Genomic DNA, 72,089 nt, shown 5'->3' on the forward strand with positions numbered 1-72,089 from the left:
CGGGAGTTTTATGTGATCTTAAGATTCCCAATAAATTGAAAGGAAAATTTTACCGTACAGCCATACGACCGGCAATGTTATATGGTAGTGAGTATTGGGCATTGAAAGAGTCGTATGCATCTAAGATAAGAGTTACAGAGATGAGAATGTTAAAGTAGATGAGTGGTCATACTAGACTAGATAAAGTCCATAATGAGAGTATTAGAGAAAAGGTAGGAGTGTTGCCAATTGAAGATAAGTTGAGAGAAGAGAGATTGAGGTGGTTTGGTCATGTGAAGCGTAGATATACAGAAGCTCCAGTTAGACAAGTAGAGCACATTAGGCTAGAGGATAGAAAGAAAAAAGGGGTAGACCTAAATTGACTTGGAGGAGAGTAGTACAACATGACCTAAAAGCATTACATATTTCTGAGGAGATTTAACCCAAAATCATTCAGAGTGGAGAAAGCGAATCCATATAGCCAACCCCAAATTTTTGGGAGAAAGGCTTAGTTAAGTTGAGTTGAGTTGAATTGTTCGCTTCCACATGTGCCAGTGCTTTGACTTGTGAAGTCCTCATTAGTGGTAATTATTACATTTTCTTGTTAATGACTATAAGCTTTTGTTTAATTGTTCAAACAAGTTTATGTTTCTAAAGATTTTAGAACCATAATAGAATGTTGCACATCTAGTATGGAACCAAAAGCACTAAATGTTTGTTCAATCGATATTATTATCTTTGATAAAATTAAAAACTTTAATTCAACCATTTCTAGCAGTTAAGTATGAAAAAGAATGAATCATCGCTATCACTAAATTTAAAGTTAGTTGATAAATAAAAATCAATTTCTATTAAACTACCTATAACTCGTACTCTTTTTTGTCATCCTATTAAATATTGTGAACCTCTCGTAGATTGCGTTAATACTTGTTCGCTTATAATTGTTGTTATGAAGAACCTCCAACTCCAATAAATCTTTAGGTTGCCATATGAAAGTCATATATATATAATATTTTATCTTACCTTAGAGGCTAATTTTAGTCCATTAAATTCCCTTCGGTAGTACCATAATAATTAATTAAAAAATAAAAATGCCATCTAATTTAATCTTAGGGTTAAAAAATGTAGAAACAAGAAACACTATAGGTATATCTTGATAGTAACTTACCCATTTATCTTTCATTATTTCAATGCAATCCTTAAGATCAGGATCTTTAGCATAATCTTTCAAAACAAAAATAACATTAACACAATCAATTAAAAATATATGTGAGGTTTGTTCATTTACGTGCGAAAGGGATTCAGTTGTATCAGTAAAAACTTATAAAACTTCACATTTGCTTTTTTCACAAATATTCCAATTATTTGCATCACATGAAAAGGATGGAAATCTACTTTCAAAAAATGCTATCAAAAGATGTCTATATGAAAAAAGTTTGATTTAAAATTTTGTGGATTCAATTTCATCCTATGGGAACATTATTAGAAAATTCTCTTGGTCTCATATTACTTTCTAAGCAAAAATATTCCCACTCTCTTCATTACACTTGATTGTGACACTAGAAAATTCAAAATATTTTTTGATATGTTAAATATATAAAGTTAAACTTTTTATTGCATCTTGAATACACAAATTAAGTACATGACAAGTGCATCAAACATAAAAATATCTATCACCAAAAATTGGTTAATTTTTTTTAATGTAGTATTAGATGCAGTATAATCAAAATAAATAGCAAAAATACTATATGTCATGGAATGTTCATCTAAAATATTTTTCATTAATCATGCAATATGCAGTGTTTATCCTTAAAAGCTTTAAAACATAATAATAATTTTTATATTATAAAATTATCATCAACTAATGGTAAGTAATTCCTATGTATAAATTAACTTTGCCAATGATAACTCCAAATATTGAGCAAATTGAAATCTTATGTTTCAATTGACCCAACAACTCAATTAAATCATTTTTCCTTCTAGTAAAGGAAAAATGAGAAATTAATGATCTTTTCAAAGAATTATGAGGAATCCTCTTATATTGAGGATTTAATGAATTTTGAATAAAATTGTTTAACTTGGAATTTTTTAATAAAAGAAAAAGAAAGGTGTCCGACACTTACTAATTCTAGCATTTCCTCCTTAACCTTGTCATCAGAATATTTAAAAATAGCAATAGTTGTGATCCTCCAAATCTTGAAATCTAGGTATGCCTTGTGTGTCCACTCACTTCAAAAAGATATTTAGTTTGAGGATGTCGGTGAAATATTACATATCCACCATCAAGTTGAAATTTAAAAGGTGATAGCAATAATTTTATTTCACCTTAACTTCATTACGTTGTAGAATTTTGGTAAATGCACTATAAAAATGTTGGATTTTAATCGCTGATTAGATTGGATTATCTCAGTTGGAGTAGGTGCTTTATCTTCATCCTCCTCTCAAATTAATGTACTATGATCCTAAGCTTTTTGGGTTCTCGTAAGGCTGTTGGTTATCAAATAATCCATCAAGCATGATAGTGCATATTGGCTTGAAATTGGAATCGAAAATATCTTGAGTGCGAAATTCATTAAGTCTCCCTTTGTCCTTATATGTCCTTGACCTCCTTGAAGAAATTCCAAAGATCAACATTTTATATAGCAAATGATGGAAATATTCAAAAAAAAAAAAAGAGCAATGAATATTGTGAAAGAAAAGCAAATTGAATATCATGGATCATTGAAAAAAATTAAATTATTTATGGACTATATGAAATATAATTAGAGATGGTAGATAGTTAAGAGAATTGAAGAATTAAGAAAATTAGAGAGCTGAGAGAAATTGTAGGATTGTGTAAATGTAAATTTTGTTAGAGATATGAGGTTTTTCTATAGGGAAAATTTTTTCATCTTGCTCAAATTGTCCAAAAACATAACTGTTATTTTTCTATTATAAGGGGCAATTTTGATATTTCATAAAAAAATAAAAAATAAAAAAAGGAAAAAAATGTTGCAGTACTAAACAGTCACATTATTAACTATTTGTTACTGTGACCAAATATAAGGTGGCCCAACTAGGACGCGCTACACGTGGTGTTCACATATCGTGCCACATGATGCTTTTAGTTAGACAACTTTTTTTTTTAATTGAATTGAATCAAAAGCAGTCGTTTAACCTATCGATTTTGATTTGATTTTGATTTAGGTTTAGGGGTGAGACCAATTATTGTGTGGTTCTGGTCCTAAAATCATTGATCAGATTTCGTCTCAACTTTAACTCAAGGTGATTCTAATCTAATTTATGGGTTGGACAAGCCTACTAGGTCTAGATAATGGCTAGTTGTGAAATTTTTGCATTAACTTAGTGTCCTTTTTTACAAAAAGAGAGCGAAAATGATAAAAAGATGAAGGTTTGAAATTTTAGATAGAATGAACCACAAATTTGTTGTTTATCTCCTTTTTACATGTGTGGTAGTGAGAAATGAGTCTTCATGTTGATTTATTAGCTTTATTAATGCCAATTAAAGTATAACAAGTCATTTATCCACACGTTGCATGGTGATAATTTAAATTTTTAAATTTTTATTTTTATTTAATTTAAACTAAGTGAACTTCTATCGATTAAATTGTTTATTTTCTTTGTATATTGACAAACAATTTAGTCATTATAATACTTTATATATATATATATATATATATATATATATATATATATATATATATATATATATATGAATATTTGATTTAAATAGAAATAATCGACTGAATTAAAATAAAAGTATGAAAATTCTATAAATAAATATTATTAAAAGATAGAATTGTAATTCTTAGCTCAAAAGATAATTAGTAGAAAAAAATTTTAACATACCTGATAGTACGGAATAATATATAAGTATTAAGTAACAAATATTATTAAAGATTGAGCATCTCTAAAACAAAAAATATAATTTACTAATATACATGAGAAATTATTTTTAATAGTTATATGAAAATAAAGTTGAAGATGTCACATGAATTTAACATTTTTAAAGTGGCTCTTAATATATCAAATTTTAGTTCTTAGTTATAGTAATATGTATGATAAAAATTAAATTCATAATTAAAAAATAACTTAAAATAACATTTCAAACTTTGTAAGATGAAATTATAAAGTTTAGTATTATCTAATACTAATAATTAAATTTATAATAAGATAAAAGATAATAAAAAAAGAAATTTTAAATAAAATTATAATATTTTAATTACACTAAGTGTCAATTAATTATAGATATAAGTGTTAGATTTTAATTAATAGTTTTTAGGTCTTTAGCTTTCATGTATGTGTGTGTGTATAATTCAGGCATAAGCCACTATCCCTCAAGATTTAACTCACTAAAAAGATTACATGTAACATTTCTCTATACCTATGCCCTTGGTTTTTTCTATTTGAATCGAATTCCGCTCACCCCTATGTACAAGATTCTTTTAGATCGCAACATTGTGAGCTCTTAAAAATATTACATGTAATAACTTGCAAGCTTTTAGAAAGTTAAGCCACATGGCAAGCTCTTGAAAGGTTTTGCATGCTTTATATATATAAATAGATAAGTTACTAGACATAATGGGCTAGTGAATAATTTATTTTAAAATTATAATATTCAATGCACTAATATATTAATAAAATTATAAATAATATTTGGATACTATTGTGAGTTCTTGGGGTTTGGTCCCAATGCCATGTAGTCCTGTAATAAAGAAAAAAAGTTAAGGTGGGTGGCTTTTTAGCAAACCACTCCGACACTCAAGTCAGAGAACTGGATGTGAAAATATAAAGAAAAATTGTAATGAGAATTTGAGAATGAGAATATGCGTATCTCCTTTCTGCTTACTTGGTTGGTATTTATAGGCTTTTTGGGAAAATAACCATTGCTTTGCTAATGGTGAGGACCTCAATTGATATGCTTAGATTGTCTCCATTAAATTTGATCTTGCTTTATTACTAGCGTGACTATTGCTCGGTATATGTTTCGCTCACCTTGTTGGGCAAGCGAAGGACTTTGTTTGGTCTTGTTTCAGTCTAATTGTGCTTTATTTGGCTTGCTTGGTCTTTTGACCATTTAAAACAGTATTTGACTTTTCTTATTGCCACGTTGGACATTTGTTTACAGTTTTAACTATTTGATTTGGATTTTTGGTGAGTAGTATCAATAGTTACCCCTCTAGTCTCCATGAAACTTTAGGTTTGTGTTGTTTCTTGTCCCTTATTATATGCAGAGTGACCTAGTTGCATGTCACTTAGGAGGGATATATGGTGACTGTGACACCCCTTACCCGACTACAGTGTAGCCGAGCAAGTTATGCCACTTAGTGTGCCGAGCACTCTATTTTATCTTAATTCATTTTTATTCTTCCTTTTGAATATAACTTGTGAAATATAATTTATTTAAGCCATTTATCGAAATTATAATTTATTTAAGGTTCCGAATATTTTAAAGAAAATCCGGCGGAGTACCGGCTAAAAATGGAGAAAACAGTTCTTCGGAACCTGTGAAAAACACTTCCAATATTCATATATTCGTATTCAATTACTCTCAAACTCCAATAATCATCATCTCAACATTTGTCAACCATTCATTTCATGTGATAATCATATATATATCACAGATAAACATTCACTTTTTCATTTACAAACACAATTCTCATTATTTACATGAGCATCAAATTACATTTCATAAAGTTCATTTACACATGAGAAAATAAGATCAATTACAAAATACCAAAATGACACCTAGTGTCCTACCAATGCACTGTAGCTTGTGAGGTGACACGGACACTATGCAGAACTACAGGATGGACTTACCCAATCTGTGGTCTACTGGCTCTCGATCAGTATCTTCAGTACCTATGCGTTGCAAAAGCGACGCGCTAAGCATAAAGCTTAGTGGTGCAAATAATAAAATAGAAAGAAATAATGTGCAAATAAAAATCATAATTTCTTAGCCATTGTGTTCATAAGAACTGAATAATTACCAACTTAATGTTTAGTCGAGGGCTAATTACATTTTATGATATTAACTTCTTCATGCATTTTGTTTATTTATTTTCTTCATGATCTTGAGTTTCTTTGTATTCTATCGTAATCATTTCTGATATTTAATTTTCGTATTTTCTTTAATAATCAGTTCAATTACAGTTATACTTTTCTATGCCCAAGTAACCTATACAAATTGACCGGACTGGATAAACGGGTAAACTAGCACTGGGTACCAGGTACCTCGGGCCGTCACACCATCGGTCACAATGTGTCTCCCGGTGTGCAAACAGAATGGCTAATAAGCCATATAAGCAATAAGGCATAAAGCCAAGTAAAACATCATAATCAGTATAGCCATAGGCTATCACATCACAGAATGGCAATGAAGCCATACATCATACGCAGTACTGCTATCAGAACCCTATTGGCATGCCAACCTATCCAAACCAATCACATTAGGCCTACTAGGGCATTTGATACTTTTGAATTCTTCAATTTTTGAATTTCAAGTTTTTATGTTACTATTCACTTCAATAGTCAACAAAAAGTTGACTTTTGCATAGATCATAGGTGCATTGGTTTTAACACTCCCAATGTACCACATTTTGCATTTAAAACTTGTTGGTTTTGGTCACTTTCTCAAAGCTTAGGTCATTTTGGCAAAATTGCCAATTTTCGGTTTTGGTGCTCCGAAGTTGCACTGTTCTATTGGTCGATCTACTGTTGGAATTTGACAAAACTTCCTTCATAGAAAATGTTCCTTATTTTGTCTAGTTGAATTTCTTTTTTTGAATCACTCCATTTGGAGTTTTGTAGCTCAAGTTATGGCCAAAATAAGTTTACTGTTCACGTGCACTGTTCATGCTGCACTTTTGGGTTTTGGCAGATTTTGGTCCAACTTTGGTCAGTAATTTGACCAAGTTAAGTTCATAATTTGGTCTAACTTTCTTCATATGAAATGTTCTACTATGCCTTAGGTTTCCATCGGTTCAAGAATCACCTAAATCTGAGTTTTCTAGAGAGAGTTATAGCCATCCAAACATTACTGCTCAAATCAAAATCTGCAGAGTTGCAGGTTTGAACAGTGACTGTGACTGCCATTTGGGTTAGGTTATGGTCATAATTTGGGGTAGGTTTCTTCATGAAAGTTGTTTGTCTATGTCTTAACTTGTTTCTGTAAAAATTTCAGGTCAATTGACCAAATCTACAGTGAGTTATGGCCAAATGAACAGTTACTGTTCATTTGGTCATTCTGCAGGGGCTGTTTGCAGGGTATCCGGATTGGGGCCAAGTTTTGGTCCTCTTGCTTTGGTCTTTTGGACATGGTTTCTTCAGCAAAAATGTGCCATTATAAGCCTAGTTTCATGTCCAATTGGCCAAACACCAATTGGACCAACACAGCCCAAGATATGGCAGTCCAAGTGGACTGAAATTTCAGTCACCCTGCTGCACTCATGGGGCAGCCTGCCCATTCCACTTTGCCATGCAATAATTCATTCCTAATTATGGTCAACTTACCTCAAATGGTCACTAATTGACTATTAGAATGTTCTTTAATAATTTCATAAGCAAAGTCAAATTTTCATTCCTAAACCCTAGCTAAATTTCAAAGTTTTTCACAATTTCCCTAATTTACTCTTTCATTCTCTATATATATATATGTATACACTTTAAACCTAAGCTCTAGTTCACTCTAAGTCCATCAAACACTCCATTTCTATTCCTTCAATAGGGCTGCCGAAATTCAAGGAGTACATATACATAAATTTCATTCATTTAATTCACAATTCCTTACTTATTTTAAGTCCTTAATATGGAATAAAAGAAGTATAAGTATAAATAGGCACTAACCTTTTTGAAACCAATCTTGAGCTTGTTATTCTTCAAGATTTCCCCTAGAATCATAATAATCATAATCAATTATAACTTCACTTTCCTAAATTAAATATCCAATAAAAATTTAACAGCATTTCCCCTTAAATTGGACTAAACTCCTATCATAAATCTTAAATCCACAACCACCCATTAATACCCAATCTGGCAGCTTGTGCATTCAAATTTATATATAATGATCTAACCGTTAGATAAATCCCAAATTTTAACCATATATTCTAGACATCCCTATACAATATCAGTAAAAATTTTAGTATCAAATAATCTCTATATCATGAGATATCAAAACATTCATTCAACCCTTCAAAATCTGAATTGTTGCAGAAATCAGTCTTACTCAGACAGCTCATGCAAAACAATTTATATCTCATTAACCACAAGTCTAAAATTCACCAAATTTTAACCCAGCAGCCTCAACATCCCAAATATCATTTTTACCAAATTTCATAATTTTATAAGCATCCTAACTATTTATTTTTCTCAAATTTCAGTAGCTAAAATTCAGAATTCAACCTACAGACAGCCTATGTTCAACAATATATTTCTCCAAATCCAACCGTTGAAAAATCACCAAATTTTAACCATAACTTCCACACATACATACCTCAAACATATCCAAAAATCAGCCATAGATGTTGAGCCAAACTCACCTGGACGGAAGAGAAACATGCTACCCTGCTGAATCCCTTTTTCTGCTACTGTTCATCTCCTTCTCCTTCTTCCTTTCTTTCTTTCTTTTCCTTTTTTCTCTCTTTCTCTCTTATTCCAGCCCGTATGAAGAAGGAAACTGCTGGTTTCCTTTGTTTTTTTTATCTCATTTTAAGTCATTTTTATCTCTTTTTATTGGTTTGTCAAATGGTGATTGGAGGGGGCTTTTAAATGACATCATCATATGTCATAATTAAGCATTTTCCTTCATTTTCTTTTCTTCTTTTCTCTACTCATTTTCAATTCAATTTTTAGCAATATTTATTCATATTTTAGATCATTATAATTATTTACTTAACTGGACAAGTCGGCCAAAAATCACCTCTGAAGGCGAAATGACCAAAATGCCCTCCGTTTGGCTTAACGGCTCAAAATTGTCTGTACCGATTGAAAAAATTTTCTAGGTATTTTCTTGGCATTCTAATGCCATGGGAACCACAATAACCCTTCTCTGGAGTCCCAAAAATTATTTTATAATTTTTCCCCCGAGTCTAGGGCTCCTCGTTGCGAGAACCGCAACTTCCCTCTGGTTACCCATCGCTAGGGCACCGGCTCGTTTAACTTGGTTGTATTTTATTTCAAAAATTTTTACTAAATTTTTCTTATTAATATTTGAGTTAATTATGATTCCCGACTTTAGTTTAAATATTTTTCCGGATGTTCTAGCTGTCCGGACCGACACCGGTCACCGGAACAGTAGAATGTACGGAGTTGCTACGGGGAGGGTGTTACAGTGACTTACAAATAGCTATTTTGGCAAGTTTTTTGTGTTGCGTCTCTTCGATATGACCGACTATTATAGCCTCCTTTCGAGGGTAATAAATTCGTTTTGCTGCTCGAGGTGGCATTTGAATTTCAAAGCTTCTGTCTCATATCCATGTATAAGATGTTTTGTACTTTCTATCCTTTATTTCCTTTTTTTTTTTTGCTATTTTTTTATTGTTTGTCTTCTTTGGCAATTTCCAATAACCTTCCTTCAGTGAATAAGTTTTTGAGGAAATCTTTGTGTTTTTTTCTTTTTTCGCTCTTCTTCTTTTAAAAATAATTGAAAGGAGTGCATCTAACTTGACTCTGATGGTTGTATATAGATAAGATTCTAGTACAAGATCACTTTTCTCTGAATTTGGTGGCTGTGGTTATGGGGATGAGAAAGTTATTGAGAACGGTACCCTTACTAGCTAGCTTTAGGGTTATTGGATCCTCGAATGCTAGAGGAACTATTCTCGCTCAGGAGGTAAGAGGTGGTGTCAGTGCATCGGGTCCTAGTGTCCCTGTTGGTGTTAGTGAGACCAAATCAGCGTTGAATGGCTGGGATCTTCTTTGGATCAATAAAACTTATAGCATTGTTAAGGATCATTTTTGCATTTCACTTGGTAGTTAGAGTGGTAGAGCGGATAGTACTTTTATTCGCCCAATTAGGGTAGCTTTGTATGAAGAATAGCTAAAGTTAGGGTTGAGGCTTTTGCTCAATCCTTTGGATATTGAGGTTCTCAAGTACTATCAACTCTCAATCTCATAAATGCATCCTAATTTATGGAGGCTTTTGTCTGATTTTTAATGTCATGTTAAAGAAAAGGAATTCATGCGTTTGCCTATATGTTTGCTACATTTTTTCAACTTAACATAAGAGATACAGAAGAATATTGGCATTTTCATGATCGAAAGGGTATGGGCCTAGTCACTGGCCTCCCTTCTTCATTAAAGAAGTGAAAGGAAAAGTTTTTCTATGTCAAAGATACAATGGACAAGTAATGGGGTGGTGTCCAAACTAATTGGAATTGTTTTACTGACAATAGGGTAGGGAAAGTCTGACTTTCTTCCAAAGAGAAAGCCATAGTGAGGGAATTGAAGGCAGTTGTTTCTTAGAATAAAATTTCAATTGATCAAATAATTGATATTGAGACAAAATAATAGGAAGTTGTTCACATGTTGAGGAATCCTAACCTTGCCCAGCTCTACAACAATCTTCCTTTAGAGGGTACATACTTAAACTTCATATCTTCTGAATTTTTTACTTATTGAGATTGTTTTTGTAGACCCTTATTTTGTGACTTATTATGAATATGTGCATTAAGGCTATGAAAAACCTGATGATGAAAAATTATATGACTGTAAGACGTAATTGGAGGCATTGAGCTGAATTATTAATTCCATGGCATGATCTTGAAAAAAAAAATAATAATAAATTTTTTTGGGAAATTAATTTAATTAAATTTAAATAAAATTTTATTTTGTTTAAATTTAATGTGAATAGTTCTTAAATGGACCTAATTAAGTTTAATTGGGCCCTATGGGCCTAAGAAAGCCTAGTTATGAATTTTAAATAGAACCCTTTTAATTTATTTTTTGAAAATTAAAATAAGAAAATATCTTTTTCTCTTTCCTTCTCCCATACAAACTCTCTCTCCTACTTGGCCCCACTCTCTTTCTCACTCCCTATTGGTGTTGCCCCCTCTCCCTCTCTTCCAATTGGTTTAAACACCTCACCCATATCCCAGTCTCACCCAAATTCTACAATCCCAGTTGTTTAAGTTATCTGAACCTTATCACTCTAGGACTCCAAACCCTATCACACCTCTCTCCCAAAACTCTATAAATACCCTACTGGGGGGAAGAAAAAAAAAGAGAAAAAAAAAGAGGAGAAGACAAAAAAAAAAAGAAAAAAAAAGAAAGTAAAAAAAGGTAGGAAAAAGATTGTGACGCCCTTTACCTGATCTACAGTGTAGCCGAGCAAGGCGTGCCACATTCGGTGCCAGAGCACCCTATCTTGTCTTGTCATGTACATTATTAATTTAAATGTCATTTATTCATATTATCCCATGTGTTGATTTTTTTTATATCATATTTTATTTTTTTAGAGACCCGAACAGAGTCTCCTTTGTTTTATTAGAGTTTGGCGGGTTCCATTATTCACCTATTAAAAATAGTTTCATATCCATATCATTTTTCCATGTATCAGATCATATCATCATTTACTCATATATATTTCTCATATTCATTTCAAGTAAAAACATTTCATTTCATTCATATCAAGTCATGTATAATATTTACAAACTGTTATACAATCTCAAAATTTAATTACATCACTCACTTATGTACAATGATCAAAATACAAAAGCTAAATACACATGGACCCTACCAAAAATAGACTACTGAGGTGATACATCACACTACTGCAAATATGCTCCAACTTACTGTATGGACTAGTCCTGCTCACCAGTACCTACGCGATATAAAAATCAACGTGCTAAGCATAAAGCTTAGTAGTGCATAAATTAAAGTAAAAATAATTAAATAATTTAAGATAATTATTCCCTGTATAATTTCATAAAGAAATATAGATTTCATGAATTTTGAGTCATTTACATGTTCACTAAACTTTAGGAGCAAATAAATTTATTAGGATATTTTCTGCTCATTTATTCAATATTCAGTCTTATTAAATTCATATTAGTGCCCAAGTAACCTATAACAGACTATAAAGACTGGATACATGGGAGTATACTAGTCAGACATCCATATGTCTATCATGTATACATTTGTTGTGTCAGGCATAAGGCCAGCGGGCAGGCATAAAGCCAGAAATAATATCATGCACAATGGCCAATGGGCAGGCATAAAGCCTATAGAACAATCATATCAGACATATATTGTCTATCAATAATCATTCAAGTGGGCAGTACTACAATTTAAAGTCCCTATGTGACACCCCTTACCCGTGTACAGTATACCCGAGTAAGCAATGTCACACGGTGTATCGGCACACTCTAATATGCCTTATTTAATTTTTATCATGCTTTTGAATATAATTTGTGAAATATAATTTATTTAAGCCATTTATCGAAATTGTCATTTATTTGAGGTTCCGAAAATTTTAAAGAAAATCCGGCAGAGTACCGACTAAAAATGGAGAAAACAGTTCTTCGGAACCTGTTAAAAACACTTCTAATATTTGTATTCAATCATCTCAAACTCCAATATCCAAAATCTCAACAATTTTCAATTTTGGTTCTCAACAACCTTTTCATTTCTCAAACATCCATTTCTCATAATGCTCATATACAACAATAAATAAATGCTCAAATTTTGCATTCATAACCATAACTTTCATTATTTACATGAACATCAAAATACATTACATAAGTTCAAATACATATGAGGAAGTAAAAATTAGCTACAAAATATCAAAATGACGCCTAGTGTCCTACCAATGCACTGCAGAAGTTAAGGTGACACGGACACTGTGCAGAACTGCAGGATGGACTCACCCAGTCAACGGTCTACTGGGCTCATGATCTGTATCTCCAGAACCTATGCGTGGCAAAAGCAACGCGCTAAGCAATAATGCTTAGTGGTGCAATAATAAAATAAAGGAAATAGCAAGAAATAAATATGTAATGAATGTATATGTTATATTTGTTTGGTATTTGTATATCATTTACTTTGTCCACTTTTATTCATTTGGTTGCCCCAAGTAACCTACACAAGACAACTGGACTGGATAACGGGTAAACTGGCACTGGGTATCAAGTACCTCGGGCCGTCACACCATCGGTCACATATGCATCTCCCGGTGTGCAACAGAAAAGCTAACAAGCTGTAAACAATATCAGGCACAAGGCCAAGTCTCAATGTAAGGTCAGAATGGCTAAAAGCCATAAAATCACGAAATGGCATATTGCCATGTGTAGTACTGCTAACTGAACCCTATTGGCATGCCAAACTATCCAAACCAATCTTGTTAGGTATACTAGGGCATTTGAAACTTTTAAATTCTTCAATTTGTGAATTTCAAGTTTTGGTGTTACTATTCACCTCATTGGTCAACAAAAATGTTGAATTTTAGATAGAAAATATGTACATTGACTTTGGCACTCCCAACATATCACATTTGGCATTCAAAACTTGTTGGCATTACGCATTTATACCATTTCAAAGTTTAAACCAAGGGAAGCAAAATTTTCATTTTTTTGGAACTCAATTTTACTGTTCCATTGGACACTGTTTCAGTGGGAATTTGAAGAAATGGCAAACATGAAAGTTGTTCCTTATTTTGTCTAGTTGAATTTCCTTTTTTGAATCACTCCATTTGGAGTTTTGAAACTCCAGATATGGTCCAAAAACCACAGCTGGCCGGATTTCCATTCTTCATAAATTACCAAATCTACAGTAACATGAACAGTGACTGTGACTACCATTTGGGTGAGGTTCTGGTCATAATTTGGGGTAGGTTTCTTCATGAAAGTTGTTTTTCTATGTCTTAACTTTTTTCTGTAAAAATTTCAGGTCAATTGACCATATCTACAGTGAGTTATGGTCAAATGAATAGTTACTGTTCATTTGGTCATTTTTGCAGGTTCTGTTGCAGGGGATCCGGATTGGGGCCAACTTTTGGTCCTCTTGCTTTGGTCTTTTGGGCATGGTTTCTTCAGTAAAAATGTGCCATTATAAGCCTAGTTTCATGTCGAATTGGCCAAACACCAATTGGACCAACACAGCCAAAGTTATGGCTGTGTAATTGGACTGAAATCTCAGTCCATTGTCATTGCATTTAGGCAGCATAGTCATTCACTTTGCCATGCTATTTTTCAGTCCATATTATGGTCAAATCTCCTCAAATGGTCACTAATTGACCATTAGAATGTTCTTTAACAATTGCATAAGCCAAGTTCACATTTTACTCCCAAAACCCTAGTTCAAAGTCATGATTTATACAATTTACCTTAGTTAGCTACTAATTCACTATTCTTATGTTTATAAACTTCAAACATGGTTTCTAGTTCACTCCAAGCTCATCAAAAACACTCATTCCTATTCCTTCAATAGGGCAGCCGAAATTCATGTACACATACACATGAATTTTGTTCATTTAAATTTTATTTTCTTACTATATTCAAGTTCCTATTCATGAAATTAAAGAGTTTTAGGTATATAGTGCACTAACCTTTAAGTGGCAGAATTTTCCCAAGTTAAATCTTCACTTTCCTTCACTTTCTAGGCTACCAAAAGGTTGTTTAAGGTGTGGGGTAAAATTTTAATGAAGAGAGGCTAGGGTTTTGTGGTGAAACAAAGGAAGAATCAAGCTTTTTGATTAAAGATTAATGGAGGGAGAGGGGAAGGGATTTCGGCTGGTTTGTCCAAAGGAAGAAGATGATTTTTTTTCCTTCTAATTTCAGCCTCTTTTAGTTGTTTTAAGTGAATTAGTTGTAAGGTGATTGGTGGACCATTTTAAATGACATCATAATGATGTCATTATTTGCATTATTTTGCATTTTCTTTTTTTTTCTTTCACTACTCATTTTTAATTTAATTTCTAGTAATGTTTATTCATATTTTATGTCATATTAATTATTTACTCAACTGGACAAGTCGGCCAAAAATCACCTCTGAAGGCGAAATGACCAAAATGCCCTCCGTTTGGCTCAACGGGTCAAAATTGTCTGTACTGATTGAAAAATTTTTCTAGGTATTTTCTTGGCAATCTAATGCCATGGGAACCTCAATGACCCTTCTCTGGAGTCCCAAAAATTATTTTATGAATTTTTCCCTGGGTCTAGGACTCCTCGTTGCGAGAACCGCAACTTCCCTCTGGTTACCCATCGCTAGGGCACCGGCTCGTTTAACTTGGTTGTATTTTATTTCTAAAATTTTTACTAAATTTTTCTTATTAATATTTGAGTTGATTTTGGTTCTTCACTTTAGTTTAAATATTTTTCCGAACATTCTAGCTGTCCGGACCGACATCGTCATCTAACAAAGAGGATGTACTGAGTAGTTAATGGAGGGTGTTACAACTCTTTCCCTCTAATTTAAATTTCGTCCTCGAAATTTACCTGATGCAAACAGTTGAGGGAACTGTTGCCTCATCGTCTCTTAACTTTCCCAAGTTGCCTCCTCGGTGTTGTGGTGGCTCCAAAGCACTTTCAGTAGTGGAATCTGCTTGTTCCTCAATTCTTTTACTTCCCGAGCTAGGATCCGTAGAGGTTCTTCTTCATAAGTCAAATCCGGTTGTATTTCAATTTCTTCCCTGGAGATGAAATGTGAAGGGTCTGAGCGATATCTTCTTAGCATGGACACGTGGAATACATTGTGGATCTTGTCCAGCTCTGGTGGTAAAGCTAGCCTATAGGCCATTGGACCCACACGTTCAATGACTTCATATGGGCCAATGAACCTAGGGCTTAACTTACCTTTCCTTCCAAACCTCAATACTTTCTTCCACGGTGACACCTTGAGGAACACTTTGTCGCCAACCGCATATTCTATTTCTTTTCTCTTCAGGTCGGCATAAGATTTACATGCGAGGCAAATTTTCAAAGTTGGCTTTGATTAGTTTTACTTTCTCCTCAGTCTGTTTCACCAGGTCTGGTCCTACCAGTTTGTCTTCGCCCAATTCAGTCCAGCACACTGGAGTTCTACATTTTCTCCCATACAATGCTTCATATGGGGCCATTTGGATGCTAGCTTGGTAGCTATTGTTGTATGCAAATTCTGCCAGTGGGAGGTATCTATCCCAGCTTCCCTCAAACTCAATGACACAACTCCTCAGCATATCCTTAAGGACCTGACATATTTTTCATGTTATTGTTATCATTTCAGTTCAATATGTGTATTTATCTAATTGGTTTCAATTGTTTACCTGGATTACTCTTTCAGATTGCCCATCCGTCTGAGGATGGAAAGCTGTGCTGAAATGGAGTTGTGTACCTAAGGACTCATGCAACTTCTTCCAAAATCTCGATGTGAACCTTGGGTCTCGATCAGATATGATGGAAAGTGGAATTCCATGCAGTCTAACTATCTCAATGATATACAATTCTGCTAACTTCTCTAGTGAGTCCTAACTGGCAGAAAGTGTGCTGACTTCGTCAATCTATCAACTATCACCCATGCTGCATCATGTTTCTTCCGAGTGAGAGGTAGACCACTTACAAAATCCATGGTGACCCGATCCCATTTCCATTCAGGTATGCATATAGGCTGTAGCAAACCTGATGGAACTTGATGTTCTGCCTTGACTTGCTGACATGTCAAGCATTTAGTCACATAGTCAGCTATGTCCTTCTTCATACCAGGCCACCAATACTGGAGCTTCAGATCATGATACATCTTTGTACTTCCTGGGTGCATAGCATATACACTGGTGTGTGCCTCTTTTAGAATACTGGCTTTCAATTCCCTATTATCTGGTACACACAGTCTTCCTTTATAGTGCAGACACCCATCTGCTTTCACCTCATAGTCAGCTGCTTTTCCCTCTGGGATTTTGCTCATAATAGCCAGTAACTTTTCATCTACTTTTTGCCCATCTAAAATCTGTCAGAAAGGTGTTTGGCCTCACTTGCAACTCAGCCAAAATAGCTCCATCTCGAATCAAAGATAGACGGGCATTCAATGATCTCAAAGCTGTGATAGACTTTCTGCTCAAAGCATCAGCAACTACATTTGCCTTCCCAGGATGGTAGTCAATCACACAATCATAATCCTTTAAGAACTCAATCCATCGCCTCTGTCTAAGGTTGAGCTCCTTCTGAGTTGGCAAATATTTTAGACTCTTGTGGTCTGTGTAAATGTAGCACTTTTCACCATACAAGTAATGCCTCCATATCTTCAGTGCGAAGATAATTGCTGCGAGCTCTAGATCATGGGTAGGGTAGTTCTGTTCATGTGGCCTTAGCTTCCTGGAAGCATAAGCGACCACCTTCCCCTTTTGCATCAATACACACCCTAACCCATTATGAGAAGCATCACTATAGACCACGAAGTCCTTTCCTGACACCGTGCTGCACACCGGTGCCTCACAACATAACCTGCAACTTCTCAAAACTGGTCTGACACTTGTCATTCCAGTCAAATCTGACATTCTTGTGTAACAACTTGGTCATTGGAGCAGCTATTAAGGAAAATCCCTTCACAAATCTCTTGTAATACCCAACTAGCCCCAAGAAACTTCTGACATCAGTTGTATTTCTGGGAGGCTTCCATTCCATCACTGCTTCTATTTTCTTAGGATCCACCCTAATCCCATCAGTTGACACTATGTGTCCAAGGAATGCAATCTCATTCAGCCAAAAGTCACACTTGGACAACTTAGCATACAGTTCCTTTTCTCTCAAGGTTTGCAGAACAATCCTCAAATGCTCATCATGTTCTTCCCTGGTCTTGGAATACACCAGAATATCATCAATAAAGACCACTACGAACCGATCTAGGTATGGATGGAAGATACGGTTCATAAGGTCCATGAATGCCGCTGGTGCATTTGTTAAGCCAAAGGGCATCACCAGAAACTCATAATGCCCATACCGGGTCCTGAATGCAGTCTTGGGCACATCTACATCCTTCACCCTCACCGATGATACTCGATCCGAGATCAATCTTAGAAAATACTCTGCTTCCCTTCAACCGATCAAACAGATCATCAATTCTAGGCAACGGATATTTGTTCTTCATACCACTTTATTCAATCACAGAATCGATGCATAGTCTCAAAGTCCCATCCTTCTTTTTCACAAACAGCACTGGAGCTCCCCATGGTGACACACTGGGGCGTATGAACCCCTTATCAAGCAACTCTTGCAACTGAGTTTTCAACTCCCTCAATTCAGTGGGTGCCATCCTATAAGGAGCAATGGAAATGGGTGCTGTACTCGGCAGTGTCTTAATAGCAAATTCAACTTCCCTTTCTGGTGGCAAACCAGGCAACTCTTCGGGAAATACCTCTAGGAAGTCTCTTATTGTGGGTATGTCACCCAGGTTTGGCTTAGCCTGCCTAGTATCCACCACATGTGCTAGGTAGGCTTCACAGCCTTTTCTCATCATTCTTCTTGCAACGATGGCTGAGATGACATTGGACAAGAAATCTATCCTTTCCCCCACAACTGTGATCTCATTACCCTCTGAAGTTTTTAGAGAAATTCTCTTCAATTTGCAATCAACTATTGCCTGATGACGTGACAACCAGTCCATTCCCAAAATCATGTCAAACTCGTGGAAAGGTAACTCAATCAGGTCGGCCAAGAATTCATACCCCTGAATCCTTAACGGGCAACCCTTGTATACTTTGTTCACCACTACACTGTGGCCCAATGGATTAGTGACCAGAATGTCTTGGTCACTCTCCCTACCAGATCCCCTTTCTACGGGTAGGTTGATGCAGATGTATGAGTGAGTGGATCCTGGATCCACCAATGCATGCACAGGAGTATTGTAGAGGGAGAACGTACCCCTGATGATGTCCGGGGCATCTTGCTCCTCCTGAGCTCTCAGGGCATAATTTCTGGCAGGTAGTCTGTTATCTAGCCTCTCTGCTGGCTCAGATGCAGGCCTCTGCGATGGTCCTACAGCCTCAGACTTGCCAGATTTTCTACCTCTCTGTGGTACAGAGCGTGTCCTGCTCGCTTGTGTTGGAGCAACAGTAGTAGTTCTGCAAGGGCGCCTCACCGATGTTCTGTCGACCCACATCTCAAGCAGGCACCAGTTACTCTCCAACACTCCCCCTTGTGCCATTTCAGACAGTGTGGACATGCAGAAGATGTTGGGGATGGTCCCCTGAACCCCATCCCTGGAGAGCTGCCCACTGATGGTGTGGACTGACCTCTCCTAGGGGTGAACTGTGGCCTAGGCCCCTGAGACTGACCCTGACCATGTGGCTGACCTGAACTCTGTGCAGGTGGACCTCTGAACTTCTTCCCAGGTGCAGGAGCTGAACTAGACTGACCTGGTCCCCTCTTCTGCTATATATCCCTTCTGGTCTGCTCACTGATTCTCACTTTTTCAACCCTTATTGCAGCTTTCACTAACTTGCTAAATTCTGCGATTCCCAAGGCAGTGAGCTGGATCTTTATGTTGTCATTTAGTCCCTCTTCAAATCTCTTACATCTTTCAGCTTCATTAGGGACTATCTCCCTTCCATAGCGGCTTAATCGGACGAATTCCTTCTCATACTCGCCACCGATACCGTCTCGCCTCAAGTTAATAAACTCTCTTCTTCTCTCTTCCAGGTATACAGTACCCACATATTTCTTCTTGAATTCTGAGAGAAAGAAGTCCCAAGTTATAGCTTCTGGCTGCACTTCACTGGATACCGTGTCCCACCATTCGTAGGCATCATCTTGCAACAAAGATATGGCAGCCTCTAGGTTTTGCTCTGGGGTGCAGTGGAGTTGTTTTAGAACTCTGCCCGTTCTGTTCAACCAATTCTACCGCAATGAGTCATCTTCTCTCTTACCGAAAAAGTCCACTGCTCCAAACTTTCTTAGCCTTTCCAGGTGTGATTTCTGCTGTGGAGCTGGTGGTGGTGGTGGTGCTGGCATTACCCCGGCCATTTGTCTAAAGAAATCGGCCATTTGCTGGAACATGGCCTGTGGAGGCTGAGCAGGCTCTGCTTGAGCTGGCGGAGCAGGTTCTCCCATGCCCCCAGTCTCAGCTGCTGCAGGTGGAGCATGACTCTCCACTTCCTCCTCGACTGCTCTTTGAGATGAAGGGTCCATATCCTATTTAACAAAGACAAACAGATCAGCATTAGTGTCACCTCGACTCTTACAAATGCAATGCATGGTATGGACTCAATCTAGGCCCAGAAACGCCTAAACCGTGCTCTGATACCACTAAATGTGACACCCCTTACCCATGTACAGCATACCCGAGTAAGCAATGTCACACGGTGTACCGGCACACTCTAATATGCCTTATTTAATTTTTATCATGCTTTTGAATATAATTTGTGAAATATAATTTATTTAAGCCATTTATCGAAATTGTCATTTATTTGAGGTTCCGAAAATTTTAAAGAAAATCCGGCAGAGTACCGGCTAAAAATGGAGAAAACAGTTTTTCGGAACCTGTTAAAAACACTTCCAATATTTGTATTCAATCATCTCAAACTCCAATATCCAAAATCTCAACAATTTTCAATTTCGGTTCTCAACAACCTTTTCATTTCTCAAACATCCATTTCTCATAATGCTCATATACAACAATAAATAAATGCTCAAATTTTGCATTCATAACCATAATTTTCATTATTTACATGAACATCAAAATACATTACATAAGTTCAAATACATATGAGGAAGTAAAAATTAGCTACAAAATATCAAAATGACGCCTAGTGTCCTACCAATGCAACTGCGAAGTTGAGGTGACACGGACATCGTGCGAATCTGCAGGATGGACTCACCCGATCGGCGGTCTCACGGGCTCACGATCTGTATCTCTCGGAACCTACGCGTGGCAAAAGCAACGCGCTAAGCAATAATGCTTAGTGGTGCAATAATAAAATAAAGGAAATAGCAAGAAATAAATATGTAATGAATGTATATGTTATATTTGTTTGGTATTTGTATATCATTTACTTTGTCCACTTTTATTCATTTGGTTGACCCAAGTAACCTACATTAGACGACTGGACTGGATAACGGGTAAACTGGCACTGGGTATCAAGTACCTCGGGCCGTCACACCATCGGTCACATACGCATCTCGGTGTGTGAGCGGCTAACAAGCTGTAAACAATATCAGGCACAAGGCCAAGTCTCAATGTAAGGTCAGAATGGCTAAAAGCCATAAAATCACGGAATGGCATATTGCCATGTGCAGTACTGCTAATTGAACCCTATTGGCATGCCAAACTATCCAAACCAATCTTGTTAGGTATACTAGGGCATTTGAAACTTTTAAATTCTTCAATTTGTGAATTTCAAGTTTTGGTGTCACTATTCACCTCATTGGTCAACAAAAATGTTGACTTTTAGATAGAAAATATGTAGATTGACTTTGGCACTCCCAACATACCACATTTGGCATTCAAAACTTGTTGTCATTAAGCATTTATACCATTTCAAAGTTTAAACCAAGGGAAGCAGAATTTTCAGTTTTTTGGAACTTAATTTTACTGTTCCATTGGACACTGTTTCAGTGGGAATTTGAAGAAATGGCAAACATGAAAGTTGTTCCTTATTTTGTCTAGTTGAATTTCCTTTTTTGAATCACTCCATTTGGAGTTTTGAAGCTCCAGATATGGTCCAAAAACCACAGCTGGCCGGATTTCTATTCTGCAGAAATTACCAAATCTACAGTAACATGAACAGTGACTGTGACTGCCATTTGGGTGAGGTTCTGGTCATAATTTGGGGTAGGTTTCTTCATGAAAGTTGTTTTTCTATGTCTTAAATGTTTGCTGTAAAACTTTCAGGTCAATTGACCATATCTACAGTGAGTTATGGCCAAATGAACAGTTACTATTCATTTGGTCATTTCTGCAGGTGCTGTTGCAGGGGATCCGGATTGGGGCCAACTTTTGGTCCTCTTGCTTTGGTCTTTTGGGCATGGTTTCTTCAGCAAAAATGTGCCATTATAAGCCTAGTTTCATGTCCAATTGGCTAAACACAAATTGGACTAACACGGCCAAAGTTATGGCTGTGTTATTGGACTGAAATCTCAGTCCATTGCTGCTGTCCCTAGGCAGCACAGTCATTCACTTTGCCATGCTATTTTTTAGTCCATATTATGGTCAAATCTCCTCAAATGGTCACTAATTGACCATTAGAATGTTCTTTAACAATTGCATAAGCCAAGTTCACATTTTACTCCCAAAACCCTAGTTCAAAGTCATGATTTATACAATTTACCTTAGTTAGCTACTAATTCACTATTCTTATGTTTATAAACTTCAAACATGGTTTCTAGTTCACTCCAAGCTCATAAAAAACACTCATTCCTATTCCTTCAATAGGGCAGCCAAAATTCATGTACACATACACATGAATTTTGTTCATTTAAATTTCATTTTCTTACTATATTCAAGTTCCTATTCATGAAATTAAAGAGTTTTAGGTATATAGTGCACTAACCTTTAAGTGGCAGAATTTTCCCAAGTTAAATCTTTACTTTCCTTCACTTTCTAGGCTGCCAAAAGGTTGTTTAAGGTGTGGGGTAAAATTTTAATGAAGAGAGGTTAGGGTTTTGTGGTGAAACAAAGGAAGAATCAAGCTTTTTGATTGAAGATTAATGGAGGGAGAGGGGAAGGGATTTCGGCTGGTTTGTCCAAAGGAAGAAGATGATTTTTTTTCCTTCTAATTTCAGCCTCTTTTAGTTTTTTTAAGTGAATTAGTTGTAAGGTGATTGGTGGACCATTTTAAATGACATAATAATGATGTCATTATTTGCATTATTTTGCATTTTCTTTTCTTTTCTTTCACTACTCATTTTCAATTTAATTTCTAGTAATGTTTATTCATATTTTATGTCATATTAATTATTTACTCAACTGGACAAGTCGGCCAAAAATCACCTTTGAAGGCGAAATGACCAAAATGCCCTCCGTTTGGCTCAACGGGTCAAAATTGTGCATGTCAGATTGAAAAATTTTTCTAGGTATTTTCTTGGCATTCTAATGCCATGGGAACCTCAATGACCCTTCTCTGGAGTCCCAAAAATTATTTTATGAATTTTTCCCTGGGTCTAGGGCTCCTCGTTGCGAGAACCGCAACTTCCCTCTGGTTACCCATCGCTAGGGCACCGACTCGTTTAACTTGGTTGTATTTTATTTCTAAAATTTTTACTAAATTTTTCTTATTAATATTTGAGTTGATTTTGGTTCTTAACTTTAGTTTAAATATTTTTCCGGACATTCTAGCTGTCCAGACCGACACTGGTCACCGGAACAGTAGGATGTACCGAGTAGTTACCGGGAGGGTATTACACCCTAATTGGTATACCAATTGATGCAAGCTATATACATAAGTCTAGATATACTTTGGGCAATTTAGTGTTATTTAGTACTTATAGACTTATTATTTCATATTAGGCACTATTAGTGCTTTATAGCAATTTTATGTCATTTCTAATGGAAAAATAGGTTGCAATCTCAGTTTCATGTAACTTATGTGTCTGGCAAACCATTTAGGTAACTTATGTATCATGCATCAAATAATTTTCTTGAACCTTTCTTTAGGTCCAGATTCTATCCCCTATTTTTGCCTAGCAATTTGGCTAAGATGTAGGGTCTATTTGGCCACACTTACTTCATGGAAGTTGTTCCTCTATGTTTAAACTTTGATTTCTCTTTTGAATCACTCAATTTGGAGTTATAGAGCTTAAGTTATGGTCAATTTTCCAAGACTAGTTCATTGACCCTTTATGGTTATAGAACAAGGCAGATTCTGGAGTCAAATTTTGTCTAGTCATTTAGGCATGCTACAGTCATTTTTAAATCTAATGTCCTTCATATGAGTTGTTCCCCTATGTCTTAAGGTCACTCAGGTTTAAGAATCACAATTTTTTAGGTTATGTAGAGTGAGTTATAGCCAATTAACTGACCTGGACTCCTAAACCCTGTGCCTTCAGGATTTTAGGCTCAAGTCTGTGTCTTTGATTCCCAATTTAGGGTCCTTACACTCAAAATTTGAGGAAAGTTTCTAAATCAAAGTTGGATTCCTGTTTCTTACATTTCCATAACACTTTGAATCATTCCAATTGAAGTTTCCTAATGGGAGATATGATATAAATACTATTCTAGGGTCAAGTAGCTATGTAGTTCAATTTCAGAATTTGGAATACTGACTTGTCCTAGCAAATTATTCCAGTACCATTGGGTTCTAGATGTTGGTCAAAACATCAAAATTATAGTTATAGGTCTTATGGAGATTTGGATTTGGATTCACTGCATTTGCAATTTTGTGGACTAAGTTATGACATTTTTTTAAAAACTGGTCGGGTAGGTCAAAGTCCAGAGTTCAGGTTAGGTTCTGGTTCTGGTCAAAATTGTTGACCTAATTTGGTCTAGCAAATTGTTTGGGTTAGAGGCCAAACTAGGCTCTGAGTTCTCCATGAAAAATGTACTCCTATGTCTAATCTTCCATTGCTTTAAGAATCAATTCATTCTGACTTTCCTAGAGTGAATTATGCCCATTTGAACATTTACTATTCATATGGTCATTTTTCCAAGTCTAGTAGGTGGTTACTCAGACTCAAGCAAATTTTAGGTCATGTTAGGTTCAGTTTCTGGGCAGGGTCTCTCCATGAAAAATGTGGCTTTATATCCTAAGTTTCATCTCTAATTAGCCTCATATTAATTAGAGCAATGTGACTCTACTTATGGCCACATAACCACACTGGACTCAAGGTCCAAAATTCCCTGCATAAAAATAATACTTCCAAATCTTTAATTCCTCCCAACTACCAAACTTCAATCATATTCATTGCACTTCAAATAGTCAATAATCAATCTCAACAATGTCAATTTCAAGCCACAACACAATTGTAACACCCTCCCGATAACCACTCCGTACATTCTACTGTTCCGGTGACCGGTGTCGGTCCGGACAGCTAGAACATCCGAAAAAATATTTAAATTAAAGTCGGGAATCATAATTAACTCAAATATTAATAAGAAACACTTAGTAAAAATTTTAGAAATAAAATACAACCAAGCAAAACGAGCCGGTGCCCAAGCGATGGGTAACCGGAGGGAAGTTGCGGTTCTCGCAACGAGGAGCCCTAGACCCAGGGGAAAAATTATAAAATAATTTTTGGGACTCCAGAGAAGGGTAATTGAGGTTCCCATGGCATTAGAATGCCAAGAAAATACCTAGAAAAATTGTTCAATCGGTACAGACGATTTTGACCCGTTAAGCCAAATGGAGGGCATTTTGGTCATTTCGCCTTCAGAGGTGATTTTTGGCCGACTTGTCCAGTTGAGTAAATAATTAATATGACATAAAATATGAATAAATATTACTAAAAATGAAATTGGAAATGAGTAGTGAAAGAAAAGAAAATGAAAAATAATGCAAATAATGACATATTATGATGTCATTCAAGATTTTCCACCAATCACCATTAAGCCCTCATTTGACTAACTATTAAAATAGACTAAAAGAAGACCAAAATAATAAAAATTGCAGCAGCTACTTCCCTCCCCAAAAGCTAGCCGAAAATTGCCCTAGACACCTCCATTGATTTTTTTCAATCAAGCTTGATTTTTCCCTTGTTTACACCACAAAACTCTAACTTCTCTTCATTAAAGCTTTACTCCACATCTTAAACAAGCTCTTGGCAGCCAAGAAGAAGAAAGAAAGTGAAGCTTTCTCAAGCTTGGATTGGCATACAACAAGGTTAGTGCATATATGTAATTAAAGTTCATTAATTCCATGATTTAGGCATGTAATGAATTAGAAATTGTGAAATAATGAAACAAATTCAATGTATATCTCCACCAAAGAATTCGGCAGCCCTAATAGAGGAATGGTTTTGGATGTTTTAATGGACTTAGCATGAATTGGAGGTTATGTTTAAGCTATATACCTATATAGATGTTGAACTAGAGTGCTAGTTGAGGTTTATGGGTAAATTGCATTGGATATTAGGGTTTTGAGGCATGAAAAATTGACTTGACTTACTAAACTATTAAAGAACAATCTAATGGTCAATAAGTGACCATTTGAGGTATGTTGAATACAATTTGGACTGAAAAATGGTATGGCAAAGTCAAGGTATAAACTGCCCTAGGACAGCAGCATAGGGACTGAAAATTCAGTCCCTTTGCACTGCCATAACTTGGGCTGTGTTAGTCCAATTGAAGTTTGGCCAATTGGACATGAAACTAGGCTTATAATGGCACATTTTTGCTGAAGAAACCATGCCCAAAAGACCAAAGCAAGAGGACCAAAACTTGGCCCCAATCCGGAACCCTGAAACTGATTCTGCAGAATTGGCCAAATGAACAGTAACTGTTCATTTGGCCATAACTCACTGTAGATTTGGTCAATTGACCTAAAATTTTTACAGAAACAAGTTAAGACATAGACAAACAACTTTCATGAAGGAACCTACCCCAAATTATGGCCAGAACCCATCCAACAAAGTGACTCTAGTTATTGTTCATGCACTGTAGATATGGTAATTTTCTGCAGAATGCACATTCGGCCAGCTTGGGTCTTTGGACCATATCTAGAGCTACAAAACTCCAAATGGAGTGATTCAAAAAAGGAAATTCAACTAGACAAAATAAGGAACAACTTTCATGTTTTACATTTCTTCAAATTCCTAGAGTAACAGTGTCCAATGGAACAGTGAAGTTGACTAACCAAAACTGAAAATTCTGCTTGTGTTGAGTTACACTTTGGAATGGTATTAACACTTAATGCCAACAAGTTTTAAACACCAAATGTGGTATGTTGGGAGTGCCAAAGTCAATGTACACATTTTTATTCTAAAAGTCAACATTTTTGTTGACCAATGATGAATAGTGACACCAAAAATTTGAAATTCACAAATTGAAGAATTTAAAAGTTTCAAATGCCCTAGTATACCTAACAAGATTGGTTTGGATAGTTTGGCATGCCAATAGGGTTCAGTTAGCAGTACTGCACATGGCAAAAATGCCATTCTGTTATTTCATGGCTTTTAGCCATTCTGACTTTGCATTGAGACTTGGCTTGTGCCTGAGATTATTTACAGCTTGGTAGCTGTTCTGTTGCACACCGGGTGATGCATATGCGACCGATGGTGTGACAACCCGAGGTACTAGATACCCAGTGCCAGTTTACCCGTTATCCAATCCAGTCGTCTAGTGTAGGTTACTTGGGCAACCAAATGAATGAAAATGAGCAATGTAGAAGAAATAAATGAATGGATATACAAATACATGACAAACAAAACATGTACATGCGATACATATTTAAATCTGTTATTTCTTGTTATTTTATTATTGCACCACTAAGCATTATTGCTTAGCGCGTTGCTTTTGCCACGCGTAGGTACTGGAGATCCTGATCGTGAGCCCAGTAGACCACAGACTGGGTGAGTCCATCCTGCAGTTCTGCGCAGTGTCCGTGTCACCTCACTACCTGCAGTGCATTGGTAGGGCACTAGGTGTCATTTTGTCATTTTGATATTTTGTAGCAGATTTTTACTTTCTCATATGTATTTGAACTCATGTAATATATTTTGATGTTCATGTAAATAATGAAAGTTATGACTATGAATGCAAAAATTTGAGCATGTATTTATCGCTTGTATATGAGAAATGGATGTTTGAGATGATGAAATACAAATATTGGAAGTGTTTTTAACAGGTTCCGAAGAACTGTTTTCTCCATTTTTAGCCGGTACTCCGCCGGATTTTCTTTAAAATCTTCGGAACCTCAAATGAATAATGCTTTTGATAAATGGTTAAAATAAATCATATTTCATAAATTAACTTCAAAAGCATGATATAAATGAATTGAGGAATATTAGAGTGTGTCAGTACACCGTGTGGCATTACTTACTCGGGTATACTGTACACGGGTAAGGGGTGTCACATTTAGTGGTATCAAAGCACGGTTTAGGCATTTCTAGTCCTAGATCGAGTCCATACCATGCATTGCATTTGTAAGAGTCGAGGTGACACTAATGCAGATCTGTTTGTTTTTCTTATTTTGAATAGGATATGGACCCTTCATCTCAGAGGGCAGTTGAGGAGGAAGTGGAGAGTCATGCTCCACCGGTAGCAGCTGAGACTGGGGGTAAGGGAGAACCTACTCCGCTAGCTCAGGCAGAGCCTGCTCAGCCTCCACAGGCCATGTTCCAACAAATGGCCGACTTCTTCAGACAAATGGCCGGGGTAATGCCAGCACCACCACCACCACCACCAGCTCCACAGCAGAAACACACCTGGAAAGGCTAAGGAAGTTTGGAGCTGTGGACTTCTATGGCAAGAGAGAAGATGACTCTGTTGCAGCCGAGAATTGGTTGAGCGAGCAGTGAGTACTAAAACAACTCCACTGCACTCCAGAGCAAAACCTGGAAGCTGCCATCTCTTTGCTGCAAGATGATGCATATGAGTGGTGGGACACTGTGTCCAGTGAAGTGCAGCCAGAAGCTGTAACTTGGGACTTCTTCCTCTCTGAATTGAAGAAGAAATATGTGGGTACTGTATACCTGGAAGAGAGAAGAAGAGAGTTTATTAACTTGAGGCAGAGACAGTTGTCGGTGACTGAATATGAGAAGGAATTTGTCCGATTGAGCCGTTATGGAAGGGAGATAGTCCCTAATGAAGCTGAAAGATGCAAGAGATTTGAAGAGGGACTAAATGATAACATCAAGATCCAGCTCACTGCCTTGGGAATCATAGAGTTTACCAAGTTAGTGGAAGCTGCAATAAAGGTGGAAAAAGTAAGAATCAGTGAGCAGACCAGAAGGGATAGACAGCAGAAGAGGGGACCGGGCCAGTCTAGTTCAGCCCCTGCATTTGGGAAGAAGTTCAAGGGTCCTCCTGCACAGAGTTCAGCTCAACCACAGGGTCAGGGTCAGTCTCAGGGGCCCAGGCCATAGTTCACCCCTAGGAGAGGTCAGTCCACACCATCGGTGGCGGCTCTCTCGAGGATGGGGTTCAGGGGACCAGCCCCAACATCTTCTGCATGTCCACACTGCCTTAAATGGCACAAGAGGGAGTGTTGGAGAGTAACTGGTGCCTGCTTGAGATGTGGGTCAACAGAGCATCAGTTGAAGAACTGTCCACGCAGAACTACTACAGCTGCTCCAACACAAGCAGACAGACTTGCTCCTGCACCACCAAGGGGTAGAAGGTCTGGTAAATTTGAAGCTGTGGGACCATCTCAGAGGCCTGCATCTGAGCCAGCAGAGAGGCCAGATAACAGACCACCTGCCAGAAATTATGCCTTGAGAGCTTAGGAGGAGCAAGATGCCCCGGACGTCATCAGGGGTACGTTCTCCCTCTACACTACACCTGTGGATGCATTGGTGGATCCAGGATCCACTCATTCATACATCTGCATCAATCTACCCGTAGAAAGGGGATCTTGGTAGGAGAGTGACCAAGACATTCTAGTCACTAATCCATTGGGTCACAGTGTGGTAGTGAACAAGGTATACAAGGGTTGCCCTTTAAGGATTCAGGGGTATGAATTCTTGGCAGACTTGATTGAGTTGCCTTTCCATGAGTTTGACGTGATTTTGGGAATGGGTGGTTGTCACGTCATCGTGCAATAGTTGATTGCAAAGCAAGAGGATTTCTCTAAAAACTCAGGAGGGTAATGAAATTACGATTGTGGGTGAAAGGACAGATTTCTTGTCCAATGTCATCTCGACCATCATTGCAAGAAGAATGATGAGAAAAGGCTGTGAAGCCTACCTAGCACATGTGGTGGATACTAGGCAGGCTAAGCCAAACTTGAGTGACATACCCACAGTGAGAGACTTCCCAGAAGTATTTCCTGAAGAGTTGCCTGGTTTGCCACCAGAAAGGGAAGTCGAATTTGCTATCGAGACAACTGTAAGATCTGACACCCATTTCCATTGCTCCTTATAGGATGGCACCTCTTGAATTGAGGAGTTGAAAACTCGGTTGCAAGGATTCTTTGGATAAAGGGGTTCATACGCCCCAGTGTGTCACCATGGGGAGCTCTAGTGCCGTTTGTAAAGAAGAAAGATGGGACTTTGAGGCTATGCATCGATTACGGGCAGTTGAATAAAGTGACTGTGAAGAATAAATATCCGTTGCCTAGAATTGATGATCTGTTTGATCAGTTGAAGGGAGCAAGAGTTTTTTCCAAGATTGATCTCAGATCAGGGTATCATCAGTTGAGGGTGAAGGATGTAGATGTGCCCAAGACTGCATTCAGGACCCGGTATGGGCATTATGAGTTCCTAGTGATGCCCTTTGGCCTAACAAATGCACCAGCGGCATTTATGGACCTTATGAACCGTATCTTCCATCCACACTTAGATCGGTTCGCAGTGGTCTTTATTGATGATATTTTGATGTATTCCAAGACCAGTGAAGAACATGATGAGCATTTGAGGATTGTTCTGCAAACCCTGAGAGAAAAGAAGCTGTATGCTAAGTTGTCCAAGTGTGACTTTTGGCTGAATGAGATTGCATTCCTTGGACACATAGTGTCAGCTGATGGGATTAGGGTAGATCCCAAGAAAATAGAAGCAGTGATGGAATGGAAGCCTCCCAGAAACACAACTGAGGTCAGAAGCTTCTTGGGGCTAGCTGGGTATTACAGAAGATTTGTGAAGGGATTTTCCCTAATAGCTGCTCCAATGACCAAGTTGTTACACAAGAATGTCAGATTTGACTGGAATGAGAAGTGTCAGACCAGTTTTGAGAAGTTGAAGGCTATGTTGACAGAGGCACCAATGTTAACACAGCCAGTGTCAGGAAAGGACTTTGTGGTCTACAGTGATGCCTCTCATAATGGGTGTTATGGAAAGTCAATCATTATATTATTTCTGTGTATATTCTGTATTCTGTATTCCTAATTAGGATTTCTTATTTAGGATTTCTTCCTAATTAGTATAACACAATTATAGGAATCAATTGTATATAAATACCCATGTACAGATTAATTGAAATATATGAGAATCATCTCTTTCTACATGGTATCAGAGCAGGTCATCTATCTAGGGTGATTATTTGTTCTCACCACCCAGCTCAGGAGAGACCTTGGCCGCCGACCGGCCGTTTCAACTCCGATCAACATTGCCAGTGTCGCCTCAATCCCCTCATTCCACCACTGCGTGCTGTTGCCTGATCCAGTACACCATTAAAGGACTTCTGAGGTTTAGCTCTCAGATCCTATTTCGGTATTTTCTTGATTTGTGATTTTGGATTATTTTGTTGCTGTCAGCACTTTGGATTAGCGTTTCGGTTAGTTTTCTTTGTCTCAACAAATGGCAAACAATAAGAATGTTATTTCTGATGTGATTCCGATGATGACTAAGATCACGGAACACAAACTTAATGGTTCGAATTATCTGGAGTGGAGTAAGACTGTTAGGGTCTATTTGCGTAGCATTGATAAGGATGATCACCTTACTAAAGATCCACCTACTGATGATACACAACAAACTTGGCTAAGGGAGGATGCTCGGTTGTTTTTGCAGCTTCGGAACTCGATTCACAGTGAGGTAATTAGTTTAATTAATCACTGTGAATTTGTTAAGGAATTGATGGATTACTTAGATTTTCTGTATTCTGGTAAAGGGAATATCTCCCGTATTTATGATGTTTGTAAGGCATTCTACCGTGCTGAGAAAGAGAATAAGTCTCTCACGGCTTATTTTATGGATTTTAAACGGGTATATGAGGAACTTAATGTATTGTTGCCTTTTAGTTCTGATGTGAAAGTTCAGCAGGCCCAACGGGAGCAACTGGCTGTTATGAGTTTTCTTGCAGGCCTTCCTTCAGAGTATGAGACTGCTAAATCTCAGATTCTTTCCAGTTCTGAGATTTCCTCTTTGCATGAAACATTCACACGGGTCCTTCGTACAGAGAGTACCCAATCTTCACAGCCTGCCAGTAGTGCTCTTATTAGCCGTAATCCAAATGGACAACAGGGTAATAGAAGAGGAAGTAGAGGAGGAATTACAGGCAACAGAAGTAATCAGCGTAATGGAGAGGCTAGTTCTAATCAGGACTCAAGAGGAGTCATTTGTTATTATTGTCATGAGCCTGGCCATACAAAATATAATTGTCCGCAACTTCAGAGGAAAAATCAGCGATCACAGATGGCAAATATGGCAGCAGAGGATTCTACAGTATCTTCCTCTGAGAAAACTGTTTTGGTATCCGCAGAGGATTTTGCACAGTTTTCCCAGTATCAGGCATCTCTAAAGCCTACCAGTTCCCCTATCACTGCGATCGCTGAGTCAGCTAAATCCACTACATGCCTTGTGTCTTCCTCATCCAAATGGGTTATTGATTACGGTGCAACAGATCACATGACAGTAATTCTAGTCTTCTATCTACTTTTCACTAATCCCACTTCCTCTCATTACTTTAGCCGATGGTTCTACTTCTTATGTCATGGGTTGCAGGCTGCGAATCCGACCGTCAATTTCTTTGTCATCTGTTTGTGTCTACCAAATTTCTCTTTTAATCTACTTTATGTTAGTAAAATTAATCTTACCTTAAATTGTTCTATTTCATATTTTCCTGATCAGTGTTTGTTTCAGGATCTTACGACGAAGCAGATTATTGGTAGAGGACGTGAGTCAGGTGGTCTCTACATTCTGGAAAATCATGTACCGCGATCGCTTGTTTGCTTCAGTACCTTAACACCTCTTGAAACTCATTGTAGATTGGGTCATCCTTCTTTGTCTACAATGAAGAAGTTGTGTCCTCGATTTGATCTTTATCGATACTAGAATGTGAGTCGTGTCAGTTTGCAAAACATCATCGTTTGCCTTCTGTGTCTAGAGTCAATAAACGGGCTTCATCCCCTTTTGAGTTAGTTCATTCTGATGTTTGGGGTCCTTGTTCTGTTACTTCTAAAACTGGATTTCGTTATTTTGTTACTTTTGTTGATGATTACTCTCGTGTTACCTGGTTATATTTAATGAAGAATCGTTCTGAGTTGTTTTCTATCTTTTGTGCCTTTTGTAATGAAATCAAAACTCAATTTAATATTTCTGTGCGCATATTAAGAAGTGACAATGCTAAAGAATATTTTTCAAAGACAATTTCAGTCTTATATGACACAAAATGGCATTCTTCATCGTCTTCTGTGTGGATACCCCATCCCAAAATGGCGTGGCGAAAGAAAAATCGGCATCTTCTTGAGGTAACTCGTGCTCTTCTTTTCGATGAAAGTTCCTAAACACTTTTGGGCGGATGCAGTTTCTACGGCATGTTTTTTGATCAATCGTATGCCTTCTTCTGTCCTTAATGGGGATATTCCTTATACTGCTTTGTTCCCTACAAAATCTTTGTTTCCTGTTGAACCTCGTATTTTTGGTTGTACTTGTTTTGTACGTGATGTTCGTCCGCAGGTTACTAAATTGGATCCAAAGTCTCTCAAATGTGTCTTCCTTGGGTACTCCCGGATCCAAAAAGGGTACCGTTGTTTCTCTCCTACTCTTAATCGTTATCTTGTTTCTGCAGATGTCACATTTTTTTAGTCCACTCCATTTTTTTCTCAATCATCTGTGTATGAGAGTCAGGGGGAGGAAGATGATATCTTAATATATACTGTCCAACCAATGTCTAGTCCTCTCTCACAGCCTATTTCTTCCATCTCAAGACCTACTCGGCCTCCCGTTGTTCATGTTTATTCCAGGAGATTGGAGATTCCTGACTCAGATCCTCCACCAGCTACTTCGTTGGGAGATCCTGTACCTCATACTGATCATGATTCTGATCTAGACTTACCCATTGCTCTTCGTAAAGGTAAACGTTCATGTACTTACCCTATCTCTTCTTTTGTTTCTTATAATCAATTGTCTTCTTATTCTCGGTGTTTTGTTACTTCTTTAGACTCTATTCCCCCCTAATACTGTTGGTGAGGCACTGTCTCATCCTGGCTGGTGTGCTGCTATGAAAGAGGAAATGGAGGCTTTAGATGCTAATGGTACATGGGAACTGTTGCCTTTGCCCACTGGTAAGAAAGCTATTGGTTGCAAATGGGTATTTACAGTAAAGGTAAATCCTGATGGTTCTGTGGCTAGATTAAAAGCACGCCTTGTAGCAAAAGGATATGCTCAGACATATGGGGTTCATTACTCTGACACTTTTTCTCCTGTAGCTAAACTTACTTCTGTTCGCTTGTTTATCTCTTTAGCAGCTACATATGATTGGCCCCTGCACCAAATGGATATCAAGAATGCCTTCCTTCATGGTGATCTTCAGGAGGAGGTGTATATGGAGCAACCACCTGGGTTTGTTGCTCAGGGGGAGTTGGGTAAAGTTTGTAGGCTTCGGAAGTCTCTTTATGGCTTGAAACAAAGTCCTAGGGCCTGGTTTGGGAGATTCAGTGAAGCAGTACAGGAATTTGGTATGCAAAAGAGTAAGTGTGATCACTCAGTATTTTATAAGCAATCTGAGGCTGGTCTAATTCTCCTGGTAGTCTAGGTGGATGACATTATCATCACTGGGAGTGACTTTGCAGGTATTTCATCTCTTAAAATCTTCCTCCAAACCCAGTTTCAGACCAAAGACTTGGGATTATTAAAGTATTTTTTGGGTATTGAAGTTATGAGAAGTAAGAAGGGTATTTTCTTGTCTCAAAGAAAACATGTCCTTGATCTATTGACAGAGACAGGAAAATTAGGTGCTAAGCCTTGTAGTGCACCAATGACTCCAAATTTACAAGCATCAAGCGGGGATAGTGAGTTGTTTGAAGATCCGGAGAGATACAGGAGATTGGTAGGAAAATTGAACTACCTTCATCACACTGTCCCGACATTGCTTATGCCGTTAGTGTGGTAATTCAGTTTATGTATTAAAAAACTGTTGCTCATTGGGAAGCCTTGGGACAAATCTTGTGCTATCTGAAGGGAGCTCCAGGAAGAGGTTTGTTATATGGTAATCATGGGCATTTAAATGTTGAATGTTTTTCAGATGCCGACTGGGCTGGATCTAAGGTTGATAGGAGGTCAACTACTGGATATTGCGTTTTTGTTGGAGGAAATTTGGTGTCTTGGAAAAGCAAGAAGCAGAGTGTAGTTTCTCGATCTAGTGCTGAATCCGAATACAGAGCCATGGCACAATCAGTATGTGAGGTAATGTGGATATTTCAATTACTAGATGAGACAGGTTTTAAGACCCCCCTGCCTAGAAATTGTGGTGTGATAATCAAGCTGCTCTCCATATTGCTTCTAATCCGGTATTTCATGAGCGGACCAAACATATTGAGATTGATTGTCACTTTGTTCGTGAAAAGATTCAACAACAGATCATCTCAACAGACATATCAAAGCGGAGAGCGATTAGGAGATATTTTCACAAAAGCTCTGAATGGAGCTAGGATTGACTACATTTGTAACAAGTTGGGCATGATTAACATTTATGCTCCAACTTGAGGGGGAGTGTTATGGAAAGTCAATCATTATATTATTTCTGTGTATATTCTGTATTCTGTATTCCTATTTAGGATTTCTTATTTAGGATTTCTTCCTAATTAGTATAACACAATTATAGGAATCAATTGTATATAAATACCCATGTACAGATTAATTGAAATATATGAGAATCATCCCTTTCTACAATGGGTTAGGGTGTGTATTGATGCAAGAGGGGAAAGTGATTGCCTATGCTTCCAGATAGCTAAGGCCACATGAACAGAACTACCCTACCCATGATCTAGAGCTTGCAGCAATTATCTTCGCACTGAAGATATGGAGGCATTACTTGTATGGTGAAAAGTGCTACATTTACACAGACCACAAGAGTCTAAAATATTTTCCAACTCAGAAGGAGCTCAACCTTAGACAGAGGCGATGGATTGAGTTCCTGAAGGATTATGATTGTGTAATTGACTACCACCCTGGGAAGGCAAATGTAGTTGCTGATGCCTTGAGCAGAAAATCCATGATAGCCTTGAGATCATTGAATGCCCGTCTATCTTTGATTCGAGATGGAGCTATTTTGGCTGAGTTGCAAGTGAGGCCAAACTCACATGCTACAGATTTTAGATGGGCAAAAGCGGATGAAAAGTTAATGGCCATTATGAGCAAAATCCCGGAAGGAAAAGCAAGCGACTTTGAGGTGAAAGCAAATGGGTGTCTCAGATTACAAAGGAAGACTATGTGTACCAGATGATGGGGAATTAAAGGCTAGCATTCTAAAAGAGGCACACACCAGTGTATATGCTATGCACCCAGGAAGTACAAAGATGTATCATGATCTGAAGCTTCAGTATTGGTGGCCTGGTATGAAGAGGGACATAGCTGACTATGTGACTAAATGCTTGACATGTCAGCAAGTCAAGGCAGAACATCAAGTTCCATCGGGTTTGCTCTGACCTATACGCATACCGAATGGAAATGGGATCGGTCACCATGGATTTTGTAAGTGGCCTACCTCTCACCGGAAGAAGCATGATGCGGATGGGTGATAGTTGATAGATTGACAAAGTCGACACTTTCTCGCCGATTAGGACTGACTACTCACTAGAGAGGTTAGCAGAATTGTATATTAGTGAGATAGTTAGACTGCATGGAATTCCACTTTCCATCATATCTGATCGAGACCCAAGATTTACATCGAGATTTTGGAAGAAGTTGCATGTGTCACACCCCGGCTTAGTGGGCCCCAGCTCAAGCCCCTCTATGGGTGGCCATCTTGCCAGCGTACCCCTCTAGAGGCCGGCGATGAAACTCAAATCGGTACTGTCCGCTTTGGTGGAGTTCAATCCCTTCGCCCTGCAGAGCTAGGATTCGAACCCATATCACCTCACGGGTTTGTCCCTATTTATATTTAGTTGTCTACTTTTAATTGGTTCAAATTTTAATGAGGTTATTATTATTAGTAGTATGCCCTAGAGCATATCATTTAGTATGTATCTTGTATATGTTTTCCTAATAAGAGGCATTTCCACTTTTCTGTTTACATAAGATATTTATGTGTAATAGAAAAGGTCCATTGATATTTTGTTAGAAATTCTATTCTTAAGTTGTTAAGAATATGAGTGACAGTATTTCTAGTATAAAGTATCATAATTAGGTTCACAATCGAGGATACTATATAATAAGGACATGACTTATCCAGAAAGATTGTATTCATATTTGTTTCCAAGTTATTTATATGAGATATAAATAAGATGGAATGGTGAGTCTCATGCCATATGACAAACATGATAGGCACTTATAAATGATAAGTAGGCCGAATCAGTGACACTTATGACAAGCACATAGAGTTTACTCATGTTAATGTTTTGTAAAAAATCATATCAGTGCATGTAATCTTTACACCTGAAATAGCACAGTTATCTTGTATATAGGTAGTTTGAGTTTGATACTGCTTTTACAATTGTACTGTGTATGGGTATATGGGCATGTGTTGGCTCCTACTAGTTATATATGGAGGTAGGTGTTGATCAAGATGGAATCTATTCCTCTAAGTAAAAAGAGATAAAATCCTATGTTCATTTAATTGTTCTTGATGTTTCAAGTTCCTGGCCAGGACAGATACATTTAATCGGAAAAGAGTTTTTGATGAGAAAATATTTTTAATCAAGAACTGGAATTAAAAGAGAACATAATATTCATAGCAAATGGAGTTTGACATAAACCATGACTCCAGCTTGAGTTGGGATTTTGTAACAGAGAGATTCCAGTGCATGGTAACATATGATTATAAGTTCATTTAAGGTAAGCCTTATTACTAATTGGGTGGCCATGGCATGCTATGCTAGGTGTGTTAATGGTCTATGAGGTGCATAAAATGATTTAGAGAAATCATTTATGGTAAGAAAGAGTTATGATGATATTAAGAGTTGATATCATATCTCATTGCCAATTATTGATGAGCCTAGTAAGTCACACACATACACAAGTTATCACCTAATTAGATATGATTTAATTAATTAATTAAAGAGTTTAATTAATTAATTAAATAGGTTTGGTTTGCAATTAGATTGCAAAGTCCCTAGCATGACTTGAAACCAAATATAGATTATTGGATGTATAGTGTAAGTTAAATTTATATTTAAAGTGTTTAAATATGAATTTAATTAATGAGAAATTAATTAATAGAGATTAATTAATTAATTAATATTTGATATAAATTGATTAGAAGAAGAGAAATAATTATTTTGGGTCAAGAACTCAAAATTAAGACACAGGGGCATTTTGGTCATTTCACAGGGTGACATGTGGCACCATGAGATGGTGACACATGACATTACACATAAGCTTGCCAAATGTCTTTTGATCATATAAGATGATTAAAATTAAGATTAAATATAGGTTTGACACTTGGCACAATGTGAAATTAAACCTAAAACCAATCAAAGGATGACATGTGGCAAGTGTTTAAGTGGTGACCTAGCTATATAAGTGTTGTTATAAAAAAATAAAACATACAAGCTGTTGCTCCCAAAGGTGCTGCCACCCTTTGGCTACCTCTCCCTTCTTTTCTTCTTCATCTCTCATTCATTCCAAGATATTAGCAAATAATCTATTGAATTAAAAATACTAGAAATTGTTTCTAGTATCCTGTTTACATCTTTAATCTCTTAAAAGGCAGAACTTGATTTTCTAAATAATAGAAAAAGCTTTAGAAGCTATTCAAGGGCTGCCATAGGTGTTCTTGGTGTGGACAAGCTAGAGGGACAACATCTGGTATTCTGAAGACGAATCTCAAAGGCGCAAATACACTGCAGTGCATCAAAATGTTAGTGTGTTTGTTCTTGATTTAATCTGGGGTTCTAAAATTAATCTGATTAATTCTAAAATCTTAAATGGCAAATACAGATCTAAAAACATATTAAAAGTGTTTTAATATCTTGTTTATCATTGAAATCAAATAGATAAAAATAAATCTTGCATGAAGCATGTGACCATAGGTGAAAATTTTTGAATTCAATGGTATAAACTTGTGTTTTCCACGCTTCTGCTCCTTCAATTGGTATTAAAGCTACTATATTTGTCATTTAGATTGTTGATTATGTGATTTAATTATGTATTTTGATCATGAGATGATTTTTCTATTACTGGTTGCAATGGATGTGTGGCGGCATGCTTGAAGAACACCATCTTTGGTGCGCATGGTATGGCTTCATGGGTGGTGCAAAGTTTGGCTTTTTAATTTGCAATTGTTGTATGATCTAAAAGCTCATCCTATGTCTTATTAAATTATTTAATTAGAATTTAAATCACATAATTAAATTTTGATTCAAATCAGAATTTTAAAAATTGTTTGAATGTGATTCAAATATGAATTTTAAAAGTTGTTTAAATGTGATTCAAATCTAAATTTTTAAAGTTGTTTGAATCATATTTAAATCTGATTTTTTAAAGTTGTTTGAATAATATTCAGATCTAAATTTTTAAAAATTGTTTGAATGTGATTCAAATCTGTTTTTTTTTTTTTAAATTAGTTGAATGTGATTAAAATCTGAATTTTTAAGGTTGTTTGAATGTGATTCAAATATGAATTTTTAAATTTGTTTGAATGTGATTCAAATTTGAATTTTTAAATTTGTTTGAATCATATTCAAATCTGGATTTTTAAGTTGAATATGAGATATTCAATTTAATTTAAGTATGTATATTTTATTTAATTATTAAATAGTGATATGCATGATGGATGATCATGGACTATAAAAGACCAATGTGGTTGGATTTATTTTTTTTATGCTTCTTTGGGATTGTAAATTAATTAATTTATTTTAATTTATTTTGGACATGTATTATTAAGTTTGTAATAATTTTTGGGTTGCAATTTCATTTATTTAAGTTCTTGTAAATTCGCCTTGGTATGCCAAGGATTACTATGTAATATTGGATTGCAAGAAGTTCAAGGAGGTCGAGAGCATTGGTGGGACCGGTGGGAGGAATTCAAGATCAAGTATTGATTATGTACTCCTTCAGCAACTCTTGTAATATGAATGAATGAAATGCACCTAGGAATGCCCTGATTCAATTCTTGGTGGCTTAGAATTGAATCCCTTAGAAAGTCTATGATCATACCATATTTACTGCTTATCCATGAATGCATAAGATGTATAGGAATGTATGCAATTATATAATATATTCATCCTAAATGGATAATGTGCAAAGTGAGACCTTAATAGTAATTAGGATGACCATAAAATCTTCCAAACATATGATTAAGTTGGAAATGCTATAATTAAAGTAATTATAATATGGACCCTCCATTGGAGCAATTATTTTAAGAAATTTTAAATAGTTTCATAAGATGCAATTAATTTAAGAGATTTTCTTAAGAATAATGGTTAAGCATGAGATGTTGTAAATATGTAAATGGTTAAGTAGCCAATATTGGATGTACCTGAGAACATTAAAATTATTTACATAATTACTGGCTCAATGGGATCAACTTAACTGATGCAAGATAAGTCAATAATGGATATACCTGAGATTTTGAGCATTAGGGGCTAAGTAAAGGATTGAACCTCACATGAGATGTGATGGGCAAGGAGTTGCTCACTTATAGTTTATTGTAATTCCAATAACGGATGTACTTGAGGATGATCAATAGAATTATAAGAATTCAATCACTCACTAGAAATCCATCCAACTAGGATTTTCGTTTTCTACTTTAGAAGTATAGGATTCGCTAATTTAGTGGGAGGACCAATTTGATTAAAAGACCATAATCATTTTGGTTAATTACTTGATACGTTTACTAATTAATTTGGTTATTTTCTGCAGTTAATTTTCTGATAATAATGAGCACAAAACAACTACCACCATCCAATATCCTTTCAAGCATACTTGATCGCAATAGGTTGACAGGACCTAATCTCTCTGATTGGCTAAGAAATTTGAAACTTGTCCTGAACCTTGAACATATAGGATATGTTCTAGGTTCAAATGTTCCTGGTCCCTTACCTCCAGAGGCCACTCAAGAGGAACATAAAACTTTAGACAAGTGGAAGGAGCATGATATGAGAGCTAAGTGTTACATGCTTGCTTCCATGAGTAATGAGTTACAAAAGCAGCATGGGAACATGCAGAGTGCAAGTGAGATCCTCCTTGTATGGTGAGCTCAGTAGGAATGCTAGGTATGAGATATCTAGGCAGCTATTCCGCATGAGGATGTCTGAGGGACAGAATGTTAGGGATCATATGCACAAGATGATTCGGCTGATTGAGCAGTTGGAACATCTTGACATCAACATGGATTTCCAACTGCAGACGGATTTGATCCTTCAGTCCCTTCCTGAGTCTTTTGGGAATTTTGTGACAAATTTCCATATGACTAAATAGGAATGCACCTTAGCTGGTTTACTCAACAAGTTCGTTATTGCCCAAAAGAATATGCTGGGCAATAAAGGAAAAGAGGTAGCTTTGATTGCATCTTCTTCAGCTGGAAAGCCCAACAAGAAGAAGGGCAATAAGAAAAAGAAACCTCAGATTCCTGCTCCTTCCAAGAAAATAGCTAAACAGAAAGGGAAGACTAAAGCTGATGGAAGCAAAGGAAAGTGTTTCCACTGCAAGAAGGATAGGCACAGGAAAAGGAACTGCTCAGAGTATCTTACTTCTCTGAAGGACAAGAAGGATAAACCTTCGGAAGGTATGTCCATATCTTGTTATTTAGATTCTGATGATACTCATAGTTCATCTACAGCTTGGATTTTAGATACTGGTGCCAGTTCTCACATTTCTAATGATATGCAAGAATTAGCAAATAGTAGCAGCTTGCTTTCTCAAGATGTTAGAGTCCAGATTAGCAATGGTTTAACTGTTGAAGCTTTAGCCATAGGATCTAAATCTTTTTACATGTTTGGACATGTTTTGTATTTAGATAATATTTTATATGTACCTGATGCTTTTAAGAACATCATTTTTATATCTAGTTTGACTAGAAATGGCTATGAATTTCAATTCACAAATGATGTTTGCAATATTTATTTTGGAAATAAATATGTTGGTTCGGGTTATATGAATGAAGGTCTTTATTATTTAGATAATAATGACAAACACAAAATGAATGCAAGTGATCTAAATGAATGCAATGCCATGGTGAACACCAACTCAAGTTCAAAACATATTTGGTACTTAAGGTTATGTCATGCTGCAGAAGATAGGATTGCAAAACTGGAGAAAATGGGGATTCTATCCTCATTGGGCTCTGAGCCTACTCCAACTTGTGAATCTTGCCTTCAGGGAAAAATGACTAGATCACCCTTTGTTGGACAAGGGCTAAAGGCTGAAAATATTTTGGAGTTAATACATAGTGATGTATGTGGTCCATTTAAGGAAATGGCTAGAGGCGGTTTTCATTACTTTATTACCTTTACTGATGATAAATCAAGGTTTGGGTATTTGTATTTGATGAAATATAAACATATATCTTTTGAAAAGTTCAAAGAATTTAAATTTGACGTAGAAAATCAAACAGCAAAGAGTATTAAAACTCTTCGATCAGATCGCGGAGGTGAATATTTGAGTACTGAATTTAATGAATACTTGAGAGAGCACGGCATTGTTTCCCAGCTGACTCTTTCAGGAACGCCACAGCTAAATGCTGTGTCTGAAAAGAGAAATCGTACCCTATTGGATATGGTACGTAGTATGATGAGCTATACATATATGCCAATCTCCTTTTGGGGATTTGCATTAGAATCAGCTTTGTATATTCTGAATAGGATTCCATCAAAATCAGTTTCTTCCACACCTTGTGAGATATGGCATGGAAGAAAATAAAGTCTTAAGCATGTTAAGATTTGGGTTTGTCTAGCTTATATCAAAAAGCTGAACACTGATAAATTAGAAACCAGATCAGAAAAGGGTCGATTTATTGGATATCCAAAATATAGTTTTGGATATTATTTTTATTTGCCTACATCACAAAAGGTTATGGTGAGTAGAGATGCCACATTTCTTGAGTAACAGTTTGTTCAAGAAGGAGGCAAAGGAAGGCAAACAGAGTTGGAATTAGAGAATTCTGACCAACCAACAGATCAGATGGATATAGATCCATCTAGTCAACCTACACCCGTTGATGAAACATCTACAGCTGTTCCTCGTAGAACAACCAGGGTATCTCACCCGCCAGTGAGATATGGTTTCCTTCTTGAAGAAGAACAAGAGTTGTCTACTCATGAAGAAGTAGATCATGGAGATGATCCACTCACCTATGAAGAAGCTATATCAGATATAGACTCTTCAAAATGGATTGATGCTATGAAATCTGAAATTGATTCCATATATAAGAATCAAGTTTGGGATCTTGTTGACCCACCTGAAGGTATTGTGCCTATAGGGAACAAATGGGTTTTCAAGAAGAAAATTGGTTTTGATGGAAAGCTAGAGACCTATAAGGCAAGGCTAGTAGCGAAAGGGTTTCGCCAAAGGTAAGGAATCGACTATGAGGAGACTTTTTTGCCTGTTGCCATGCTTAAATCAATTAGGATTCTATTAGCAATAGCTGCATACTATGATTATGAGATTTGGCAGATGGATGTCAAAGCAGCTTTTCTCAATGATAGATTATGAGATTTGGCAAATGGATGTCAAAGCAGCTTTTCTCAATGATACATTGAAGAAAACATTTTCATGGCACAACCTAGGGGTTTTGAATCCCATGATGGTTCCAAGGTATGCAAGCTAAAGCGAACCATTTATGGGTTGAAGCAAGCCTCGAGGAGTTGGAACATCCGATTTGATGAAGCCATTAAATCCTTTGGTTTTATAAAAAATGAGGATGAGCCATGTGTATATAAGAAGGTTAGTGACAGTGCTATCACTTTTCTTGTCTTATATGTAGATGACATACTGTTGATGGGTCATGACATAGGTATGTTAACAACTGTAAAGGTAGGGTTGTCAAATACATTCTCTATGAAAGACTTAGGGGAGGCAACCTATATTCTTAGGATTCACATCTATAGAGATAGAGCAAAAAGAATAATTGGTTTATCCCAAAGTCTATACTTGGAAAAGGTGTTAAAGAGGTTTAACATGCTTGATTTCAAGAGAGGATTGTTACCAGTGAGACATGGTATCCATTTTTCTAAAGAGATGTCTCCAAAGACACCTTAAGAAAGAGATAAGATGGCTAGGATTCCATATGCTTCGGCTATTCAAAGTTTAATGTATACAATGTTGTGTACTAGGCTGGATATCGCATATGCTATTAGTTTGACTAGCAGGTATCAATCCAATCCAGGTTTGGAACACTGGATAGCTGTCAAGAATATCCTTAAGTACTTAAGAAGAACTAAGGATTTATTATTGATCTATGGAGGTGGAGACTTTCAATTGGATGGTTATACTGATTCTGATTTCCAATCAGATATCGATTGTAGAAAGTCTACCTCTGGATATGTGTTCATTTGTAATGGAGGTGCAGTCAGTTGGAAGAGTTCCAAACAGAGCATGACTGCAGATTCCACTACCGAGGCTGAGTATATTGCTGCATCAGATGCTGCAAAGGAAGCTGTTTGGATAAAGAAGTTCGTGATAGAAGTTACAGTAATTCCTTCCATTGAGTCAGCAGTTCCACTACACTGTGACAACAACGGAGCAGTCATACAGGCTAAGGAACCAAGGTCTCACCAGAAATCCAAATATATAGAAAGGCGCTACCACATTATCAGAGAAATAGTTGGACGAGGCGATGTAGCCATGCAAAAAATAGCATCAGCTGAAAATCCAGCCAATCCATTCACTAAGCCTATGTCACAGACTCAACTAGACCGACATCTTGAGAAGATGGGTCTAAGATATTGTAATGAATGGCTCTAGTGCTAGTGGGAGATTATTAGTAGTATGCCCTAGAGCATATCATTTAGTATGTATCTTGTACATGTTTTTATTGATAAAAGGCATTTCCACCTTTTTGTTTACATAAGATATTTATATATAATAGAAAAGGTCCATTGATATTTTGTTAGAAATTCTATTCTTAAGTTGTTAAGAATATGAGTGACAGTATTTCTGGTACAAAGTATTATAAATAGGTTCACAATCGAGGATACTTCATAATAAGGACATGACTTATCCAGAAAGATTGTATTCATATTTGTTTCTAGTTATTTATATGAGATATAAATAAGATGGAATGATAAGTCTCATGCCATGTGACAAACATGATAGGCACTTATAAATGATAAGCAGGCCGAACCAGTGACACTTATGACAAGCATATGGAGTTTACTCTTGTCAATGTTTTTTCATAAATCATATCAGTGCATATAATCTTTAGTCCTAAGATAGCACAGTTATCTTGCATATATATGTAGTTTGATTTTGATACTGCTTTCATACTTGTACTGTGTATGGGTATATGGGCATGTGTTGGCTCTTACTAGTTATATATGGAGGTAGGTGTTGATCAAGATGGAATCTGTTCCTCTAAGTAAATAGAGATGAAATCCTATGTTCATTTTATTGTTCTTGATGTTTCAAGTTCCTGGCCAGGACAGATAGATTTAATCAGAAAAGAGTTTCTGATGAGAAAATCTTTTTAATCAAGAACTGGAATTAAAAGAGAACATAATATTCATAGAAAATGGAGTTTGACATAAACCATGACTCCAGCTTGAGTTGGGATTTTGTAACACAGAGATTCCAGTGCATAGTAACATATGATTATAGGTTCATTTAAGGTAAACCTTATTACTAATTGGGTGGCCATGGCATGCTATGCTAGGTGTTAACCATGGTCTATGAGGTGCATAAAATGATTTAGAGAAATCATTTATAGTAAGAAAGAGTTATGATGATATTAAGAGTTGATATCATATCTCATTGCCAATTAGTGATGAGCCTAGTAAGTCACACACATACACAAGTTATCACCTAATTAAATATGATTTAATTAATTAATTAAAGAGTTTAATTGATTAATTAAATAGGTTTGGTTTGCAATTAGATTACAAAGTTCCTAGCATGACTTGAAACCAAATCTAGATTATTGGATGTATAGTATAAGTTAAATTTATATTTGAAGTGTTTAAATATGAATTTAATTAATGAGAAATTAATTAATAGAGATTAATTAATTAATTTATATTTGATATAAATTGATTAGAAGAAGAGAAATAATTATTTTGGGTTAAGAACACAAAATTAAGACACAGAGGCATTTTGGTTATTTCACAGGGTGACATGTGGCACCATGAGATGGTGACACATGGCATTACATATAAGCTTGCCAAATGTCTTTTAATCATGTAAAATGATTAAAATTAAGATTAAATATAGGTTTGACACTTGGCACAATGTGATTGGGTCAATTAAACCTAAAACCAATCAAAGGGTGACATGTGGCAAGGGTTTAAGTGGTGACCTAGCTATATAAGTGTTGTTATAAAAAAATAAAACATACAAGCTGCTACTCCCAAAGGTGCCGCCACCCCTTGGCTACCTCTCCCTTCTTTTCTTCTTCATCTCTCATTCATTCCAAGAGATTAGCAAACAATCTCTTGAATTAAAAATACTAGAAATTGTTTCTAGTATCCTGTTTACATCTTTAATCTCTTAAAAGGCAAAACTTGATTTTCTAAATAATAGAAAAAGCTTTAGAAGCTATTGAAGTGCTGCCATAGGTGTTCTTGGTGTGGACAAGCTAGAGGGACAACATCTAGTGTCCTGAAAATGAATCTCAAAGGCGCAAATACACTACAGTGCATCAAAAGGTTAGTGTGTTTGATCTTGATTTAATCTAGGGTTCTAAAATTAATCTGATTAATTCTAAAATCTTAAATGGAAAATGCATATCCAAAAACATATTAAAAGTGTTTTAATATATTGTTTATCATTGAAATCAAATAAATAAAAATAAATCTTGCATGAAGCATGTGACCCTAGGTGAAAATTTTTTAATTCAATGGTATAAACTTGTGTTTTTCACGCTTCCGCTCCTTCAATTATTTTGTCATGCTTAGGTCATAAATACATTTAAATTTCTTTTCTTTCTTTTTCTCTTCCAATTACATTTCGTTAATTGTATTTTCATCATAATTCCATCACATTTCACTACATAAATTTGCACTTGATTTAATTGACATTTGGTCAAAAATTAACTCTTTATGTGAAATGACCAAAATGCCCTTCATTAGGTTCATAATTTGTCTTTATCGATTGACATAAGTTTCCTTGCATGTTCTTAACATTTTCATTATCATAAATCCTCATAAATCCCCAATTATGTCCCAAATATTTATCTCACAGGGTTTCCCAGGAGTCTGGGGTTGGCAACTGTATTTACAGTCACTTTTCGTTAGGGTTACCCATCGTTGGAACCTCAACTCCTTTAACCTATTTGCATTTTATTTTTTTTTTATTTTTCCTTAATTTTACTTAGTCATTATTCAATCAATTTATTTCTTCTAACTTTAGTTTGAGTGTAGTCCTAGACATCCTGGCTGTCCGAATAGACATTAGACATCGAAACAGTAGAATGCACGGAGTACCTAAAGTGAGGGCGTTACAAAGATGGAGAAAATTCAGAGCTATTTAGAGATATTTTAGAGCTGTAGGAGACTTAGAGAGATATTCAAAACTCTTTTGGTTCCTTTCTTTTCTTCAAGAAGATTTTCTTGCAAGATTTTTCTTGAAGGTTGGTTTTTATCATTTTCTTTTCAAGATCTATGGGCTATAATATTTAATTCTATGCTCTTTGTCTTCTAATTTATCTTGCATGTTCATGTGGATCATGTAATCATGTTTAATTTGAGGGATACATAACTCTGCACATACTCAGTTTTCTATCTCTTATGTTCTTATTATTTTTTATTATCTTCTGAATCTGTAAAAATTTTAGAAAAATTATATTCATATTCTGCACAAAATTTTATTAATTTTAGGATCAAGAATCACTAAAAAAGATTTTGTATTTTATAAGTTATGGCTATTTGAATTTAGGGTTCTTGCAAAATCTAATTTACAGAATACCCAATTTGTGAAGCCAATATCTCCCTTGTTTGTTAATATTTTGGTGTGAATCTAGTATCTAAAATTAAGTTCAAAATCTTGTGAATCTTTTTTAATTAGTTTCACATTCATATCTATTGTGGTTGATGAGTTATGAATTTTATAAAAAAGTAGTGTGATTTTGTCACTAGAAAAAATTATGATTTGTGTAGACCATTCTGCTAGGGTTTTGTTTGGTTTATAAATTTCATGATCTTGTATGATATTTTGGCTGTCTTATGTAATTTTTCATGATTTTTAGGGATGTCTAACTATTTTTCAAAAATCAGATTTCTTACTACTATCAATCTACTAAAATCTGAAAATTGAATGTTTATGCATGTTCTTGTGTGTTCTTAGGTTCTAATTGATATTTGATCTATTTCTTTGCGTTTTTTTAATTCAAGAGGTTTTATAAAGTGTTTGGATCATGCTAGAAAACTTAGACCATTAGGTAGTTATAACTGATTAGGAATTTTAACCCCTTTAAGAGACTAGAGTTAGAATTCAACGTGAATTGTTATTTCTATTTTCTTATTTCTTTAGTTTCTTTATTTTTTTTATTACAAACAAAATTGAAAAGTAGCCCTAAGGTAAGTACCAAAGAGGGCATTTGCGTGGAGCTTACATGGAGCTAAATGGGAGTAAGTTAAGGATATCATTGCCATACTAGAAGAGAATGCCCTTTTTAAGGATAACTTGCCCCAATGGCAATTGTAATTATTAATAAGTAATCTTAAATTTCTAAAATAATTATTGGCTTGAAAATATAGTAATGATAGGATTTTTATTTGATAAATTAAAATTAACTTTGTTTTTAATTTAACTAACTTTTGCATGTAATTAATTTAATAATACTTGGTAAATTAAAATTAATCTTATTTATAAATTAAACTAACCTTGGCATATAAAATAAATATAATTTAATACTTGGTAATTATATAATAAATTTGCATGTTAGAAATCTTTATTAGGTTGTGATTGTTTAGGCCTTATGTGATATTAGAATAAATTACACATACAAATAATTAATTTAGTTTAATTATCCTTAAGGTAACTTAGTAAAAAAATTAATTAATTAGGTTAAATAGAAAATTAGGATTACTTGAAATTGAATTTGTTTGTAAATTAAATTCTCAATAATAAATTAATTTTAGTCATCTAGTAAATATCATTTAAATAATTAGCAACTCCATAAATAGGAATTACTTATGCATAAAAATTATTTGTAAACAACAACTCTTTTGTGAATTACTTGTGTGTGCAGGATTAGAATTGCATTTTTAGGATAAAGTTTAAAAAATGAATAATAAATAAGACATTTAGAAACATTAGTAGATGACTTGCACTCGAATTAACGAGGTTAGACCAGGCGTAAAGTGTGCCTAACACCTTCCCCTTATGTACTCACTATCCTGAACCTAGACATTGGGCTATGGTAATAACAGTTATGGAAACTCTGTAAGGAGTAAGTTGCCATCCATGACCCTTGAAAGAAACATTGAATATGTCCCGATTTTTATCCGGGTGGCAACTCCTATTTATCTATGCCTTCATGGCATAAATCTTTAGTACCATGGTAGTGTTATCAGAAGATGGTCCTTACCAGTGGTTTGATTCTATTAGGATTGTATGAAGAGCATGTCTAGGAAATGCTATCTAAGGAGATGGTACTTAAGTGAGACCATTGTGACTCCACTATCTTTTTTGGGCATTACCTGGTGTATTTTATATAATTTTAGTGGATGCTATTCTCCTCACGCCTTACTATGACCCCCTGGCGACTCCACTGGGGACTAAATAGATAGTTACTACAACATCTTTCTATTAGTCTAATATTATTTCTCTGTTAAACTTTTTGTATTGCACTGCACTATCACACTGATCACCCTTACCCTTTTTAGCCCCACTAGTACTAGCCAAGGAGATAGTAGTTCCATTCGAGCTATGATAAATTAGTGAATGCTAGCACCCCATGCCCGTACCTTCGAGTATATAAAAGAGCCACAGCTCTGGCTGTTGTGCTTAATGGATAAGCTCTCACATGGGTGACCTGTTCCCTAGCCGATGAAGCCCATGAGCCATAGATTTCAACCCTAGGTACCTCGTAGATTTTTGTTGTGTTGGATTTATGACCTTACTGTTCAAACCATAAGTTCTAATGGTAGTTGAGATGAACCCATGTTAAGCAAGAGGATGCTTACTTATGGTTAAACTTTAAGGATATAAATCCTTTGTTTGTGAGGGAAGGATCATCTTGGACCACCCCCTGTTGGTGTGTCCAGTTTACCGCAGCCTAAGATAGAATTTTTTTCCTACCTTACACGTGAGAGTTGAAGGTATAAGGGGCTGAAGATTCAGTTATGGAGATGTTCTTTTCGATTTTGATTTAGTCTTTGCTCCGATTTTAGTTCAATTTATATGCTTTGGTTTTATTTCAGTTTTGGTTCTATTGGTATGGTTCGATTTTGGTTTTGCAAAGTAAAGGCAAAAAAAAAAAAAAGAAAAAATGGTCCATTCATGCGTTGCATTCCTGTACATAGCATGTTTAGGTTAACCCTTAAATCCTTTTTTTTTTTTAAGTAAACATAACCTCGAAACACACCAAAGAGACTTCCGATTAGGTCACTTGGGTTAGGGAAGAGAAGAGACTAGTAAGGATTTCACCTGCACTACTTAAGATGGAAGAAACTATAGTCATGCTTGATGAAACCTTGAATATCAAGATGTTTGAGCTGGAAGAGAAAATTGTGATTAACCTTGGAAAGAGGCCATGAGGTAGGCTAATTAAGTGACATTAAAGTTATTGAGGTTCAAATTGTGTCCTGCACCCCAAAGAGATTTTCCCAATTCAACCAACCCTTGTCCATAGTTTTCGAGCGTTTCAAAGCTTAAGACCTCCTGCAGCTCTTAGCACCAAAACCACCACCAAATCCACTCCGACCTAGCTATGATATCAACCAATATTGCTAGTTCCACCAAATCCATAGTCATGACACTGACTAATTTTTTCAATTTAAGCATGATATCTAAGACCTAATTGATGCCAAAAAGATAATCGACCTAAAAAACTGACCAAACACCTATACTAGCCTTATGCCTAACCTAATTTTTCACCTCCACCAGGTCTCTACATGATCTCGAACACCCCAAATAACCCTGACAGAGTTATTGATTTTATCCAACTCATCCAAAAGCCCAATGAACCTCAGTCTATAATGGTTGTTGACATTTGCGATAATTCTAGCTATGACGAGAGTCCTTTGGATGTCTGGATTGATTTTGATAAGGAGGTAGTTGCATTGAAAGTAGATGGTTCAGCTTTACCAATGTTTGGTTTTCAAATTATTGGGATCTATGAAAATTGAATGGGTCTAAAAGTTGCTCCTATAATAAAGGGGATGAAGTTTTTTCCTGGCATGAACCTAGGAAAACGTATAAATTGTAACGCCCCCACTGTAGGTAGTCTGTGCATTCTACTGTTCTGATGACTAACGTTTGTTCGAACAGTCAAAATGTCTGGAACTACACTTAAACTATAGTGAGGAGATATAAATTGATGGAATAAATGTTAAGAAAATATAAGAAAAATTTAGAAAAATAAAAGAAATGAAATCTAACTAGGTTAAATGAGCCGAGGTTTCGGTGATGGGTGACCGTATCAGGAAGTGACTGTGAAATAGTTGCCAACCCCAGACCCGCGAGGAACCCCATGAATAATTTTTGGCACTTAATAGAAGGTTTACTGAGGTATAAACGATATTAAAAATATCCAAGAAAATTGAAGAGAATTTATTAATCAATACAGATAAAAATAACCCGATAATCATAATGAAGGGCGTTTTGATCATTTCAACCCCAGAGTTGAATTTTGACGTAAATGTCAATTAAAATAAGAGAGATTAAGACATATAAAATAAATTTAAAATCATGAAAATTGTAATAGAAATGGAAAAAGAAAAGAAGAAGAGAAAAAAGAAAAATAAAATGGGATTAATGACATCACTCATGATGCCATTAAAAATTTTATTAATTAAACTTAAATTTCCATTAGATAAATGAGTAGAATGGGACAAATTTGACTAAAAATTTAGCTTTATCTTCTTCCTATTTCTCTCCCTTTTTGCCATCCACCATTGCTACCTTTTTCCCCCATTTTTGTCAAGCTTTGAGCTTGATTTTCTCTTCATCCACTCACTAAAACCCACAAGTCTCTTCATCAAAAATTAATCCCACACCTAGACAAAGCAATTGGAAGCCAAGAAAAGAGGAAATATGGAGGTTTTTACAAGTCTAAAAAGTGTCCCTTAAAGGTTAGTGCACTAAAATCCTTTCTTCCAATTCTAGATGTAGTAAGCATGTTAATAGGTGGGAAATTCAAGAAAATTGAAATAAATGGTTATGGAATTAAACACTCTAAATTCGGCAGCCTTTGAATCCTTAAGGGTTTGATGAATTCTTGATTATAATGATGATTAGTGATGTTGATCGATGAAGTTACATGAATTAGAAATTGGATTGCATGAGTATGCTCGACCTTGAAATTTTGAGTTAGGGTTTGACCTAACTATTAGGGCTTTTGTGAAATTGCTTGCAATTGACATTGTTGAGACTGATTGTGGCTTATTAAAAGTTCCATGTTTGCCAAATTATAGTTTGGGAGTTGGAGGAAATGAATTGGGAGTTTACATTTTCTATGCAAGTTGTGGGACTCTTTGAGTTCAGTGTTGTTGTTGAGCTCTAACTTGAATTGTATTGCTCCAATTGGTATGAGTCCAATTGGAGATGAGATTAGGGTCAAAATACTCAATTTTCTATGAAGAAACCATGCCCAAGTTCTATCCACAAATTGACCTATATCCTGCCTAAATTTGGCTATCCATACCATAAACCCATGAAAATGACCAAATGAATGGTACATGTTCATTTGGCCATAACTCCCTCTAGACAGGTCCAAATGACTTGATGTTTATACCATTGGAAAGCTTAGACATAAGAATACAACTTTTATGAAGAACACAGAGCCTAGAAATGCCTTTAACAAAACCAAATTGATGGCCCAAATTAGGTCACAAAACTGTCCAAAACCATACTACTAGAATTTGCTGGACATAGGCCTATCCGACCAGTTTTGGCAAAAAGGCCATAACTTGGTCTACAAAAATCCAAATGCAATGAAACTAGTGGAAAAATTCCTATGAGATATAGATCTACAATATTGGTAGTTTGACCAAAACTAAGAAATCAAGGGAACTAGATCAATTTAGTATGCAAATTATGAAAATGGCCTAAATGACCACTTGACTCCAGAGCAGTCTTTTAGTCATACTTCCCATTAGGAAACTCCAATTGGGATGAGCCAAACTATTCTAGAAACCTAAGAAATAGGGCTCCAACTTTATTTTAGAAACCTTTCTCAAATTGTAAATGTAAGAACCCTAAAAGTTGATTCAAAGCCACTGACCTGAACTGGAATCCTATTGGCACATGGTACATGAGTCCAAGCCAGTGATTTGGCTATAATTAATTCTACAAAACTTGAAAAATTGCAATTTAAAATTTGAGTGACCATAAGACATAGGGAAACAATTTCTATGAAGAACACTATGCCTAAAAGTGGCTGCAATATGTTCAATTAATTAGGTAAATTCTAAGTCCAAAAGTTACCTAGTGATGGAACTAGAATTTGGAAATGAACCAGTTGTGGTTATTTGACCATAACTTGAGTTCTAAAACTCCAAATGACATTATTCAAAAGGGAAAACAAATGCAAGACATAAAGGAACAACTACCATGAAGAAAGTGTGGCCAAACAGTGGCCACAAATTGATCAAATTGATAGTTAAAATTAAGACACTGAAACTGAACCTAAAGAAAGGTTCATAAAATAATTTATTTTATGGTAGGGACTTAACCTTAATAAATTTCCTAATGCATAAACTACATCAAAGTGCAAGTGGGACCTACTTTCCCACTACATAATGATACATGACATGAAATACTAAGTCCAAAAATTAAGTAATGATGTTTAAATTGCCCAAAGTATACCTAGACTTGTGTATATAGCTTAGATACCAATTAGAGACTACCGATTGCAGTACTGCTCACATGAATGATTATTGACAGACAACAAATGTCTGAGATGATTGTTTTACTGGCTTTATGCCTGCCTGTTGGCTATAGTGCCTATTATCATTTCTAGCTTTATACCTACCCGCTGGCCTTGTGCTTGACATGATCGATGTATACTTAATAGATATATGAATGTCCAACTAGTATACTCCCGGGTATCCAACCTTTATAATCTGTTGTAGATTGCTTGGGCATTGATATAAATTTCATTAGACAGAATATGAGAGGAATGAATATAAAAGACCCCGATAAATTTAATTATTTCCAAAGATCAATAAATATGTAAAAGACCATAATGTTATAAATCATACATAGATTAATTATGTTAGATTATTTTATTATTTTTATATTAAATTATGCACCACTAAGCAATTCGCTTAGCACATTGGTTTTTCATCACGTAGGTATTAGAGACCACCAGCAGCTGTAGCAGCAACAGTGTAACACCCCAAAGTTCGGTAGTGCGTTCTGCTGCTCCGATGACTAGTGTTGTCCGGACAGCTAGGATGCCAAGAACCGTACTTCGATATGAGTGAGGAGACATAAAATAATGAAATACAAGAAAAGAAAGTACAAGAAAAACAAAGGAAAAATGATAGCAAAGAAATGTGATCAAGTTAAGCAGTAGGAAACCTAACGATGGGTGACCGCACTGGGAAGTCACGGCGTGGACCGTTGACTGGCCCTGGAATGCGGGGAACCCTGGAAAACATTTTTAGGACTTAAATAGAACCTTATTGAAGAACAAATATCATTAGAAAGATCAAAGAAAAATTAAATAATTAGTACAAAGAAAAGTGAGAAATCGAAAAACAGACAAAATACGGTGTTACCGAAAAATCAAGAATGCAACCCGAACAGGGGCATTATGGTCATTTGACATCTCGAAGTGTCTTTTGACCTAAATGTCCATTAAAAATAAATAGTGTTACACTTAGAAAATAAAAGGAAAAATTAATTTAGTGGTACCTAAAGTAAATAGCTAAAATCATTGGTTAAATGTGGAATAAATGAACAATTACCTTATTATATGATTTAAACTTTGTTAGTGGACCACTAAAGATTTAATTAAACATAAAAAGGTGCTGATGCAAGTCCACTAACCAGCTGAACTTCATCTTCCTCAAAGTTATCTCAACATTGCCGTGAATGAAGGTGAGAGGAAACACCATAGCCGTTTTTCATGCAAGCTCATCTAACCACTCATTTCACTTCTAATCACTTGAGTTCCTTCATAAAACTTTGTCTACACATCACAAGGAAGATATTGATACCAAATTTGAGAAGTTTGGTGAAGGTTTAGCAAGATACAATCAAAGGTAAGTTTACATTTTTGAGAATTCCTTTGTTAAGTTTTGTGTGCATGTTATGGGTGTTGGTTTTGTGAAGGAAAATTTTGAGTTTGAAGAGTTATTGTTGTTATCATTTTGGACAGCCATGGAGTCACGTTTTTTATGAGATAATTGTGCATATAATTGATGAGAAATAATGTTGATCATGGTGATTTAATATCCTAGTGAATTACTTCATGTTTATATGGTGATTTTGGCACTTGAATGAGAATTGATGAATTGTAGGGCAATGTGGTGTTGAAGAAGGTTTGAGGCAGCTTGGGGACACTTGAATAATTGTATGTATTCATGGAAGTGTAGGCAGAATATTGATCTAAAAGGATTGATGGATATGTATGGAGATTGATATTGTAAAGTGTATGTAAGATTTGTAATGGTTAGGTGTGTATGTAATGGTATTTAGAACTTGTAAATGTGAATTATATTTGGTGTGTTGAGGGTAATTGTAATCTGCCCAAAGTAATGTTAGTGTAAAGTAAAATATGCTTTTGGTAATATACCAAAACAGATTGGTAGGGAGGTAAACAAATTGCAAGTTAAATATGTGTTTGAATTGGAGTTTGAAAGGCATATAGAGGGCAGTGTGCAAATAGACCAATAAGTTTAAATGTGTAACCTCAATTGGTATGAGACCAATTGGAGGTGAAACTAGGCACAAAATGTGCCAACTTTCATTGAGAAAACATACCAAAATTCTGCTTGCAAGGTGACCTAAGAAAATGACCAATTCGGATTAGGCGCAATTAGGACCTGAAAAATGACCAATTGGGCAGCAGTGAGTGTTTAGGCCATAACTCACTCAAAAAAGGTCCAATTGACCTGAAATTTTAACCATGAATAGTTAAGACCCATACCTACAAGTCTTATGAAGACACCAAAACCCAGAAATGACCAGAAGGAAGTCAAAAAGCTTGCACAAGTTCGGGTCCAAAAACTGGCCGAACCAGAGTTGACCAAATTGACCTAAAATTGACCTAAATTGGTACCATTTGACCAGCAATAGTATAATGACCATAACTTGGTCTACTTAACTCGGATTGACCTGAAATTTTGCCCCGCGTGCAATAAGTCCTAGATCTACAAGTTTGTAGTTTTGACCGAAACCCGAAAACCGAGGGAATTAGGCCGTCCGGCTAGGTCAAACCAGTATCCCGAAATCCAGCAAGTTGCATTAAAATGCACTAAACAAGGAAACGAGTTTGGCAAAACGTACCAAACCTAAAACCCTATCGAATGTGACATATTAACGACAACTAAACCTAATTTACCTAAAACGCAACGAGGGTCGGTATATTAGGTGATTAAGTGAATAATTGAGTTCAGTGCATTATTTACCAAACACCATCAATAGAGACAGTTTAATTTAGCACTGAAACACTTCAAATTGTGTTTCTCAGTTAACAAGGACTCAGCAAAAGGGAAGGAAACACTGAGTCCAGACCAGGGGGACCGTCATCAGAGGTTTGTGCACAACAACTGTTTCTTTTGAATTATTTTCAATTGAAATAAATATTGACTATTTGTATATCATTGTTTTAAATTGTGAAAATGTGTTTGATGGACACTCATTGATTGAAAAATATTGTGAATGGTTTGAAACTGTGAAAAATTGTTTGAATGACATTGATGGATACTTATTGATTGAAAAGCATTGGAAATGGTTTGAAACCACAGCTATCATGTATATTGATTGTATTCCTCATTAGCTTGTCTAGTGGGACGAATTGAATTCCCTCTCTGGCTGAAGTGTTGAGGTGTGTGCCTGTTGAGGACGAATTGGATGAGTACTCATATTGTTGCTAGCTAGCCATGTTATTCCTCATTAGTCATCGACTTTTAGGACGAATCGAATACCTCATTAGCCATTGGCTTTTGGGACGAATTGAACTATGGATCATGATTAAGCTGTGTGTGATTTATTGATGTGTATTATGAGATTGTGAAATGGATTTAAACCCTCATTGACATATGCTGTCTTTTGAATTCAAACATGATCTGACTTATGGAAAATTATTGTGATATTGACAAATGGAGTTTAAATTCTTGTTGACATTTATTGTCTTGAATTTAACTATGGTTTTAAGTATCCACTATTTACATGATTTATGAATTGTGATTTAAATTGTATTTGGTTAATGTTGTGCACCACTGAGACATTGTCTCAAATGATAGCTTTATTCTTTGCGCAGTAGAAACAGACAGGCGGCGGACTAGGTGCATATACATCCAATGAGGGATTACCTGGTATAATGAGTATACCAGTATTTTGCATTTTGTACTGTAATGTATGACACTGTATGTACATTTTGTTTTTGGTTTTGAGCAGTTGTAAATTCAAATTGTACCTTGAAGTTGTAAATTAATTATGAGTTATTTGACTTGTGAAAATTGTATTATATTTCCTTATCTCAGACTTTGAAAAATTTTTATGGAATTGAGTTGATAAATTGTTGTGTTGAGAAATATATTGGAGTTGAGATTTGGAACATTATTGAAGTGCTTTTTTTACAGGTTTTCTGAAGAACTGTTTTGTCCAAAATACAGATGGCACTCTGCCAAAAATTTTACAGAAATTCCAAATAAATCAAATGAGTTAGTTATTTCACTTCAGTTCACTAAAGTTTTTAATACCTGTAAATAGTGCTCACCACTGTAAAAGAAGTAAGAAAAGTTTTTAAAATCCCTTGTAGTGTATTTAATGGGTTATCAGTAGACGGAGTTGGTAATTCATTAGGTATACTACGGGATCATGTTATGCCTTACAGAGGGGTAGGGTGTGACATGTTTTAGTGGTATCAGAGCAAAGTTTTTAAACTCTGTTTTCACCTGTTACTTGAATATTCTTTCTTCATAGTACTACTGCTCAATATCATTGTTTGATACATACAGTACATTAAATTATAAATATGCACTAACAAGAGGAAATCTCCTTGTGTTATTTGTTCAGGAGATCTTAAATCCTCGCATTGAATATAGAAGAGGGTGATCGTTCAGTCGATCAATCTATTGAGGCTGAGGTGCAAGGGGATGCCCCAGGCCTACAAAATGTTAGTGGTTCAGTGACACGACCACTGCATCGATTTCTGCTCGATTCGCTCGTGAGATGGTCGCAATGTTCCAACAAATGGCTGGTAATGCGCCTACTCAAGTCCCAATACAGACACCAGTGGTACAACCACAATCTCCTACTAGGCAGTATGATAAATTGATGAAGTATGGGGCTACAGAGTTTAAGGGGACAGTAGATCCTCTAGAAGCTGAACAATGATTAGAGAGGATGGATAGGGTGTTCAAGAAGCTACATTGTACAGAAGAGCTTAGATTTGAATACTCAGTGTCCTTACTACAGGGGGATGCTTATGACTGGTGGAAAACCATTCCCCACAGTCTGGTAGAGCCTGTAGTGCTAACATGGAATGACTTCCTCAGGGAATTCAGGCAGAAATATATCCCTGATGCTTATGTAGACCAGAAGCTGCAAGAGTTCCTAAGTCCAAAGCAGGCGGATCGGTGGTGAGTATGAAAGAGAATTTTCCACTTTGAGCCATTATGCAAGAAGTTTGCTTGCTACCAGAGAAAGATGCAAGAGGTTTGAAAGCGGCTTGAAGCCCAAGTGTCAGTACAAGTGCTCGGCTTCAAACACACTAACTTTTCTGAACTTGTTTCTCAAGCCCTAGAGTTGGAAAGAGTTGAGTTTGAGACTGCTCCAGAGAAAAAGAGATCAGAGAAGGCAGAAAAAGAGGAAAATCAGCGAGCGAGTTCCGGTGGTTATATTGGAAGAGGAAGAACCATGGGGACATGGCGGAGGTGGCAAGAAATGCAGTAGGGGAAGATATTTAGGACAGAGACCTCCCTATCCGGGCCAGAGTACCAGAGGTTCCTATCCTCCCGCCAATGTGAAACATGTGGAAGAAATCATGGTGGGATCTGCTACAAGGCTATTGGAGCTGTTATAGCTGTGGAGGCACGGGACACTTTGCCAAGGGCGCACCGATGAGTCGCGAGTTGGACCACCTCCTACTACTGCAGAAGGGTCAATTGAGCCTGTCACTGAAGCTCACAACCACCTAGCAGAGGTAGAGGCAGGGGTAGAGGTAGCCAAGCAGGCAGCCAAGGCACAGTAAAACAATCAGAGCAAGATAGTGCTCCAGTCAGAGTCTATGCCATGAGACAGAGGAAAGAGGCAGAGACATCTGATGTTGTGGCTGCTACCTTCTCAACTTTTAACCAAAATGTGTTTGTGTTATTTGATCCAGGCTCTACCTATTCTTATGTGAGTGCTAGCATCATTGATTGCATTGCTGTTCCATGTACAAAAATGGACTTTGAGGTGCTAGTAACAAGTCCGTTAGGACAGGAGGTCAGGGTTAATAGAATGTATAGAGATTGTCCTTTGGTGATCCAAGGACACACTTTCCTGTTTGATTTCATTGAAATGCCCTTCAGAGATTATGATATCATCTTGGGCTTTAACTTCAGTACCTGCGCGAGGAAACAATTCCATCGCGCTAAGCATTGCTGCTTAGTGGTGCAATAATATAACAAGGAAATAATATACAAATAAAGATAGAAATAAAACATAATTTAAATAATTAAGATTTATTTATACTTCACATGCGGTTTCTAAAATTTGATATGTTTTATCCTAATTTAGTCTTCTTTGAAAGTGTTTATTTCGCCAATGTACAGAAATACTGTACAAAGAAAAATGATTTAAAAATAATAAATTTATGCTTATATTATCATGTAAGTCACATTTGCAATATTTATGTGTGTTATAATTTTCTTGCTAATCTTTTAGCTTTTCCTCAATACTTCCTAGGTTGTCTCAGATTATTTCATAATAAGTAAATTTTGATATCGGTCCAGTTCATTTCGATTCTTTTTAATAAATAACTATTCTAATTTATTTTAAGTCATCTTACTCATTTCTTTTATTTAATATCTAATATTTTTAATTGCTAATATTCTTAACTTATTTTAATAAATTTCACTGCCCAAGTAACCTATGACAGGCTGACTAAACTGGATAACGGGTCGTTGTACTTTGGACCGCATTGCCTCGGGCCGTCATACCATGGGACGCAGAACGTCAACCATGTATGCAGTCAGTATGGCTAAAAAGCCATGATAACACATAATGGGGCATAACAGCCATGAATGTTAGCATAAAGCCATGAATACGGGCATAAAGCCATGAATACGGGCATAAAGCCATGAATACAGGCATAAAGCCTTTCGCAGTACTGCTAAAACAATACCCTATTGGCATGCCAAACTATCCAATCTGACACACATGTCTAGGCAATACAATGGCACATAATATCATTAAATATTAATATATTGTGTTTTATGACTTTATTATTTCATGATAAATTTCAATTATAATTCGTACATTCATTTGATCATTTATATGATCACAATTCACATCAATTATCCTTTTATACCATTTTACTCAAAATACTTCTCCTCTCTACAATAATGAGAACTAATGTCTCATTTATACATTAATATGGTTTATTTATTTATTCATTATGTTATTCATATTGATCACAATTCTAAACAATGGTTCACATGTACCATTGTATTCAAAACATTTTTTCCTTTCTCATTTATACATGCAAGAATCTACTTATGTAATTACAAATTTTATATTTCAAGTTGAGTTACTAATATTTTATGAATTCCATTTGTGATGGGCATATAAGCCCTAACTATCTATTCACATCAATTAGGTGACTTATTTTTCATGTTTCAAGTAATCCATAAACATTTCATAGATTTCAAATTTATGGCCTTAATTCCTTTTTAACAATTTTGACTAGGATGCATAGTCTACATTTGTCATACAATTCTAAGCATTTAAGCTTAGAATTGGTTCTAGGTTTTCATTTTAATTTACTAATCATTTTGATTACTATTCACCTTACTAGTCAACCAAAATGTTGACTTTTTCATACTTAGTGGATATATTAATCTAATTACACCAAGATCCCACATTTTGAGCTTTACATTTGCTAGTATTAATTGCCAATTGCAATTTAAAGTCCCCTAGATGCATTTCTAATTTCAAATTTTGAATTTCAAGTTTTGGTGTCACTATTCACCTCATTGGTTAACAAAAATGTTGACTTTTGGATAGAAAATAGGTACATTGGTTTTAGCACCCCCAATGTACCACATTTTACATTTAAAACTTGTTGGAATTAACCACCAAATCCATTTCCAAACCTAAAACCAAAAGAGCAGAATTTTCAGTTTTTATGACCCAATTTTACTGTTCCATTGGGTCCTGTTGCAGTGGGAATTTGAGGAAATGGTAAACATGAAAGTTGTTCCTTATTCTGTCTAGTTGAATTTCCTTTTTCGAATTACTCCATTTGGAGTTTTGTAGCTCCAGATATGGTCCAAAAACCACAGCTGGCCGGATTTCAATTCTGTAGAATTTACCAAATCTGATACCATGAGCGATGGTGTGACTGCCATTTTGGTTAGGTTCTGGTCATAATTTGGGGTAGGTTTCTTCATGAAAGTTGTTTGTCTATGTCTTATCTTGTTGCTGCAAAACGTTCAGGTCAATTGACCATATCTACAGTGAGTTATGGCCAAATGAACAGTTACTGTTCATTTGGTCATTTCTGCAGGTGCTGTTGCAGGGTATCCGGATTGGGGCCAACTTTTGGTCCACTTACTTTGGTCTTTTGGGCATGGTTTCTTCAGAAAAAATGTGCCATTATAAGTCTAGTTTCATGTCCAATTGGCCAAACACCAATTGGACCTACACAGCCAAAGTTATAGCTGTCTAAGTGGGCTGGAATCATAGCCACCCTTGCTGCTGTCCCTAGGCAGCCTACCATTCCACTTTGCCATGCATTAGCTCACTTCAAATTATGATTAACTTGCCTCAAATGGTCACTAATTGACCATTAGAATGTCCTTTAATCATTTCATAAGCCAAGTCAAATTTTTACTCTCAAAACCCTAATTTTCCCTTTCAATTCACCCATACACCTAGTTAAGCACTTTCATTCATTCTATATGTGTATATACACCTTAAACATAATCTCTAATTCATTTTAAGTCCATTAAAACCACCAAAAACACTCCATCATTGTTCCTTCCTTAGGGCTGCCAAAATCCATGGGGTACATACACTTAACTTTTATTCATTTAATTTACAAATTCTCACTTATTTCAAGTCTCTAACATGGAATAAAAGAAGTATATTGTATAAATAGGCACTAACCTCTTTGCTCAACTTATTGAACTTGTGAAAACTCTAAAATTTCTCCTCTTTGTGGCTGCCTAGAGCTTCCTTAGGGTGTGTGGATAAGTTTTAGTGAAGGTGACTTAGGGTTTTGGGGTGAGGAAAGCATGGAAATTGAAGCTTTAGAAAGTTTGTTAATGGAGGAGTGAGGGAGGAGGTGTAAAACGTTTTGAAGAAGAAGGAAAAGGGCTGCTGTTTTTTTCACTTCAATTTTCTGCCCATTTGACTCATTTTAATTGGTTTATGGACATGTGTCACAAGGTGATTTGGTGAGAGTGCTTAGTGACATAAGCATGAGGTCAAAATTGCAATTTTAATTCATTTTCTTTTCTTTTCTTTGCTACTCATTTTCAATTCAATTTTTAGCAATATTTATTCACATTTTATGTCATAATAATTATTTACTCAACTGGACAAGTCGGCCAAAAATCGTCTCTGAAGGCGAAATGACCAAAATGCCCTCCGTTTGGCTTAACGGGTCAAAATTGTCTGTACCTATTGAAAAATTTTTCTAAATATTTTCTTGGCATTCTAATGCCATAGGAACCTCAATGACCCTTCTCTGGAGTCCCAACAATTATTTTATAATTTTTCCCCCGGGTCTAGGGCTCCTAGTTGCGAGAATCGCAACTTCCCACTGGGTTACCCACCGCTAGGGCACCGGCTCGTTTAACTTAGTTGTATTTTATTTCTAAAATTTTTACTAAATTTTTCTTATTAATATTTGAGTTATTTATGGTTCCTCACTTTAGTTTAAATATTTTTCCGAACGTTCTAGCTGTCTGGACCGACACCGGTCACCAGAACAGTAGAATGTACGTAATTGCTACAATGAGGGTGTTACAGGGCCCATATAATTAGATTTTGTATTTTGTTTACTATACATAAGTGAATGTTGTATATCATTTTGGATTGTAAATAAATTGTAAATTATTGTGTAAATGAACTTCTATATGAATGAAATATATATATGATTCCTTTGACGTTGTATGAGTAAAGATAACATGAGATGACATATGAAAACGTGAAATAGATATAAGTGATTTTAACAAGTGAATAGTAAAACCTGCCATATGCAAATAAAACAGAGAAGACTCTGTCCGGGTTTCCAGTAAAATAAAATGTGATATAAAAAAAAAAAACTCTACACATGGATAACCTGAATAAATAAAATTTAAAATTTGCAATGGATATGACAAGATAAGATAGGGTGCTCTGGCACCGAATGTGGCACGCTTTGCTCAGCTATACTGTAGATGAGCAAGGGACATCACATTTAGTGATATCAGAGTAGAGGTTTAGGCGGTCCTAGACCAAGATAGATAGTGTGCATAACATGCATGGGGCTTTAATTAGGAGTCGAGGTGACACTAATGTAGATCTATTCTTTGTCTGTTTTATAGGATCAATGGCATCTGATTCTTCAGAGCATGGGTCTCCTTGACTGGTAGAGGAGGAGGTAAAGTCTTTTGCACCAACACCTGCTCCTAGTCAAGAGCAAAGTAGTAGAGCAGAGTCATCCCGTGGTGCTGTGGATAAAGCACAGTAGGCCTTCTTAGAACAAATGACTCAATTGCTCTGTCAAGTCACCAGAGCCATACCTCAGCCACAGCCACCTCCACCTCTGCAGCCACAGCCACTGCCACCGCCACCATCACCTATACAACCATAGCTACCACCATCGCCTCCACAGCCACAGTTAGTGCAGAAGCCCCGATTAGAGAGTGATAAGTGCATAATTTATTAATTTTACTCCCATCACATTTAGTGCTTCTAGTGTATTTTTATTCCTAATTCAGTTGATTTAAGTACAATTATCAATTAGGCATATTTTTAGAGAGTTGTTGGAATAATTGTATTAAATGGAGAAATTTTCAGCATTTGCATTAATTTGACCTTTGCTGAATTTTTTAGGTGTTTCTAAAGCTGTGGGTCTCCAAATCCAATGCTGTTTAATTCATTGAAAAGCTAAGTTAGAACACTACAAATGTCAAAGAGGGATCAAAGCCCAAATCAGTCTTCAAGGTTGTCAAAATTAGCTATGGATCTATTACAAAAGCCCACACTTGATATGTCACGACTAGTTTTGGGAATTATTTTATATCTAGAGCTCCAGACATCCAAATGAAGCAAACTCAGGCCCAATTGAACCTTAAGAACCACTTCTACAATTTCTATGAAGGGCTGAAGATAAGACTACATCGTTTTGGTGGTTAAAAATAACAATGAAGTCAAAATTATGGGCTGGATACTCTGTCAGAACTAGTTTCGGTTTTTGGCCAATCACTTGGCTGTAGACCTCTGATTTGGGCAAATGAGTACTCGTTGGAAAGCTAAGAAGTAGTGCTACAACTTTCTTGAAGAATTTAGAGACAAAATCGCAAGGGAAGCGGCTGAAAATTAGCCATGATTGCAGAGCAAAAAATCTGTCTTTTTGAATTTCAAAAATTTATCAAGTTTGGTTCTTAACTGTGGATTAGGTTTTTTATTATAAAGATCATCTTTGGCCAGTAGTGGAGACACATTCATTCAGACCTTTGACATCTTCATTACACCTTCATTCTCCGTTCACGTCCATAGTTTTAGATTTCTCTATTTTTATTTTTCTTTTGTAAGCCATGAACATGAGTGGCTAAGTTTTTAAATTCAGTTCAAGGGATTCTAGTTCTTATGCATAATTTGTGAGACCAAGTTTTTAATTTAAATTATGTCTTTTTGAATATTTATTGTTTCTTGATTTCATTATTTTTTATCTATTAAATGATTTGCTTAAAAGGCCTATTATTAATTGTTTGATGTGATCAATTGCTAGTTCATCTTCATAATCCGTAATTGTTTTGTAAGATTGAATGTCAGTAGCAATTAGGTTTTATTGATTATGATCCAAGTTTTCGATAATAACTTAAGAAAACAATAGGGTGAATTAAATTATTTATGCTTTATAAATCGTTGTTCAGCTTAACTACTTCCTATTCTTAAAGCAGTTATTAAATTGATGAGGATTGCTTAATACCAATTCAGTTAATAATTAGAGTTAATAAGAGTGCTGGGCTCGAATTGATGAGTATAGGGAAGTTAGGAGTTTTACCTCGCTATTTGGTAAATCTACGTTAAGTATTTAATAAGAGATAATTGTATTTTTTTTGTCTATGATCGAGTCATGCATTGTAATGCAAATTACCTTGGACTGAAGTTTGTTTAAATTGAGAGTTTTATACCTAAATTTAGTTATTTAATTTTTGAACTTGATTTCTTCTGATTTAGTGTTACAACCCCCCCCCCCAACCTTTATTCTTTTTCTGTTACATAAGTGCATGAAATTTAGTAATTCAGTCTCCAGGGTTCGACCTGGATTACCACTTATTGCATTCATTCAGAAAATATTTTGTTACTGGTAATTTCTGTTAATTTTTGGAGGAATCGGCAACCATCAGAGAAATAATGGAAATATGGGGCAGTTGATTTCAAGGGTAAAAAGGAGGATGATGCAGCTGCCACAAAGTATTGGCTGGAGAGGACAGAGAGGGTATTACAACAGCTACACTGCACCCCAGAGCAGTAGTTGGAGTGTGCTCTGTCACTATCTTAAGAGGATGCATATCTGTGGTGGGTGACAGTGTCAAGAGTGGTACAGCCTGCATAGTCACCTGGGATTTCTTTTTAGCGGAGTTCAGGAAGAAATATATCAGCCATGTATACTTAGAGGCCAAAAGAATAGAATTCCTGGCACTGAGACAGAGGCAGCTTACAGTCTCCGAATATGAGCGAAAATTCATGAGACTTAGTGGATATGCATTAGAGATAATGTCTACAGAGGTTGATAAATGCAGGAGGATTGAGGACGGATTGAATGACAGCATCAGATTAATAGTTACATCTCACCACTTCACCGACTTCTCTTTGTCAGTAGCATCAGCTCTGGATGTGAAGAGAGTAAGAGATGAGGAGTAGTCCAGGAGGGACAGGCAATGTAAGAGGGGCTCTGGATCTGGTCAGTCTAGTTTAGCAGCCACTGGTAGTAAAAAGCCTAAGGAGTCTCAGGGTCGAGGTAAGAAGCTGAGATCCTGATTTGCATCGAGGAGGACAGTCTGGTGCATCAGTGGGTAGTTCTCCGAGTGCAGCTACATGGGGATTAGCCCTGATACCAGTTTGTGCATATTGTGGGAGGAGCCACCGAGGAGAGTGTAGACTATTGACTAGGGGATGCTTCAGATGTGGGTCTATGGATCACTTCTTAAAGGATTGTCCACAGAGGAGTGCTAGTGCTCCCACTACTCCACTCCAAATAGAGAGGTCTACCCTGGCAGCACAGAGGGGTAGAAGACCTACGAGGCTTGATATAGCTAGTCCATCATAAAAGCCTACTATAGAGACTACTGAGAGGCAGGAGGTTAGGGTAGCACCTTGTGCTTATGCTATGAGAGCTCGGGAGGAGCCAGAGCTAACTGATGTCATAAGAGGTACCTTCTTACTTCATGATTTATCTGTGTATGCTTTAATAAATCCTAGTTCCACACATTCTTATGTGTGTGTTGCACCTCCTGTTGATAGAGGGGTACAGATAGAGGAGTTAGAGGAGGACATATTGGTTACTAACCCTTTAGGCCATGGTGTCATGGTGAAAAAGGTCTATAAGAGTTGTCCTCTGAGGATACAGGGTTATGAGTTTTTAGTTGACTTGATTGAACTACCATTCTATGAGTTTGATGTGATACTGAAGGAACGGAAGCATGAAAAACATAAGTTTATACCATTGAATTCAAAAATTTTCACCTAGGGTCACATGCATCATGCAAGATTTATTTTTATCTATTTGATTTCAATGATAAACAACATATTAAAACTCTTTTAATATGTTTTTGGATCTGTATTTTCCATTTAAGATTTTAAAATTAATCAGATTAATTTTAGAACCCTAGATTAAATCAAGAACGATTACACTAACCTCTTGATGCAATCGCAGATGTCTGCGCCTTTGAGATTCATCTTCAGGACACCAGATGTTGTCCCTCTAGCTTGTCCACACCAAGAACACCTATGGCAGCCCTTGAACAGCTTCTAAAGCCTTTTCTATTAATTAGAAATTAAAGTTCTACCTTTTAAGAGATTAGAGATGTAAACAGGACACTAGAAACAATTTCTAGTGTTCTTAATTCAAGAGATTGATGGCTAATCTCTTTGAATTGATGAGAGATGAAGAAGAATAGAGGGAGGGCTGCAAAATGGCATGACCAAGGAATGTGGCTGCTGGTTGTGTTTTATTTTCTCATAACAATACTTAAATAGCTAGGTTAACACATTAAACCCTTGCCACATGTCACCCTTTGATTAGCTATAGGTTTAAGTGACCCAATCACATTGTGCCAAGTGTCAAACCTATATGTAATCTTGATTTTAATTATCTTACATGATTAAAAAACATTTGGCAAGCTTATGTGTTATGCCATGTGTGACACCCCTTACCCGTGTACAGTATACCCGAGTAAGTAATGCCACACGGTGTACCGGCACATTATAATATACCTTAATTAATTTATACCATGCTTGTGAATATAATTTATGAAATATAATTTATTTTAGCCATTTATCAAAAGTATTATTTATTTGAGGTTCCGAAAATTTTAAAAAAAATCCGGCGGAGTACCGGCTAAAAATGGAGAAAACAGTTCTTCGGAACCTGTAAAAAACACTTCCAAATAATTTCCAAACAATCCCAAGTTCAATTCATCAACAGAATCTCAATATCAAAATCTCAACATTTTTTTCAATTTCAGTTCTCAATCATCATTTCTCAGGGTTCTCATATACAAACAACAATTAAATACTCAAATTACTTTCATACATAACCATAAATCTTTATTATTTACATGAACCTCAAAATACATTACATAAATCCAAATACATATGAGAAAATAAAAATTTAGTTACAAAATGACAAAATGACACCTAGTGCCCTACCAATGCACTGCAGGTAGTGAGGTGACACGGACACTGTGCAGAGCTGCAGGATGAACTCACCCAGTCTGCGGTCTACTGGGCTCACGATCTGTATCTCCAGTACCTACGCGTGGCAAAAGCAACGCGCTAAGCAATAATGCTTAGTGGTGCAATAATATAATAAAAGAAAATAGCTGAAAGTAAGTATGTATTGAATGTGTATGATTTCTTTATTTGGTATTAGTATATCTATTATTTTATTAACTTTGTCCACTTTTATTCATTTGGTTGCCCAAGTAACCTACACTAGACGACTGGACTGGATAAACGGGTAAACTGGCACTGGGTATCTAGTACCTCAGGCCGTCACACCATCGGTCACATATGCATCTCCGGCAAATGTAACAGCTAACAAGTCAGAATACATCGAGCACAAGGCCAAATCTCAATGCAAGGTCGAATGACTAAAAGCCATAAAATCACAGAATGGCATATTGCCATGTGCGATCGCTAATCGAACCCTATTGGCATGCCAAACTATCCAAACCAATCTTGTTAGGTATACTAGGGCATTTGAAACTTTTAAATTCTTCAATTTGTGAATTTCATGTTTTGGTGTTACTATTCACCTCATTGGTCAACAAAAATGTTGACTTTTGGATAGAAAATATGTACATTGACTTTGGCACTCCCAACATACCACATTTTGTATTTAAAACTTGTTGGCATTAAGCGTTAATACCATTTCTAAGCATTAAACCAAAGGAGCATATTTTTCAGATTTTGTACCATAATTTTACTGTTTCATTAGGAACTGTTACAGTGGAAATTTGAGGAATTGATAAACATAAAAGTTGTTCTTTATTTTGTCTAGTTGAATTTATTTTTTTGAATCACTCCATTTGGAGTTTTGTAGCTCCAGATATGGTCCAAAAACCACAGCTGGCCGGATTTCCATTCTGCAGAAATTACCATATCTACAGTAATATGAACAGTGACTATGACTGGATATTTGAATAGGTTCTGGCCATAATTTGGGGTAGCTTTCTTCATGAAACTTGTTTGTATATGTCTTAACTTGATTCTGTAAAAATTTCAGGTCAATTGACCAAATGTACAGTGAGTTATGGCCAAATGAACAGTTACTGTTCATTTGGTCATTTCTGCAGGTGCAGTTGTAGGAGATCCGGATTGGGGCCAACTTTTGGTCCTCTTGCTTTGGTCTTTTGGGCATGGTTTCTTCAGCAAAAATGTGCCATTGTAAGCCTAGTTTCATGTCCAATTGGCCAAACACCAATTGGACCAACACAGCCAAAGATATGGCAGTCCAAGTGGACTGTAATTCCAGCCACCCTGCTGCACTCACAAGGCAGCCTACCATTTCAGTTTGTAACACTTTAATGCACCTCAAATTATGGTCAACATACCTCAAATGGTCACTAATTGACCATTAGAATGTTCTTTAACCATTTCATAAGCCAAATCAAATTTTTCACTCCCAAACCCTAGCCCAAGTTCAAGTTTCACCCATATTACCTTAGTTAGCATACCAATTCATTATACTTGTGTATATGTACCTTAAACATCATTTCTAATCCACTCTAAGTCCAACAAAACACTCATTTCTATTTCTTCAATAGGGCAGCAAAAATTTATGGTAAGTATACACATAATTATTGTTCGTTTTAGTTACAAATTCTTACTCAATTCAAGTTACTAATCATGAAAATAAAGAGTTTTAGGTATCTAATGCACTAACCTTTAAGTGGCACTTTTTTCCCAAGTTTAATCTTCACTTTTATTGTACTCTCTTGGCTGCCAAACACTTCCTCTAGGTCCAAGGATTCATTTTAGTGTTGGGGTCTTGAGGAAATATGGTGAGGAAGCATGAGAATGAAAGCTTGCAAAGAATGGCTATGGTGGAAACCCTATCTTCTCTCTCTCTACGTTTTGGCTGGTTTTGGGGAAGGAGGTGGCTGCTGTATTTTTGGTTAATTTGGTCTTCATTTAGTCTCTTTTATTAGTTAATAATATGGTTCTTTAATTATAATTGGTGGAGACTTTCAAATGACATCATAATGATGTCATATTTGGCATTTTATGGATTTTTCTTTTCTTTTCATCACTACTCAATTTCAATTTAATTTTTAGTAATGTTTCTTCATATTTTATGTCATATTAATTATTTACTTAACTGGACAAGTCGGCCAAAAATCACCTCTGAAGGCGAAATGACCAAAATGCCCTCCGTTTGGCTTAATGGGTCAAAATTGGCTGTACCGATTGAAAAATTTTTCTAGGTATTTTCTTGGCATTCTAATGCCATGCGAACCTCAATAACCCTTCTCTGGAGTCCCAAAAATTATTTTATAATTTTTCTCCCGGGTATAGGGCTCCTCGTTGCGAGAACCGCAACTTCCCTCTGATTACCCATCGCTTGGGCACCGGCTCATTTGACTTGGTTGTATTTTATTTCTAAAATTTTTACTAAATTTTTCTTATTAATATTTGAGTTAATTATGGTTCCTGACTTTAGTTTAAATATTTTTCCGAACGTTCTAGCTGTCCGGACCGACACTAGTCACGAACGATAGAATGTACGGAGTTGCTACCGGGAGGGTGTTACAACTCTTCCCCTCTAATTTAAATTTCGTCCTCGAAATTTACCTGATGCAAACAGTTGAGGGAACTATTGCCTCATCGTCTCTTCACTTTCCCAAGTTGCCTCCTCGGTGTTGTGGTGCCTCCAAAGCACTTTCACCAGTGGAATCTGTTTGTTCCTCAACTCTTTCACTTCCCGAGCCAAGATCTATAGAGGTTCTTCTTCATATGTCAAATCCGGTTGTATTTCAATTTCTTCTCTGGAGATGACATGTGAAGGATCTGAGCGGTATCTTCTGAGCATGGATACGTGAAACACATTGTGAATCTTGTCCAGCTCTGGTGGTAAAGCTAGCCTATAGGCCACTGGACCCACACGTTCAATGACTTCATATGGGCCAATGAACCTAGGGCTTAACTTACCTTTTCTTCCAAACCTCAGTACTTTCTTCCACGGTGACACCTTGAGGAACACTTTATCGCCAACCACATATTCTATTTCTTTTCTCTTCAGGTCGGCATAAGATTTATGTCTGTCTGAGACAACCTTCAGATTGGTTTTGATTAGTTTCACTTTCTCCTCAGTCTGTTTCACCAGTTCTGGCCCCACTAGTTTGTCTTCGCCCAATTCAGTCCAGCACACTGGAGTTCTACATTTTCTCCCATACAGTGCTTCATATGGGGCCATTTGGATGCTAGCTTGGTAGCTATTGTTGTATGCAAATTCTGCCAGTGGGAGGTGTCTATCCCAACTTCCTTCAAGCTCAATGACACAACTCCTCAGCATATCCTCAAGGACCTGACATATATTTCACGTTATTGTTATCATTTTAATTCAATATTTGTATCAATTTCATTGGTTTCAATTATTTACCTGGATTACTC

The sequence above is a fragment of the Hevea brasiliensis genome, chromosome 6, assembly GCF_030052815.1.
Source record: "Hevea brasiliensis isolate MT/VB/25A 57/8 chromosome 6, ASM3005281v1, whole genome shotgun sequence".
NCBI lineage: Eukaryota > Viridiplantae > Streptophyta > Magnoliopsida > Malpighiales > Euphorbiaceae > Hevea > Hevea brasiliensis.